The sequence below is a fragment of the Corvus hawaiiensis genome, chromosome 27, assembly GCF_020740725.1.
Source record: "Corvus hawaiiensis isolate bCorHaw1 chromosome 27, bCorHaw1.pri.cur, whole genome shotgun sequence".
NCBI lineage: Eukaryota > Metazoa > Chordata > Aves > Passeriformes > Corvidae > Corvus > Corvus hawaiiensis.
In genome coordinates, this window is record NC_063239.1 from 3,816,757 (window position 1) to 3,886,576 (window position 69,820).

General features: G+C 50.2%; 3 protein-coding genes and 2 pseudogenes across 3 annotated transcripts in view; 3 read left to right on the forward strand and 2 right to left on the reverse strand.

Annotated features, from left to right (window-relative positions):
- Window positions 1-1,017, forward strand: part of LOC125317638 (spermatogenesis-associated protein 16-like) — a 10,645-nt gene extending 9,628 nt beyond the window's left edge. Inside the window, exon 11 of the mRNA XM_048287514.1 lies at window positions 738-1,017. Coding sequence (XP_048143471.1) covers window positions 738-944 — 207 coding nt within the window. The 3' untranslated portion in view covers window positions 945-1,017. The remainder of the gene's footprint in view (window positions 1-737) is intronic.
- An 8,405-nt stretch (window positions 1,018-9,422) lies between these two features.
- On the reverse strand, window positions 9,423-10,451 carry LOC125317614 (annotated as a pseudogene).
- A 10,730-nt stretch (window positions 10,452-21,181) lies between these two features.
- Window positions 21,182-31,826, forward strand: LOC125317636 (spermatogenesis-associated protein 16-like). The gene is made up of 11 exons (XM_048287512.1): window positions 21,182-21,200; window positions 21,587-21,973; window positions 23,044-23,189; window positions 23,894-23,983; window positions 24,395-24,479; window positions 24,646-24,793; window positions 25,159-25,299; window positions 25,533-25,645; window positions 28,348-28,512; window positions 29,789-29,866; window positions 31,547-31,826. The coding sequence occupies exons 1-11, from the start codon at window positions 21,198-21,200 to the stop codon at window positions 31,751-31,753; spliced, it is 1,563 nt and encodes a 520-aa protein (XP_048143469.1). The 5' UTR covers window positions 21,182-21,197; the 3' UTR covers window positions 31,754-31,826.
- Window positions 31,827-40,224: 8,398 nt separating this feature from the next.
- On the reverse strand, window positions 40,225-48,088 carry LOC125317502 (annotated as a pseudogene).
- A 3,907-nt stretch (window positions 48,089-51,995) lies between these two features.
- LOC125317639 (spermatogenesis-associated protein 16-like) lies at window positions 51,996-62,640 on the forward strand. The gene is made up of 11 exons (XM_048287515.1): window positions 51,996-52,014; window positions 52,401-52,787; window positions 53,858-54,003; window positions 54,708-54,797; window positions 55,209-55,293; window positions 55,460-55,607; window positions 55,973-56,113; window positions 56,347-56,459; window positions 59,162-59,326; window positions 60,603-60,680; window positions 62,361-62,640. The coding sequence occupies exons 1-11, from the start codon at window positions 52,012-52,014 to the stop codon at window positions 62,565-62,567; spliced, it is 1,563 nt and encodes a 520-aa protein (XP_048143472.1). The 5' UTR covers window positions 51,996-52,011; the 3' UTR covers window positions 62,568-62,640.
- Window positions 62,641-69,820: the final 7,180 nt, after the last annotated feature.

Consider the following 69,820-nt stretch of genomic DNA (forward strand, 5'->3'; position numbering starts at 1 on the left):
TGCAGAAAACTCTTTTCCATGGCATCATGCACGGTGCTATGTGCAGCCCATCCCCTGAACAGGTCCCCTTTGCCAGCCCTGTGGGCATGAGGAGGAGGCAGAGCTTCTCTGCCAGACTCCTTGTGCCCTCAGCACCCCAGGGCAGCAGATGGAATTGTGCATCAACTTTCCTGCTTGCCTCTCTCAAAAACACATCCCCCTCACCGACCCAAACCATGGCCAGAGCGTGTGGCACAGCTCCAATCCAAGGCCAGGGCTGAGGAGCACTTTAGGGACAACTCAGGACACGGATCAATACAAGAGGAAGCCATGCTTGGATTAATTCCCAGTCCGTTCTTTTGTGCTGTGCCTGAAGAAGGCACACTGCACTGGATGCCTGTCAGCACGGCCGAGCAGGAGTTTGTTTTGGTTTTTTTTTAATTATTTCAGCTTAAAATGCAATGGGCAGATTGATTCTTTAGATTCTCCCATGATGCAGGGTTTGCATCTTGAGTGGAGCTCCGTGTGAAGGGAGTCTATTCCAGAGCAATGAAGTAACTGAATCCAAACAGAAATGGAGAAAACAAAAATAATGACAAAGTCAGGTACCACTGCTGCAGCCAGTTGCCCAAGAGGAGGCTTCATGTGTTTCTGTTTCTAATGACTATTAGTTTTGAAATAAACTAATTGCAGAAGCTTTTAAAGTTTTTATAGAGGCGAATGGAGTTGCTTGTGACACCACTTCTTTCTAATTGCAGGTGGCACTAATTGAAGAGTACTTGAGGGAAGGAGAAGAGCATTACTTAAGGACCCCACACATGCAAATACCTGGAATGGAAAACATGAACTGGACTCCAAGGGGACAGGGATATTTGAGACTGAAAAATACAAACATGTTCATTCCCAACCCACGAAGCTTGGCCACAGGGCCAAAAAAAAGACGCATAGCTTTTGCAAAAAGTTGATTTTGTAGGTATTTTGTAGCTATTGATATCAATTTGATAGATGTTAATCTTATTTTAAATTATATTAACTTGAAAAACCGTTGAAGTTGTATTAATTTAAATTATATTTATTATTTATTATATATGTGTTATATATTATATATTACATATTATATATTATATATTATATATTATATATTATATATTATATATTTTATATATTATATATATTCAATTATTATTAATTTAAATTATATTCAATTGTATTTAACTATATAAATTGAACTTGTATTAATTTAAATTAAAGTGGTATTAAGTAGTATTTACTTGCATTAACTTGAAGTTGTATTAAATTCAGATTGCATTCATTTGTATTTACTTTTATTAATTTTATGTTGTATGAATTTAAACATATTGTATTAAACTGTATTTAACTGTATAAATTTAAGTTGTATTAGTTTAAATGTAAGTGGTATTAAATAGTATTTCCTTGCATTAAGTTGTATGAATTTAAATTCAGATTGCATTTATTTGTATTTACTTGTATTCAAATTGTATGAATCTAAACTTGTATTTAACTGTATTTAGGTGCATAAATTTAAGTTATACTAATTAAAATGGTATCAAATAGTATTTACTTGCATTAACTTTAGTTGTATGAATTTAAATTGTACTAAATTATTTATTTATCCATTGCATAAAACTAAGTTGTATCAGTTTAAATTTAAATGACGTTAAATAGTATTTACTTGCATTAACTGTTAGATATGAAATAAGGTTTACATTGCATTAAATTGGATTTACTTGTATTAAAGTTGTATGAATTTCAATTTCAATTGTATTTAATGTTGCAAACTTTTAAGCTGTATTTGTTTAAATGTCAGTTGTATTAAATTGTACTTTATGGTATAAAATGTGAGTTGTAGGAATTTCAATTTAAATTCCATTCAGTTGTGATCAATTTTACTACACTGTATTTACTCTAACATTGTAAGCAACACCAACCTTCTGCTCTGAGCGTATCCTGTGTCCAAGCTCTGTCACATCCTGCCCGAGCAGCTCTGGACACAGGGATCCCGCACCCTCAGCCGGGCGAACGGAGCCTCCCTTGCCTTCCCTGCAGCCGCCGGGACGCTCCCAAGGGGAAAAGCGGCAGCCGGGCCCTGGAGGCGGCGGAAGCTGCGAGGGCAGAAACACAACAGCAGGGCAACGGGCGAAAGCGAAACGGAGCCACGCTGCTGGGCCGGGATTAAGGGTGGGAAGCCCTTTGTTCTCCTGCGTGCCCCAGGGGCGGTGTTTTCCCCCACTGGATGGGAACTGGTTCCGAGCAGGGCACAAACCCTGCAGGGAGGAGCGGAGCTGCCCCTGCCTCCTCCAGAGCCCCTCTCGGGCTCAGGGCTCAGCCCCACGTCTCGCCCTCCCTCGGCAGCGCCTGTCCCGGGGGCACATCTGGCACCGCTGGGGCTGCCCGGGCACACAGGTTCCCAGAGCCGCCGGAGCTGTCAGTGGGAGCAGAGGACAGCCCTGCTTCTCCCCAGAGACCGCCCGAGCAGCTGATGCTCCACCGGCGGCTCCAGCTCATGGGCGCGGTCCCTGCTGAGGCTCAGGTTCCTCCCTTCTGGCCCCTGAAGTTTCTGCAATTTACGTCTGATATCTCCTGTGGATTGTCCTAGAAACAAAGATACCAGCTGTTGTAGCCCTAGCTCGGTCTCAGGATCCAGCGATGTGTTACGGCGCATTGCATCCCTCAGACGATCCAGGAATTCGGATGGTGACTCGGAAGGACCCTGTCTTATTGCGTACAAAGCTGACCAGTTTAGGGTCTTGGGAATAGCCCTTTCCACCCCTTTTGCTATCCATTCTTGATAACCTTTTAATTTCTTGAATTCAGCTGTTCTATTTGGATTCCAGTGTGGTTCCTGGAGTGGGAAGTAATCTTTTACATCTAATTGTTGTGTTTTGTAATAGTCCTCTGCCAGGTCTCGAGCTGTTTTCAAAACTAACTGTCTTTCTGTCTCTGTTAGTCCACCCACTAGTAATTGTATATCAGCCCAATCTGGATTATACTGTTTGATTATAAGTCACAAGCGCTCAGCAGTGCCTGCCGGATCACTTCGGTAATTTTTGGCAACGTTATACCATGCATCTAGGTCAGCAGTAGAGAAAGGTATTCTAATTAACATTGTATCCCCATCAGGTGCCACTGCCTCTCTCAGGGGTGCCATCAGTACCTGTTTCCTGGTTCGGGACGAGACAGGACTGCCCGGGGGAGAGGAGGTTGGCGTTGGTGCTCCTTCCGAGTCCGCATCCTCTTCCTGTCTCCTAAGGGGAGGCTTAAGCAAATTGGTTAATCCATCATCATCTTGTCCCTGGGCTGCTGCTTGATAGACTTTGTCTGACCTTGTACATCTCTGACCTATACTGCATGACAAGCAGCATCGTTTAATTCTTCTTCGGCCCTTATTATTTTCTTTTTCCAGAGCTAACACCATAGGATCACTGGGGGGTTTGATTCCACAATCTCTCTGCCATTCAGGGTGTTTTCGGAGAGAAAAAAATGCGTCAGCGTAGGAAACTTCTTCCCATTTACCTTCCCACCTCAGAAACAGCATTAATTGAAGCAAGTTCCATTAGATGGCCATTTGGCTTCATTTCCTAATTTATACAGTGGCCACCACTGGGTACAGTATTTTATAAGGGTTCTTTTATTTTCTGTGCCTCCAGCTCCTACTATCTCCTTCCAATGTGCCAGAATACAGCCGAGTGGGCTTGCTCTGGGGATTTCCTTACTTTGTCTGGTTCCCATCCTATTCAGAGTTGGAGTTCACTCAAATACTGTGCCACCCCCTTCGGGCCACCTGTATAGTGTATAGGTCACTCTTTATAAGTTCTCTTGTGCCTTCTGCCAAGCCTGCTTTGCTGCTGCTGTTTCTACCTCTGTCCCCTAGTTTTATCTCGATTCCACCCAAAAAAAATTTATTTTTTTTTTTTCTCACACTCTCTCACAGTTCTTTCCCAATTTTCTTCCCAAACCTCCCAAATCTCAGGTACCAAATGCGACTTCCCACACACAATCCTTAAAATCTCAGGCTCAAAATCAGCTTCAGAGTACCTCTAATAGCACTGAGAACACAGGCTCTGCCGTCTGGCAGAAGAGCAGTATCACTTCCTCGTACAAACTTTACACTGTATTAATACCCATGCAACCTGCCATCCTCCCATTGAATAAAAGGTTCTGATACATCCACAAGAACTAGTTATTCCACGTACTCTTTCAAACTCTAAATTCTCTGCCACTAATCTTTCTGCAGAGGTTCTCCCAGCCACGATTCCAAATTCAACAAGCAAGCACTCCCCCCCAAACAAATGTCTCAATATCACACTCTCAAACGACACACGGCAACACGCACGCTCCTGTTTTACAAACGAATAGGCGACCTAATACACATCTACACACATAAAAGCAGTCCGACAACAACCAATATCCACACAGACATATAAGCAACACAACAACATTCAAACCAGCTACTAGTAGCAAAAATGTTCGCAACTCTCGCTTGTAGTAGTTTCAGGGTCCCGCTTATATTTTTCGACACGGTAACAAGTTCCGGTGGGACCCCTCTGGAATCACCCGATCCGCTCCCAGGATCACTAGCGGCCGCCCTATCGGTCGGCGATTCCCCCTTGCCGGCTCCGGTAGCCGGTTGCTTGCAAGTCCCACCTTGACCCTCACAGGGACTGCGCTGAACGCGGGACGTCTCCTCGCGGCTTACCAGCAGCCCTGGCCACGCGTACGACTTATAGGCAACCTAAATGCAAAACATACCGTTTATCCGCAGTTCCAGGTCGTTGTCTGTCAGCCGCAGTGAGCGAGCCAAGGGGTGGAGATCCTCCAGGAAAGCCCTGGGGCGCGCCTAGGACGTCCGCTCCTCAGCCGATCCTGCAGCCGGACAGAGTTTCTCCTGGCTGCTCGCCAAATGAAGAGCGGACAGAACTCCACTACTAAAGAAGTAGTAAAGTAGGTATGTTTATTTCCAGCGCTGGGACGCACGGGGGATCGCTCCTCCAAAATCATGTGTGCCGACAGCTGCATTCGGCTCGGTATTTATCCGGTTACAAGTTCCATATTCATTAAGTTTCCCAACACGCCTATACATATTCATCACCTAGCCCCGCCCAGCCTCGCTTCGTATTATAATGAACCCAAAAGTCATTTACATCCGCGTTGCGCTTGCGCAGTGTTGTTTGGTGTTTTTTGGTAGGGGTCTCCGAGGGTCTTTTTGATGAAGGCCGAAGGTCTTCCTCGTCCTGAACTTTTCACCTTTCTCCCCCGCGCATGCTCTTTTGTACCCCTGGCCTTTGAGACTGGTTTGAGCTAGTTCACAGGATATCTGTCGGAGACTCCCCCTGGTTTTATCAGAGGTCTCTTATCTTTTCTTCCTGCCCTGGTATGCTGGCCAAGCTGGATGCATTGTTCCTGACAAACTAATTCTCCTGCTTCCCATCCCCCTGATTCACTGGAGCGTATTCCCTTCTCCTCAAGGGAGCTGAGATCCCAAGAGCAGCTCCAGATTCACCCAAGGGAATTACCCAAGGTGATTTTTCTTTTCTTGTGCATCCTGAATCTTCCAGGATCCATGTGAGTCCCCCCCCAGGCACCTCCTGGAGTTTTTTCATATCCATTCTAAGGAGCTGAGATCCCAGGCAGAAGCCCCAGCAGAGCTGCCTCAGGTGCTTTCTTCCCCCTTGCAAGAAACTACATCCTTCTGGGTTCACCTGACATTCCTCCCAGGATTCTCTTGGAGTCTTTCGATCTTTAATTTTGAGACCTGAGTTTATAACCACGGGCCCACAATCTTCCAGGGAAGGTTTCCAATATGTTTTTTCTCCTTTGGAGAAATCCACCCAAGACTTCTCCCAGGTAGGTCCCAGAGTCTTCACATCTCCTTGAAGAAGCTCCAGGAAGCAGCACCAGATTTCTCCAGGGAAGATTCCCAAGATGTTTTTGCTCATTTGGAAGTTTTCTCTAGACCGGGATCCACTGGAGACTCCTCCTGGCATCTGCCAGGGTCTTTTCATCTCTGGTTTAGGCACTTGAAATCCTGGGTAGAACCCTTAGACTCCTCCAAGGCAAGTACCAGAGCTGATTTTTCATGGTTCCGGGATCTTCCGGATCTACCTGACATTGTTCCCAGACACCTCTGAGAATCCTGACCTCCAAGTTCAGAACAAAAAATCCTGTCTGGCAGCCCCAGATTGTTCCAGGGAAGCTGACATTGATACATCTTTACTTTTGCAGTGAACCTGCATCTTCCAGAATCTCCCTGAGACTTCCCAGGCATCTCTTGGAGTCATTTGCCACAAGGAGGACTAAGGAACTGAAATCCTGGGTATCAGCCTGAAGGGCTTTTGTGCCAGGAAAGAGGGAGCTGTGCAGGCCTGGAGGAGTCCAGGGGCAGCCGCGCTGTGCTGCTGAGGAGCAGCTGAATGTGCCTCCTCTTGTGCCGGGGCTGCGTCCGTGTGCGCCGGTGGGCACGCTGAGGAGCAGCTGAATGTGCCTCCTCTTGTGCCGGGGCTGCGTCCGTGTGCCCCGCTGGGCACGCTGAGGAGCAGCTGAATGTGCCTCTGGCTGCAGGCTCTGTGTGCGGGCTGCTGCTGGACACAGAGGCCGCCTTGGCCTCCTGGTGCGGGGCGGGTGCAGGGCTGGGCAGTGCCCCTGCTGCTGCCGAGCGCCGGGCAGGGCTGGCTGGGGCTGTGGCGCTGGCCGGGCTGCCCGGCTGCAAGGGCCGGCCAGGACAGCAGCTGCCCCACTGCGGCCCTTGTCCCCGCCAGGGCCCCCGGGCCAGGCCACGATGGCTCCCACTGCTGCTGGAAGGACAAGGCCTGGCCCTGGTTGCCCCGAGGCTGCTGCTGCTGCAGGCTGACCAAGAGCAGGAGGTGTGGGATGGAGGCACGGCCTTGGCACACTGCTGGGCAGCCCTGGCGCAGTCCCAGCACCGGCCTCTCCCTCCCTGCCCGGCCCTCAGCTGGTGCTGCCCTTGGGGCGCTGGGCCTTGGCCTTCCTCTTCTCCATGGGCACCTCCTGCCACCCGCCTGTGGCAGTGCAAGTGGCTGCAGCCACCCCAACCCCAGATGAAACACTAGAACCCACTGTTTGGTGGTCAGGCACCAATGTATAAAGACTATCTGGTTAGGGTGAGATGCCATCACCCCTTGGTGCGGTTATTTACATGTTCTAAATTGGTTGGTTCTTGTTCTCCCCTCCCTGTTTTATGTATAAGTCTGTAAATATTAATTTCCCTTAGGTAAATATGTATCAGCTCTAGAAGTTTCTATGTTACTCGATACCCCATTGGCTGTCCCCTGTAGTCCCTCCTCTGAGTTCTTCCCATTGCCTACTTCATTGTTAATCCTGCCTCCTTAGCCGTACCCTATTGGCGGTATCCCTTATCCCCGCCTTTCCTGCTGTCCTGGGTTGCAGGGTTTTCTATTACCATCCTCGTGAGCTGTTGAAATCAGGTGGGGCAGTGTTTCCTTGTCTCCTGCCCCCAGACTATCTTTCTGTTAATGGCCCATCATTGTCCTGCCGCATGACTCAGAGATAACTCCCTCCGGGCTATCTTCTGTTAATGAGCCTAATCAACACTTGGCCTCATGACTCATTACCCCATTGTGAGATGCTCCACCCAGAAGGAAGAACCAAGCATCCCATCGTGGATATAAGCTGAGATTCTGAACACCAGAGACAACCCTTCCACTGGATTTCCAGTGGACAGGAGCTACACAGCCACCACGTGACCTTCTGAGGAAGAGCAGCCCCTTTTTTCTACAGGATCACCACTTCAGGAGGACTGCAGCCACCATTCTACCACACTGCTACCACCACCCTGATTGACAGGGTGTCTGGTTGTATTCTGACTCTGTCAGTTTAACCCAGTGTTTTCTGCCTTTATTTTTGTTCGGTTTTTTTCCTTTTCTTTAATTTCCCCATTAAATTGTTATTCTGACTTGGTGTCTCCCACTAGTTTCTTTTCAAACTAGTACACCTTCCCCGAGTATAAAATCCCTGGACCCTCTTCAAAAATCGGCTCTTCGTCCCTAGTCCCTTCACCTGTGAATAAACCTGCACGCGGAACCTATACGAAGAGTCCCCTCCTTCCTTCTCTGCCTCTGCTGTTGCACCGCGACAGCTTGCCCAGGACAAGCTCCTTTGGGTGAGGAGCTCCCTCTCTTCCTTGGAGCTGCGGACACAGAGGATGCAGCCAGACCTCTGGGCTTCTTGTTACCTGGCTAGCACGCCCCTCACCCGCCTGCCTGGGGAGCTGCTGCCTCCTGAGCCAGGGGCTCTGCTCTGCTGCCCTGGGTGCCCCGGGGCTCCTGAAACACCCCAGGGGCAGGGCAGGGCCCAGAGGTCACAATGTCCCCTTGGTTCCATGGGGCCCCGCAGTGTCACAGTGCTCCCTGCGCACCCTGAGGCCCCACATCAGCCAGCGCAGGCCATTGCCATGAAGACTCCCATGCCCAGACCCAGCTGGAACCAGCCTGAAGCAGCCCCTTCCAGCACAGCCACTCACGGCAACAGCCCCAAGTCTGAGCAGGGCACCTGGGCAGCCCCAAATGCCTGTCCCAGACTGGACAGAGCCCGTGTGTGTGTGCCCGCGGGTCTGTGCTGCAGGAGACACCTGCAGCACTTGTGACCTGCACACCAGAGCAGCCGCAGAGGGAACAGGAGGGGGCCATTAGTGTTGCTCCTGGGTTTGTGGGGGGTGATCTGCAGGTGTGCGGTGGCTGTCAAGGTTCCTTTCCCTGTTGGAGCTGCTCTGGGTATGGTTTGCTGTGTCCATCTGTGTTTCCTTGCAGATGCAGGGATTTAGTGCTTTCCCTCTGGGGGTCAATACCTTGGCTGATCTGTGCCTTGGTGGGGCTCCAGTCACTGCCCAGCCCAGGCTCACACAGGCCTGCAGATACTCTGGGCTGTCCAGGCAGCTCCAGTTTCTTGTCCTGGAGAACATTCTGTGCCCTGTGCCATGGGGGACAGTCTTGGGTATGTTCCTCAGTGACCTGTCACCATCTCCACTGTCACCATACAACAGTGGGTTTGTCCAAATCAAATTCTTGGGCTTTAGCAGCTACTGATGTGAGCACTTTCCCTCTCCAAAATCCATGGAGCTACAGAGCCTTGAGGTGGGGAAATTCTCTTGGCTTAAATTGACATGAGCTTGGAAGAAGAGCCAAACCTTCAGTCAGTGCACTGGGGAGATCCCACTTTATTCCCAAGATGCTATGAAAGCATCAGCTCTGGGCCCTTTTAGACACACTCTAAAGGCTCCAGGTGATGCAGAGCTGGTTCATCCTAAATCTAAATAGTCTAAATCTAAATAGTCATTTAGGAAAATAATAAACACAAATAACAATACAGTGAATGATAATAGTAATAAAAACCCAACAAACCCGGAGGTTCAGGTCTCCAGGGCCCTACTATGAGAGTCATTTGTGAAAAGAGATTAAAAGCTACCAGAAGAGGTTCCTAAAATCAGTTTCCTAATTGCCTCCTTGACTCCTGGTTCCTCAGGCTGTAGATGAGGGGGTTCAGTGCTGGAAGCACCACTGAGTACAGAACTGCCACCAGCAGATCCAGGCATGGCGAGGAGATGCAGGGGAGCTTCAGATGGGCAGACACAGTAGTGCTGACAAACAGAGAGACCACGGCCACATGAGGGATGCACATGGAAGAGGCTCCTGCTCAGAGGGGACCCTCAGCACAGCCCTGAAGATCTGCACATGGACACCACAGTGAACACAAAACAGCCAAAGTCTAAACAGGCACTAACCACAATAAGCCAAACTTCCCACAGGTAATGTGAGTGTGAGCAGGAGAGCTTGAAGATGTGTGGGATTTCACAGAAGAGCTGGCCCAGGGCATTGCCCTGGCCCAGGGGCAGGGAAAATGTATTGGCCGTGTGCATGAGAGCGTAGAGAAAGGCACTGGCCCAGGCAGCTGCTGCCATGTGGGCACAAGCTCTGCTGCCCAGGAGGGTCCCGTAGTGCAGGGCTTTGCAGATGGACACGTAGCGCTCGTAGCACATGATGGTGAGGAGGGAAACCTCTACTCCCATGAAGAAGACAAACAGAAACACCTGAGCAGCACATGCTGAGTAGGAGATGTGCCTGGTGCCCCAGAGGGAATTGTGCATGGCCTTGGGGACAGTGGTGCAGATGGAGCCCAGGTCGGGGAGGGCCAGGTTGAGCAGGAAGAAGAACATGGGGCTGTGCAGGTGCTGGCCGCAGGCTCCGACGCTGATGATGAGGCCGTTGCCCAGGAGGGCAGCCAGGGAGATGCCCAGGAAGAGGCAGAAGTGCAGGAGCTGCAGCTGCCGCGTGTCTGCCAATGCCAGGACAAGTAACTGTCTGATGGAGCTGCTGTTGAACTTTTTGTCCCTCTTGGTAGGAAGGAGAAAAAACAGGGACAAGTTCCAGAGATTTCTCTGAGGAAAATGAGAGGCATTTCTCAGAGACCATCCCCCTGCTACTCAGACCCACTTTCCCTTCGTAGGACTGCTGCCTTCAGCTCTGTGCCTGGAGCTCTGCTTGGTGCTGGATGAGTGTCCTGTGAGGAGCAGATCCTCTGCCCACAGCTGCTGAGGAATCAGCCCAGCTCTGCAGCATTGACTTCAGGGGAATTTGGGGAATAGCAGACAGTGCTCTGGCTTCACATTTGCACTTGCAACTGCTCCTAGCACAGAAGGGCTGGTCAGCACCTGCAATCCCAATGCTAAGCAAAGGGGATGGATGGGAAATTTGGATTTTTCTGCAGTTCTTCCCCCTCTACCTGAGTGTCCTTGCATGTCAGAAACACTCAGCATTTCTAGTGCAAAGAACAAAGTGAGTCCTGCAAGACAAGAGCATTATTGCCTGAGGCTCAGCATGCAGTGAGAGCTGCTCTGTCCCTCTGTCCTATCCCCAGATGCCTCACGGCTGCACCTTTCTTAAATGGAGTGCGATTATGCTCCCATGTCACACTGAAAAGCCACCAGACACTGCTGGGAGCAGAGAGGTCCACTGCAGACCAGGAAATGTCTCACCCTTCCTCAAGGTCTCAGCACCCCACTTCCAGCCAAGGACACACCCGGCTCAATTCACCAACCCACCACCACCTCCTCCATCACAGCGTCTCTGCTTCTTCGTGAGCCTTTCAGAGAACACAAAGATACTTGAGACAGGTTTGCACCTTGCAGGGCAGTTCAGAGCTTGGAAGGACACCCAAGAAGGATGTACAGGATTGCATCTCAGTAAGGGAGAATTGCTCATTCCCAAACAACAAACAGAATGATTGCCTACAGCCCCACAGTGTAGAAGAAAGTTGGGAAGCTTGTTGCCATGGACATGGCTGTAGAAAAGGACGGAAAGAATCAGAGTTGACTGTGCAGCTGAAAATCCCAACCCCAAGGAGAATGGGAGCGAGAACTCAGTAACAACAGCAAAACCACAGACAGGTGGAGGAGCAAGGAAACACAAAGAGAGGTTGTGTGGCTACAAAAATGCTGCTAGCAAGAATTTTTCTTGCTATTTTCTAAGCCCGTGAGAGACTTTTCTCTCTCACAGAAGATAGTAGCAGAGTTCTATAAACTATGAACACCTGTGACCTTGCAAAAGCCTTGTTTATGGTACAGTAGAAAAATATTTTGACAACGGATGTTTTAGGATTTTAGCCAGTCACCCCCAAGGGGTGGCTGATCCTTTGTCCAATTAGACTCTGAAGAAAAGTCTATAAAAGAGTTTGTAAAATAATTAAATAAATCAATCTTGCTGCACAATTCCTGCCTGCTGGATCTCTCTCCTCTCCTTCCTACGGCTGTGGGATACAGTGGAGGAGCAAGGAAACACAAAGAGAGGTTGTGGCTGAGAGAGGCCAGGGCAGGGGCAGCCGGGCAGTGAGGGCAGCAAAAGCCTCACCCAGCTGTGCCACCACCGGTGCTGGGCGGCTGCTCCCAGCCCCGTGCTCTGCAGAAGGAACTGGGCCCGGGGCTGCAGAGCTGCCCCATGGCTCTGCTGCAGCTCTGCCTGCCCAGGAGGGGGATCTTGGCCTTGGCCCCACGGTATTGAGGGCAGAGGCTTGGCTGGGTGCAAGAGGAGGAGGCAAAGGGGGCTTGCTCAGAGGAAGGGCTCGGCATTGGAGTGGGTCACACAGAGTTCTCTGAAGTCTCCCCCACACAGCATTTCTGGTTATAGTTTCCCCTCACTCCATGATCTCTGCTGCCTGGGGTTTTTCCTCCAGGGAAGCTTTTTTCCCCTGTCAGCGTTCAGAGAACCCAGCACAAGATCCCTGCACTCACCGTGGCCCTCCGGAAACCTGCGTGTTGGCAGGGCGCTGGCTGGACACGTCTTCCCGTTTGCAGGTGGGAAAGGGCAGGACACAGCAACCTGATGGGCCCAGCAGAGGTGATGCCTGTGCTTCTATCAGCAGAGGAATGGCTGAAGGCACTTTCAGAGGCTTCAATCAGACCTACTGGTCACTCAAAGTTACAGCTCAGGGCTCTCAGTGACTTGTTCCAGAAGGAGAGCCCCTTTTGTATTTTCCATCCCCAATTCCCCAAGAATATGAAACTGAAATCACAGACTCAGGGAAGCTCCTTATCTTTATAGTAAACCCTCCCTTGACCTTTCCCTTGCAAAGTGCCCTCAGCAATGTCCTGGGGGTGATGTAGAGCTGGGAGAAGACCTCCTGAAAGCAGAAGCCCCCTCTCCTGCCTGGGCACCGCTGGCAGCACACGAAGCTCCACAGCCTGCAGCCGTGCCCACGCCAGGGAGCCCACACGCCCTGTGCCTCTGGCAGTGCAGCAGCGAAGCCGAAGGCTGGGGGCTGTGCCAGCTCTGGGATAGCATTCCAGGCAGCTGCACTGCCCTGCAGCCAGACACTGACCCTGGCAGGGGCTGCAAAGCCTTGGCTCCAAGGGAGCTCTTCTCTGTACTCCCAGCCCAGCCTGCCCTTCCCCTCTCTGTGCCTCCCTCCCGTGCCCTGGGTGCCTGCCGGCTGTGCCCCAGCCCTGCTGGGCTGTGCGGAGCAGCTGCTCCTGGGCAGAGCTGTCTCTCTGCGGCGCTGCTCTTGCCAGGAGCTGCCTCCAGCCCCGAGCCCAGCCCAGCTCGGCAGCGCAGCAACAGCCCCAGGCAGCACTTTCCCCTCACCTTCGAGGCTCCCGCCAGGTGTCCCTGGGGCTCCAGGGGAACCTGCTGTCAAACGGCCTGAAGCGAGCACTGAGGTCTCACTGCCTGCACTGGGGAGACTAACTTATTTCCAGAGGCATCATTCCTCCTCTCAGAGGCGAAGTTGCAACTCAATATCCTTTTTCATCTTGTTATTGCACAGGACACCCAGGCAGTGATCTCCCCAGGATGGGATCTCCTTTACCCCTGCTGAGGGAAGGGATCCAGACGGGCCAGTGGAGGCATCTCATCCTGGGTTTGTGTTCCCAGCATTTGAGGGACACCCAGTTCCCATCCTACACCTTCCACTAAGCCACAGCAGGTGAGTTTCTTCTTGCCTCTGTACATGTGTGCACGGAATAGACACCTGGGTGTGAGTGTCTTCTCTCAACTCCCGTAATTGCAATTGATGCAGACAGAAGGCAGGAGTGAGCTGGTCAGAGGTCAGGCACAAATGCCAGAGGTGGTCCCACATCTCCAGGAAAAGGAGCAGGTTCCTATGGAGGACTAGAATTGTCCTGGCATTCCCTGGCCAGGCAAAGCAATGGGGTGCCAACAGCCCTGAAGGAGTTTTGGACAGCTCCTTGGATGGGCTGCCAGGTGGGCTAAAAAAGGTGATACTCACTGGGACTTGGAGCTGACCAACAGGAGAAGCTGCTCAGGAATGGGGTCAGCAGTGTCCACCTTGGCTGACATGACAATGAAATCGGGGCGTCTCACATGCCAAAGGGCAGGGAGCAAGGGCAGCAGCAGGGCGTGGGCCAGGGCACTCCAGAGGAGAAGAATTTGATGTACTGGGAGACTGATCCAAGAGGTGCCATGGTAGAGGCAGCTCTGAAGGCTGAAGGAGCTCAGGAGATCTTACAGGCCTTGCAGGAAAGCTTCCTGCCAGGACAAGAAGGATTTCTCCACGTTCCCGTGAAATAAGCATCCTTCTCTGCTGGCTGAACAGACAGAACTCCAGCACAAAGAGGCAGCAAACAGGACATGGAAACAGGGCAAGTTGCAAAGCAGGAATTTAGCAAACCTTGCCCCAGGATGTACGGATAAAGCCAAAAGCAAAGCTCCCAGCATTTTGGGAGCCGCTGGGAAGGGTAGAGGAAGCCCAAGGAGCTGTTGCAGGAATAGAGGGTCCTGCTGAATGAGTCGCACCCATCCTGGAGGCCTGGCACAAGTGGGCACTGGGGCTGGTGGCCTCCTATGTGCATGTCAGCCTAGGAGATGGTCATACACCCTTCCTCTGGGAAGGACTGTGCCTGTCCATGCACATGGCTCTAGACTCTGCAGAATCTACTTGAAGACAGGCTGAGGAGCTAAATACGTTGGCATGAATGCAGAATTGGGTCTCCAAAACCCATGTGGTTGAATTTGTCTCTTTAGGTTGAAACCTCTTCATTTTGACTACATTCCTGAAGTCTCAGCTTAAGAGTTGAGGGATTAGGGAAAATCATCAGGATGTTTACATTGGCCAAATCCCTGAGCATGTCAAGGTCCCTCTGCACTCAAGGTCCCTTGTGCCAGCTGCCCAGGGATGGGTGAGGATGGCTCATCCTGAAGCGCAGTCGCTCACGGGATCATGGAATGATGGAATCATAGGATGGGCCGGGTTGGAAAGGGCCTTTAAAGGCCATCTAGTCCAACCAGCTGCCATGGGCAGGGACATCTTCAAGCAGAGCAAGCTGCTCAAAGCCCTGTCCAACATGGCTCTGGATGTTCCCAAGGATGAGGCACCCAACACCTCCCTGGGCAGCCTGTTCCTTGCTGTCACCACCCTCTGTGTAAAAAATCTCTTCCTCATGGTGGGATCTCTTGGATGACAGTGTGAGGAGCAGCAGGCCAGCAGAGCTCATGGAAGGAAGAGACTCATTTCATGGCACTGCTGGCCTGGGCAGAATTACCATGGCTCAGAAAGGCAGCAGCTGGTGCAAAGGAATCCAAACCTGGGGTGGTGGTGAAAGAGCAAACAGGACTGGGCTGAGTGCTTGAGAGAGGATGAGGCTTGTGGTGATGCGATACCTTTATTGTAGTTTTATGTAAGTTTTCTGTACCCCAATGGTTCATCCCTACCTTCCCCACTCCTATTTCCAGTTGGTTTCCCCCAGACCCAAGCCTCTCCCCTGGTGCTCCCTACATGGTTGTTCTCCTCCCCTTGTTCTAGCTCTTTCCCTATCAATCACCCAAACCCCTCCTGTTGTTCCCCAAGGTCCAGTGTCCATCATGTGAAACCTCCCAATTTACCCTTATATGGTCCCCATCAATCCCCCGAGACCCTACCCCTCTAGACACCTCCCCCTTTGGAAATCCCCTAAACCTCGCTGCCCCATTGGGGCATGTGATCCCTTTCCCCTCCTCCCCTTGGGGCTATTGGCCCAAGGAAATGTCTATCCTCGTCCACATCCCTCCCTTAGAGATTTCTATTGGTCCCCAGTTAAGCCATCCCCATTGTACCACCTCCCTTTATAAGGGGTTCCCTGGAGCTGCTGGAGGCTTGTCTCCAGGGGGTTGCCTGCAATAAACTTGGGTTATCCCGTGTGGCAAGCCTCCTTGCTACTTTTTATCCTCTCCCTCGTCGGGACTGCTGACAGCCACTGTGCCTGGAGCTTCAGCTCCCGTGGGCAGAGCTGAGCTCCTGAGGAGCAGCTTTAAAGCCGAGAGCCTCCAGCTGCTCCCCACTCCTGTCGCACACCGCAGGAGCTAGCCTGGGCAGTGGTCAGTGGCGGTCATTGCGACAAGGCTGATGAGGAAAGAGGACTCCCCGTCCTGGCCTTCCCAGAGGGTCCTTCCCCAAGAGCTTTGAAGCTGCCTGCAAGGGCCTGAGCTCTTGGTGCCCTTGGCCATGGCAGTTGTCTGCACCAGTGAGGTCTGTGAGGAGACAAGTTGTCCTCGTGGCACTGGGGCTGTGTCCAGGCAGCCCTGGGGACGCTGGGCACCGTTACACTGCTGTCCTTCCCTGGGCACTGCCCTTCACAGCCCAGGCTGCCTCCAGGGAGAGCCCTGGGCTCAGAGAGGGACAGGATCTCCCGTCCCAGAGGCCGGGATTCAGGCCTTGGCCCTTCTGCTCCATCAAACAAAGGCTTTGCTCAGCACCAGAGCCACCTGCCCAGTGCCTCTGCCTGCCTGCAATCACAGCCTCCAGTGACTGGCTCGAACGAGGCCCTTGGGAGGCTCCATCAGAAAGGGCTTTCAGTGGCAACTCTGAATGCTCCAAGACACTTTGGGTTTCTCTTCTGACTTGGATTTCTTGAGGGACTGCTGCTATCTCCTCTCAGGACCTGAGGATCCTGGACTCAGAACACCAAATACACTGCAGGGCTCATTAAAATGAAGAAAGGCCTAATGAGTCGTTGCCTTCCCACCCACCCCCTTTGTCAAGTCCTCAAGGATTAGACATTGGAGGATTAGAGAGAAAGATTCCAATGACCCCTTTGAAGACATGATAGCAGCACTGTGCAGCTGACCTTGATCCAGGGTTTCCTAAGGAGATCGTGACCAATGGAGAAACAGTTCCTCGTGGCCCAACACAGGATGGACAGCTGTGCCCATCACCTCCAGCCCCCAGCCCTTTCTCTCAGTGGCTACCTGGGACCTGCCTCACTTTCTGTCACATGAGACTTCTGAATTCTGTAGTGAGGTCACAGCTCCTTTGCACCAACTTCCACCTCCTTTCACCCTAGATCTGGCTGCAAACAGGCAGGGAAGGGTTTCTGCTAATTAAAAACCTGCAAAGATATTAATTAAAAATAATAACAAAAGAACCACCTCCCCTCTACCCCTCCCAAAACTCCAAACTAAACCCACCAGCAATAAAATAAGTAAACAAATAACTACAAACCAAAAGCCCCACCAAACTCCGGAGGTGAAACACGATAAACAGTAAAACACAATAAATGAGTCCCACATCCTCCACGACCTCTGCAGACGGTGCCCGCTCGGGCAGGGAGGTGCTGCACAGGGCCAGGTCGGCCTGGTGCCCTGCCCAGGGCCCCCTCACAGCCCCACGGCTCCCGGTCCCGCTGAGGTTTCGGGGAGTGTCGGCTGTCTCTGCCTCGCCGTCCCGCAGCTGCCGGCACACCACGCTGGCCCTGCACGTCCCCCTGCTCGTCCAGGACTCTGCCCCATGTCCAGCACTGCAGGATCTCCATGTGCCCATCGCACCAGCTCCCGCTGCCCACTAGCCACAGGGATACAGAGACAGCGGGGCCTGGGGATGGCAGAGATGTCACCAGCTGGCTCCACACTGAGCACTGGGGGTTCTGCAATGGGCGGGATATTCAGTTCGTGGCTTCCTGTTACCTTAGTTCAGATGTGCAAAACAGCTGCTGCTGAGAGAATCCTATCTCAGACTGACGGGTTCCCTCCCAAAATGCTGCGTTCAGTTCTGAGCCAGCACTAAGAAATCCAAGAGCAAAAGAGCAAGCTGATTACAGAATCTTGCAAAATGACATCCAAGAACATTTTGTTATAAAATCACAAATACTAACAGAAGCTGAGAAAACCAACAACATTAGAAAACAAGCTTCAAGCACCTGGACTGGAAGAGCTCAGGCAATAAATTTAATTGGAATGAAGTCTTCTTTCTAAAATGTGAGCACTGCCATCAAATTTCCAAAACCAGTGAAAGAGGGAACCCCAGAAGCAGAAGCCCAGAGGCTTCACACACAGCAATGACATAGAACAGGGCAGGGCAAGCAGCTGCAAAATTTGTAACTTCTCCATTGCAATGAAGGTCTTATTTTAATTTTACTGTAGCCACTATTAATAAAGTGTAAGATTTGAGAGTCTTGAAAAATAAAAATAAATAAATAATAAAAGACTCCCACCATACCAAAAAGACAAACCTCATTTTTTTTTTACTGTCATTAGGCTGCTGAAAAAAGCAATCAAATTATCCTGCAAGTTCAGAGATACAAAAGAAATCTGACTTGCATTTCTGCACCAAACCACAGGAGGGTTTGTCCAGTTGGACATTCAGATTAGGAACAAAAAAATTCATATTTTCTAAGATACTTTTCATGGTCATCCTCAATTTTTTCTAAGGCAGATTGAACCAAAGACCTATTATATTCTTGCTGGGAAGAAAGATGCTTTGAGTTATTTAAGCTTTGAGGTGCATTTAAAAATGACTTTAATGAAAGGCAGATACTCCCAGGCTTGAAAGTAAGGCACAGGTAAAATTGGTCACTTGCCTGCAATACTTGCAGGAAGAACACATTGAAACGCCCTTTCACACGAAAATCTAAAAAAATCTTCAATCTAATTATGGACAACAGCAGGCGGAGACAAGAGGAGAGCTGTTACAAATTCTGAGTTTGGTTTTCAAAGTGATTGACAGCAAAGCCTGTGTTTAACTTCAGCAGAGTTGTGTTCAGCGGCTCTGAAAACCAGAGACACGCTGTCTGAAGTGACAGAGACATGTCCGCACCTGGGTCACATCCCTTTCAGCCACCAATTGCACAGTGACAGCTGCTCCCCCACAGGAAAATGGTCTTTGGGATCATTTTAAGCACAAGCACAAGCACAAGCCCAGCGCAGTGTCAGCCCCTGCCCAGCTGCAGGTGAAGCCCAGGAGGGGAAGGAGGGATTGATTTGGGAGCTCCTGACTGCCCTCAGTGGACCTGGGCCTGGAGCCGTTCCCCCCTTGCCGAGCAGCAGCTGCGGAGCAGGAGCGGTGCCCCATGTGCCCCATCGTGTTTGGGGTGGCCAGGCCGTGGGGCCTGGGGGGCTGGGGAAGGGCTGGGGGGGCAGGTGCTGGGGCAGGGAGCAGTTGGGCTGGGGCGGGGACTCTCCAACCGCCCTGGATGTGGAACTGGAGCCCAGCAACTGCCAGAACGGCTGATGGAGCCCCAGCAGGTGAGTGGGGAAGGGGCAGCTCTCCCTGGGCCAGGCCCAGAGGGGCTCTGCGTGGGCCTGGGCTGTCCCATGGGGAACAGTTCCCTTTGGGAACAACAGGGCATTCCCGGGGGGCTGTTCCAGAGCTGGCGGCAGCTTTGGTGCTGGCCTGGGGACAGGCCTGGCAGGGGACGGGGACTCCTGGCCATGCCAGGGCACACCCACATCTCCTCCTCCCATCACCACGGCCACTAACGAGGGAGCAGCTTTTCACTGCATTGCCAGCACCCCAGTTTACAGCCAGCCTCAGCACCTGCCAGAGGCTGCAATGGGTTTCTCCCAGTCCCCTCCCAGATGATTCCTTGCGGCCCAGAGGAGCCCACAGGAAGGATCAGAGGGTGCTCAGGGGGCTGGAGCACTTCTGCTATGGGAAAGGCTGGGACAGCTGGGACCACTCTGCCTGAAGAAGGCTTGGGAGAGACCTTAGAGCTCCTTCCAGCACCTGAAGGGACTCGGGAAGAGCCCGGGAGGGACTTTGCAAGGACCTGCAGGGACAGCACAAGGGGGAATGGCTTCCAACTGACAAAGGGCAGGGTTCAGTTGGATAGTGAGAAGAAATTCCTCCCTGGAGGAGGAATGGTGAGGAGGGTGGAGAGGCCCTGGCACAGGTTGCCCACAGCAAACAGGGGTCGCCCTGGAAATATTCAAGGTCAGGCTGGATGGGGCTCTGAACAACTTCCCTTCTGGTGTTCTAATCAGGTAAGACAGTTCCTGCAGGTTGTTTCATTTTCCAACTCTGGGGCTGAAAGGATTCCTAAGGAGGGGAGGAAGAGCTAAGCTGGAATTCCAAGCTGAGGAAGGCTGGGAAAACATTTAGGACCAACTGCCTCAGGGACAGCCATGCAAACGTGAGTGTGCTCATCCCTGTATTCTTCCAGGTGGTCCAGGAGCTTGGAGTGAGCCAGCAGTTCCCTTCTCACATGTCTTCTCAACAGGGATCTTCCTCAACAGCCTCTGAGGTGAGTACAACTCTGCTGAGCTGACTCAGGACCGTTTTGCAATGGGACTTAAGGGAAAGGAACTGCAGGAACCCTGCAAAGGGGAAGCTGCTCAGCCATGGCTCTCCTGTCCCTGAGTGGGGTTCATTTCTCCGTGCCTGACTTCTGGATCCCCACTGTACCTCAGAGGAGACTTCTTTCCTCTGCTTGGTCAGTTTAACAATGTCTTTGACAGTGAACATGTACAACTATAAGAGGAATCTGATCTCAGATGGCACTGTTTAATTCTGCTGTGGTCACAGGAATCCATGTCCTAAGCATATTCAACGTGCTCAGTGCAGAAATAGATTTCATAGGTTTAAGTAGATTTTGAAATTGGTTCTCCATCAGGGAACACCCATTCTTGTTGGGATCAGAAGAGGCATCTCAGGTGGTACTTTGGAATAGGTGAAAGGGTTAAGATCACGGTACTTGTGAAAGCATTATGAAAACATAAGATACGGTGCTAAAAGTTAGCAAATGTTAGCCATAAGCTTAAGACACGGAATGTAACTTGGCAAGACAAAACTTGCAAGAATGAAGGACAAAGCTTGCTAAAACCAGTGAAGAAACTGCTGAAACAGCAGAGACTGTGCATGCCTAGAGGAGAAAGGTGAAAAGCGCACAGTGGAGAAGACACACGGCCTTCATCAAGACACCCCCTGAGGAAGACTTGAAGCCTTCCTCAGCACAACCACCAGGGAGCCCTGTGCTCTGCGTGTGCTAATGATAATGATGAGTTCCAAAAAATAGTTTGCATAACCACACCTTTTCTAAAGCAAATAATGAATATACATAAAATGTAACCGTACATGGTAATCTGCCGTGTGCCTGGGGTGGGTGTGTGCTAGGAGGAGCGATCCCCGCACAGCCGGCACCGAATAAAGCAAACGCCTGCTCTTGGACGCCGTCTCACAAGTGTGCCTAGGCTCGGTTTGGAGCGATTCATAGGACGGAATGCCTGCCCTCCTTTTAGCAGGATAAGGCAGAGAAGGAACATTAGATCTCCACTCAGGACTATGAAAAGACATTTTTTTCCCAGATACTTGCATTTTATTTCATTCTGTTTTCTTTTCTTCATTCAAGTTAATTCAATAATATGTTCCAAATCTATTTATCCCAATGCATCCAGTAAAGTTAAAAGAATGAAAGGCAACTAATTTTAACATAGTGCCCCTTCATGTCACCCTATTTGGTGCTAAAATCCATGGTAAAGTGTTTTCCGAAATCACTTCTGGAAACAAAAGAAAGCTTTCCTGGGACATTTTGCAAAGGCAAGTTGTGACAAAGGGGAATGGCTTTAAGGTGAAAGAGATTTAGACTGGATTTTAGGAAGAAACTCTTGGCTGTGAGGGTGCTGAGGCCCTGGCACAGGCTGTCCAGAGAAGCAGGGGCTGCCCCATCCCTGTAAGTGTCCAAGGCCAGGCTGGACGGGGCTTGGAGTGACCTGGGATAGTGGAAGGTGACCCTGCCCATGGCAGGGGGGTGGAATGAGATGATCCTTGAGGTCCCTTCCAACCCAAACCATGCTGGGGTTCTCTGAAATGACTTTAAATCCCACGATTCTCCTCTCACCTCCTGCTCCTTCTCTTGCAGGAGGCAGAAGAGCACAAACAACGACCGCAGAGTGGCGCAGATAAAGCAGAAAGCCATGGAAATCTGTCCGGGACAAACGCAGAAACGCCAGCAGAGAGCGGCACAGGGACATTCCCGGGCCCTCCGCTTCCCATTCCTCTCTCCAGACTCAGGGAAATAGAAGCGGAGCTGATCGGCGCTGATGAGGCGGACACTGAGGCGGAGCCTGGCGAGCCGCTGATGTCTGCAGTGGCAGCAGCAGCGGGCCAGGCTCCTGCCCCAGCCGCAGGGGACAGCGTGTGGCACCGCGCTGGCGCTGCGCTCCAGGCCGCCCTGCGGGACGGCAGCGCTCGGTACACGCAGCGCGATTTCGCAGCAGCCGCGGCCAAGTTCTCCACGGCACTGGAGGTACGGGGCTAAAGGGGTGTGACCCCCCGGTAAAGCCACGGCGGGGCTGTCCCGGCGCTCCCTGGGGCAGGAATAGCAAAGGGAACCAGGAGCACCAAGCTGGAATGCTTAGGGTTGAAGAGAAATCCCGAGATGCAATTTCACCTGAGATGTGAAAATTAGGAGTTCTAAATAAACCGCAGAAGGGGGGAAGTGTTGGACTGAACCAGAGAATCTCGGGTAATTTTGTATTTTTCTCCAAGTTCTGAACTGTATTAATGTGTAGAGGAAATGGAAGTCCCATAGCATGAAAAAAATGCTCCTCTTTTTAATCCCAGCATTGTTTAATCAGCAACAAATGCCCTCTCAATACTTGGGAGTTTTCACTCTGCCCTAGATAATGTTTTCTCTCCACTCTGACTCCAATCTCTTCAGCCAGGCACTTGAAACCCTGAGAAAGGGACCGCCTGCACTTCTTTTAGCACTGTTCTGCCAAACTTCATTCAAAAGCAGTTGTCAAATACTAGGGGCTTTCCAGTTCACAAGCAACTATCCTATCCTCAAATATCCTATCCCTAACTGGCTTTTTCTACAATACTGAAGTAATTTTTTTTAAGTGATAAATATGACAGCAGCTAGTGAGTAAAATGATAAAGTATCGTCATTTTTAAGTGCTTTGTTGCCCCCTATATTCTGAAATGAGCTGTGGTAGGGACAGCACCACGGGTCACTTAAGAGGAAAGGAGGGCTTGTCTCCTCCTAAGAGGAAAGGCTGGTGAATGGACATAGCAGGAAAAGGGATGAAGAAATGAATCCCTGGGATTGCGGACAGAGTGATTGGGACATCACAGAATTGTAGGGCTGGGGCTTCTCAGCAGTCTCTTAATCCAGCTTTCCCCAGAAGCAAAAAACAAAACATCCCTGAAAGACCTTTCTGTCCTCTGTACTGATTTTTGTAATGCTGACTTTAGTTAGAGCCACAGTCTATGAGACTTGAGTTTTCTCCACTGATCAGTCACAAAAAGTATTTCCACCTAGCAGCACATGGTGTATTCTAATATTTGGAAATCATGGTTTTGTTTCATGTGCAGCTTTGCAGTAAAGGCTTTGCTACAGAGGACCCCTTGAAGTCCTCTCCAGATGATATTTCCAGGCTTGCCAGTTGGATTGAGTCAAAGCTCGTCATCTGCTACTTAAAACTGGGGCAGCCTGACCTTGCTCTGCAACATTCACACAGGTGAGAGAAAATATGGATTAGAGTCACTGCTAAGACTGAAATCCACCATGAAACAAAGACTAGGAATAACTGCAGTGCAGGAAGAACCAGTCTAATGGTGAGAAAAGAAGGATCAGGAAAACACACCTTACATGGGGCACTGGTGTTTCGATTGGACTAATGGCATCTGTTGAAGTGAAGGGTCTAATACACGGGCCAAGGTTCACCCACATTGCACCTATGCCTTGTACAAAGAGTATTTCAAAATAACTCAGGTTCACCTTCTGAAACATTCCAGATGCACAATGTTTCCAGGGAGATGGGCCAGACACCTGCTGCTCCTGCCTGGGGAGCTGGGGGTTAACAAGAACTTGTGCTGTAGCAGTTTTACTTATGCTACCTACACGCCGAAGGCAAGAGAGAATATTGCCCCTGAAACATTTCTTCTAGAATACACAAACCCCTAATGAAATTGCATTTAGGATAAAACCACAATGAAATTAACCTTTAAGTAATATTTTTAGTACTATTTTCTTCATCGACCACAGCTGGAGAGAGAGGGAGAGGGAGAGGGAGAGAGAGTTCCCCTGACATTGGAGATGTAGCATGGAGTTGTAGAGCAGAAGTGCATACAGTGTCTGCCTCAGTCACCGTTTGATTCTTAGAAGCTTTAATGACGTAAGAAACCTCAGTCTAAGCTTGTCCATTCCTCTTCTGTCTCCAAGGAGCATCATTCAGAACCCCTCTCACTTCCGCAGTCACCTGCGCCAAGCCGCTTGCTTTCGGTGCCTGCACAGATACTCGGAGGCTGCAAGGTACTTCTGCTGCTCGGGCTTCCACAGGGCTCCTCTGCATCCCTTTCCTTGCAGCTCTCGGCAGTGACGCATCCTCCGAGAGCCAGGCTTTTCCAAAATCCGTCGGAACTTTGCACTGGCTTTGTGTGTGTGATCTCAGGGGCAGCAGAGCTCCAGTCTTCCCAGTTCATGTTAACGTGAATAATCCCACTTGCGGCCCTAAATGACATCATCCAGGGCTATTTGCTGGCAAGAGTTTAGCGAGCTAAAAATGTGTTTGCTGGTACTTTTCTAAAAGTTGGACAAGGACTTGGAGTTCTGTGTAACCTTTGGTATCAACCTCACGTGACACTCTGTGAATAGGACCTCCTTTCAGTCTGGCCACAGACCCCCTTCTCTGCCTGCACACTCCTCTGCTGCTTTTGTCCTCAGGAGCGCCATGGTCGCGCAGTATCTGTACGTCTTGGCTGAAGGAGCTGGGCTGGAGACCAGTGACCTCATCCAGCTGTACTGGCAGGTAACAACTGACAGCCTGGGAAGGAATCACAGGATATGCCAAGCTGGGAGGGACCCCCAAGGACCACTGAGACCAACTCCTGGCTCATGGAGTCTCCATCCAAACGACCTGGTTGTTTTGTTTGGGTTTTTTTCACTAAGTGTCTAATTTTTTTGCCCTTTTCTAGGCTATGACTCAAGAAGCCCTTAGTGGAGAAGTCTCTTTTTCTGTTCTGTACACACCTTTTGAGAAAGAGAACAAGACTGACAAAATAAAGGAGGCCAACAAAAGCTTTGCTGAGAAGCACCCTGATTACGTGCAGCACATATTTACAGGTAACAGCAGTTTTCAGCTGCCCTTAAGCACTGCGGACTCCGTTTGTGTGGCTGAATTCAAAAGAGTTGGAGACAGTTGGAAAGTTTGAGCTGCTTGGGCTCCAGACACTGTGGGGTATTGGGCAGAATATGCTTTATCTCAGGCATCAGAAAAATGAAAGCAGTTGATGCAAAAGGCTGCAGAGCCCTAAGATTCAAAGCCCAGTGAGAGCTGGATGTGTTGGTTTTGTCATCTGTGTTTTGCAAGGTTGCTGGAGACCATTTCACTCCTTCTTTGACTTCCCTTATTTTTCTCCAAAAAAGTAACTTCTCTTACAGCTGAAAAGAAATAGGACAGTGGAAATTATTTTCCTTTCCCTATGCAGATCCTCACGGAATTCACCTGTTGCCAGAGAGGGCTGAATCTCACCCTGACCAGCAGTACTTACTGACTCTGGGCTTCAGAAACAAAGAGATTGGAAAAACCGTGGAAATGTCTGTAACTCGAAAACTGCCAGTCTTTCGAGGTATGCCAACTTGCTTAAGAACTGGCCTGGCTCAGGGGTGACCCCCACAATCCTTACTAAATGAGAGGGTGAGAGGTGTCTCAGGACCCATTCCTCCATGCCAGCCGCCTTGATGGCCCAGCTCTTCCCATCCCCTCCACTCCTCCTCCAGTTCACCCAACATCCTGCCAGATGCCCTAAAGAAAAGGGAGATGAATAAACAGCCTCTGTGGTTCTGTAATTTTGCTTCATAGGCCGGAAAAGAGCTTTCAGTCCCAGCATGGAGGAAGAAGAAGAAACATTTTGGCAGAACACTGGGAAAAGGATCGTGGCAGCCATGGCTTTTATAGGAAGCACTAAAATAAAGGTGAGTATCCCATTCCCTTTCTGGTATGTGGTGTGTGGGAAGGACGTGTGCTGTTGGGGGGTAATTCCTGCTGCACATGCTCCTCCAGTGTCCACAAATGCTCCGTGAATTGCATTAGGAACAGAGCTCCAGTGGCTTTAGACACTTTTGAAAAGGAGTCCTAATGATTTAACTGTGACCACTTGAGAATCCCTCCACATGCAATTTTTGCCAATCTTTATGGCCTTTATTAACTCCATCAAGAGTTAATCATTGCTACTTGAAACACTTCTCGTGATTGAGATCTGGATCTCTGTGGAATGAAGGATGTGAAATAATCCTCCCATCTGTTACAACCATAAGCCAGGTGATGGTAGTTACCTCTGCTCCATCCTTTCGGCCATAATGGACACAGCTTTTAGCACCCTGGCTGACAATTAGCACAAAGGTCAACAATCAAATTTGCACATAGACGAGACTGTTTTCATGCAATTCTTAAATTATTCTCTTGAAAAAAGAAACATGAGCTAGAGATCTGGGGAGGCTCTGACTTCTCTCCTCCTAGAGGGCAGTTGCTGGAGCAGCAGCAAGCACCGGAACTCAGGCACTCAGCAGAGGGAAAGGTGTGCGGGGCTTGGCCAAAAGCATCCACGCTGGGGTGAGGGAAGTGGAGTGGATGGAGGGCAGATGTCCCTGAGGAAACACAGCTGCTTCTTTCCAGTGCTTTCCTGAAGCCCTTTGCTCTTGGCTTTGGATGACCAAAAGCCCCAGTTCCCAATGTGCAGAGTAATGCAAGTGGCAGCTTTGGGAAAGGGGAGGATCTGTTCCTGCTGGGGGCATTCCCTTCGATGCACTTGGAGAAGTTACAACTACAAACAGAGTGTGGGTTGGATACTGGATACACAATAAAATCCTGGTCTTTCTGAAAGCCCCAGAAAAACTGGGGCTTTTTAATTTTTTTTTGACCCCCCACTTCTCTCTTTGCTTTTGGAGCTGAGATTTCTCTATTGCAACTACTGCAGCCTCAAAAGAGTAACAGGAAGAGAAAAAACTTTGAAATCAGGCAGGTTTTGCACTCCTCATGACTCCCCTCTTCTGTAAATTAATTTGGAGGAACAGGAACACACAGTTCAAGTGGAGATAAGCAGTGAGGTCTGGTTTCCAGGGCACAGGGAAAAGAAATTCATCCTGTCAGAGATGAGAACAGAGTGCTGCCTTAGGACTGCCCAAGCCAGTCCCCACTGTAGGCATTTACACTGCTGCCACACACCAGTATTTTCTATGAGCTTTACACCTTTACATTTAAATATTCTTGCTGAAACACAAGTGCATTCCCAGAAAAGCCAGGGTAAAACTCCAGCACCACTGAAGGCAGCAGCCAAGTGACTTTTTTTTTCAAGGAGGCTGGCACAGCAGCCCCGTGGTTTAGGCAAGGGCTACCCTGGTGCCACCTCCACAGCAGGAAGGACAGGGAACTGGGCTGAAACATGGGCCTACAGGTTCATAACCAGTCCCAGAGGTCGGTGTGGGACCTGCCATGGAGAGGAGGAAAGCCCCAGGAAAGAAGAGAGAGTCACTGAGTTGGAACAGCTGCCAGGTCCACATCCATCATCAGGGGAAACATATTCCCTTCCCCTTCAGTTTACAGAGCGTTCAGTGATCCCAGCGAGACCGAACCTCTGACTCAAGGAGCAGATGGCAGTGCCAGTTCTACCTGGGAAGAGAGATGGGCACAAAGCCAGAGCTGCTCTGCTGCTGGGGACTCGTCTCTCTTTATGGCACTGACAGAGACTGGGCCACTTTTGTTTTCTTTAATGTATTCCACAATTGTCTTCAAGCTACAAACATGATGCTGTTTTATTTCCATCACACGTAAGCTAAATTAAAAACGGCCAAACTTCAGCTACAGACTCAAGCATTACAACTTACTTGGAGAGGAAAAAATAATATATTTGGGATTTAACAGAACAAACGTTTCTTTCTGCCGCCCTCTTCCTCTTTTGCGGATGCAAACGTGCAATCCAACTTCTTGTTCTGCTCAGGTTGGTTTTGACCAAACCATCTCAGTGCTAAAGCCAAGCTCATTAAACCATGGCAACAGTTAAGAGAAGTCAATTCTGCCCCCTCGGTTTTGCAGCCACACAGCCTGGAGTTCACTACGTCATTTATACACACACTGCTCTGGCTCAGATGTGAAGGGAAAGCCTGAACATGCTTCAAGCCTGACATGTTCCTGGCTGCCTGGAGGTCAGAGACCACCTCTGTAGGTTTTAGTTCCTCCAGGGTCTGTCTTTGAAACCATAGATTGGCCTGTCTGTGCCCAAACCATGAGCTGACACCCTGCACCCTTTCCTCAGCCTCCTTCCTGAGACTGGAAAAGCCATCCAGGAAAGTCAGGTGATGTTCAGTGGAGGGGGTGATGGAAAAGCCCTTTCCAAAGGAGAAAACTGCATTCGTCTTTGTCACCTATTGTCTCCCCTTCCCATGTATCATGATGACATCTTTGTTCTCCTAGTCCTACTAGAGAGGTTATAGCAAGAAAGTCTTTTTGTTCCCTCTCTAAAGCCCGTCCCAGCAGCGTGGCCTGAAAGGTGCTGGATGGCACACTGCTGAGAGCAGGACCAGCACAAACACTGATGAGAAGCCTTGAGGCACAGGAGTCCAAGGATCAGGGTGCTCCCTGTGCCTCTCCTCTCACCTCCTCTCTTTTCCCGGGCAAACAGGATGAGCGTGGCCCATGTGCACGGGCCATCGAGCAGTTCCACCACGCCAGCCTGCTCAGCCGCCTGCAGAGACGGGAGGAACAGGCCCAGGTGATGACCCAGGCAATGGCTGAGCTGGCGACTGCTCCCTACCTGCAGAGAGTCTCTCAGGAGGATGACAAGCTGGTAGGTTTGGATTTCCAACACTTGTTTTGGCCTCTGCAAGCTGGGAGACAGAGCAGGAAGGGCCAGGGCAGAGTTCTGTATTTCCACCCTGTGCTCTGGAAGTCGTTTGTCCAATGTGGGGACCTGAAAGAGTTCTCAAATCCTCCTTCAGTGCTTTGACAGAGGAGGTGCTGATCACCTGCAAGGGTGATTGATAGAGCCACCAGGACTCACCTGTCAGTATCTATGGAAAATCCCTTCTCTGCCCCCAGAACCTCCCCAGATCAGTCTGGAAAAATGATTGCAATGATTCAGATCATGCTGCCTTGACATCTCTGACCTCAGAAGGCACCTGCAGCAAAACAGCCTGAATCCGGCTAGAGCTGAGAAGGAGAGGGGGAAAGGAGGGAAAATTGATTTTCTGTGCTGGGTCCATGCACCACATACTCCCTGTCTCAGAACAAACCTGTCTGCCTGCTCATGGTAACTTGTCAGACTTGCTGCAGAGGTGCCCCAAGACAGTGAAGAACCCATGAGAAACATGGACTGGGCCCTTGGCTGAGCCAACCCAGCTCCAGCAAGGGTCAGCAGTGGGATGATGGCTGGAGCCAACGAGGCCAAAAGTGATGGTATCCAAGGGGGTTGGGGAAAAAAGAGGGGGGGAAACATCTCCTTCTTGCTCTGCATCAGTGGCAGATGGTGTCTCTCTTCCTCCCCCAAAGGGACGCCTTTGGGGAAGCCTTGTGCCTCCAACTGTGTTGGAGCACACCCGGGAATGTTGATATCTACAGACATAGTCCCAGTAGATCTTAATTCCTTGTCATGAGTAAAATGCTTGGGAAGAGACTCCAAAACCTTTTGTTTGGATTCACTTTAACTAACTCAACATTTTGGAAGAGAATTTTTTAAAAGAGTGCAGCAATAGCACAGGTCTCAAGTACCAGCTTTTCCCAGTTTGTTCCTCAACACTGATGCTGAGGCCAGGACAGCCTGGATCCAATCCTTGCCTCTCTGTCTCTGAATTAAGAGTATCTGAACCATCTTCCAGGAGTTGGGAAGGCTGCAGGGTGAGGCAATGCCAGGACTACCCTGGAAGGGGACTGTGGGGAGTATTTTAGATCCACAAGGACGCAGTGCAAGGGCTGAAGCAAAGATGAGTTGGCTGTGCTCACTGTGTGAAAGATGAGTCACAAAATCATCAGCGTGCAAATGATTTTAATTGGGATATAATTTGTGTATGCAGAGAAATGATTTCTCTGTGAATTCCACACCAATTGTTTGTATCTCGGTGCCACAGCTGCAGTCACTGATGGCAGATGCTGTGGACATCCTCGCAGGAAGAACTGGAGAGCGTGTGTGGACTAAAATACAGAAGGTAACAGCCTGCAGCAAAGGGCAGGAGAGCAGATTGTTCCTTGGGCAGGAAATGTCCCTAACTCCGGTCTGTTCAAAAGGCAGAAAAGAGAGGATGTGCCAGGTGAAACCTGATCCCGTGCCTTGACCTCTGTCCATGCTCAGGCTTGGGAGTCAGCGAGGGTCTGAGTGCATCCCTGCTGTGCAAACAGCATCCCAGCTGTTCAGCTGCACCAGGCACTGGTGTCAGTGCAGTGTCAGGCACTGATGTCAGCAACTGATGTGCCAGATTAGTTCTTATTTGGGGGGCTGGAGCCAACACCTATTCTATAAATATGAGAAGCACAGGCAGACCATGCCAAACCACAGTTGCAGGTAGGAACATCATTCCTCTGCTGCTTCCGGGTGGCATCCCCAGCAGGGCAGACACTGCTGGATGGTCCTAAAGGAGCTGCTGTAAATCCTGCTGCTGTTCCAGTGTCCCCTTTGCCCTCACTCCACACCCCACCCATCACCTGGGACACGTTTTCCTTCCTCTTTCTGCCCTTTGTGCTCACCCAGACACCAACACTACCCCCAAAATAGAACAGGCAGAGGAATGTTGTGCAGACATTTTAATTTGGTCTCTGGCTGAAGAGTCCTGGGGGCTCAGTGGTTATGGTTAATAGCGCCAAGCCCTGCACTGGACCTTTCTATTACGGGATCAGTCTTCCCCAGACTTCCCATATGCTTTTGGCCAGTGCACGATTTCCTAGGCTTTTACTTCAACTTGTTCAAAATGAGGCTGGCACCCGGAATCCTCTCTCTGATCCTCTGCATGTTTTTATGCCAAGCACATGACAGCAAAGGCAATCCCTGAGGTTCTTTGGAGAGCCCAAAGCTTCCTGTGCACCTGTGGCCATGGATCTCTTGGCAGCAAAGGAGCCACAGCCCAGGCACGAGTGCCCATCAAGCTTCAGCAGCACTGCAGAAAACTCTTTTCCATGGCATCATGCACGGTGCTATGTGCAGCCCATCCCCTGAACAGGTCCCCTTTGCCAGCCCTGTGGGCATGAGGAGGAGGCAGAGCTTCTCTGCCAGACTCCTTGTGCCCTCAGCACCCCAGGGCAGCAGATGGAATTGTGCATCAACTTTCCTGCTTGCCTCTCTCAAAAACACATCCCCCTCACCGACCCAAACCATGGCCAGAGCGTGTGGCACAGCTCCAATCCAAGGCCAGGGCTGAGGAGCACTTTAGGGACAACTCAGGACACGGATCAATACAAGAGGAAGCCATGCTTGGATTAATTCCCAGTCCGTTCTTCTGTGCTGTGCCTGAAGAAGGCACACTGCACTGGATGCCTGTCAGCACGGCCGAGCAGGAGTTTGTTTTGGTTTTTTTTTAATTATTTCAGCTTAAAATGCAATGGGCAGATTGATTCTTTAGATTCTCCCATGATGCAGGGTTTGCATCTTGAGTGGAGCTCCGTGTGAAGGGAGTCTATTCCAGAGCAATGAAGTAACTGAATCCAAACAGAAATGGAGAAAACAAAAATAATGACAAAGTCAGGTACCACTGCTGCAGCCAGTTGCCCAAGAGGAGGCTTCATGTGTTTCTGTTTCTAATGACTATTAGTTTTGAAATAAACTAATTGCAGAAGCTTTTAAAGTTTTTATAGAGGCGAATGGAGTTGCTTGTGACACCACTTCTTTCTAATTGCAGGTGGCACTAATTGAAGAGTACTTGAGGGAAGGAGAAGAGCATTACTTAAGGACCCCACACATGCAAATACCTGGAATGGAAAACATGAACTGGACTCCAAGGGGACAGGGATATTTGAGACTGAAAAATACAAACATGTTCATTCCCAACCCACGAAGCTTGGCCACAGGGCCAAAAAAAAGACGCATAGCTTTTGCAAAAAGTTGATTTTGTAGGTATTTTGTAGCTATTGATATCAATTTGATAGATGTTAATCTTATTTTAAATTATATTAACTTGAAAAACCGTTGAAGTTGTATTAATTTAAATTATATTTATTATTTATTATATATGTGTTATATATTATATATTACATATTATATATTATATATTATATATTATATATTATATATTTTATATATTATATATATTCAATTATTATTAATTTAAATTATATTCAATTGTATTTAACTATATAAATTGAACTTGTATTAATTTAAATTAAAGTGGTATTAAGTAGTATTTACTTGCATTAACTTGAAGTTGTATTAAATTCAGATTGCATTCATTTGTATTTACTTTTATTAATTTTATGTTGTATGAATTTAAACATATTGTATTAAACTGTATTTAACTGTATAAATTTAAGTTGTATTAGTTTAAATGTAAGTGGTATTAAATAGTATTTCCTTGCATTAAGTTGTATGAATTTAAATTCAGATTGCATTTATTTGTATTTACTTGTATTCAAATTGTATGAATCTAAACTTGTATTTAACTGTATTTAGGTGCATAAATTTAAGTTATACTAATTAAAATGGTATCAAATAGTATTTACTTGCATTAACTTTAGTTGTATGAATTTAAATTGTACTAAATTATTTATTTATCCATTGCATAAAACTAAGTTGTATCAGTTTAAATTTAAATGACGTTAAATAGTATTTACTTGCATTAACTGTTAGATATGAAATAAGGTTTACATTGCATTAAATTGGATTTACTTGTATTAAAGTTGTATGAATTTCAATTTCAATTGTATTTAATGTTGCAAACTTTTAAGCTGTATTTGTTTAAATGTCAGTTGTATTAAATTGTACTTTATGGTATAAAATGTGAGTTGTAGGAATTTCAATTTAAATTCCATTCAGTTGTGATCAATTTTACTACACTGTATTTACTCTAACATTGTAAGCAACACCAACCTTCTGCTCTGAGCGTATCCTGTGTCCAAGCTCTGTCACATCCTGCCCGAGCAGCTCTGGACACAGGGATCCCGCACCCTCAGCCGGGCGAACGGAGCCTCCCTTGCCTTCCCTGCAGCCGCCGGGACGCTCCCAAGGGGAAAAGCGGCAGCCGGGCCCTGGAGGCGGCGGAAGCTGCGAGGGCAGAAACACAACAGCAGGGCAACGGGCGAAAGCGAAACGGAGCCACGCTGCTGGGCCGGGATTAAGGGTGGGAAGCCCTTTGTTCTCCTGCGTGCCCCAGGGGCGGTGTTTTCCCCCACTGGATGGGAACTGGTTCCGAGCAGGGCACAAACCCTGCAGGGAGGAGCGGAGCTGCCCCTGCCTCCTCCAGAGCCCCTCTCGGGCTCAGGGCTCAGCCCCACGTCTCGCCCTCCCTCGGCAGCGCCTGTCCCGGGGGCACATCTGGCACCGCTGGGGCTGCCCGGGCACACAGGTTCCCAGAGCCGCCGGAGCTGTCAGTGGGAGCAGAGGACAGCCCTGCTTCTCCCCAGAGACCGCCCGAGCAGCTGATGCTCCACCGGCGGCTCCAGCTCATGGGCGCGGTCCCTGCTGAGGCTCAGGTTCCTCCCTTCTGGCCCCTGAAGTTTCTGCAATTTACGTCTGATATCTCCTGTGGATTGTCCTAGAAACAAAGATACCAGCTGTTGTAGCCCTAGCTCGGTCTCAGGATCCAGCGATGTGTTACGGCGCATTGCATCCCTCAGACGATCCAGGAATTCGGATGGTGACTCGGAAGGACCCTGTCTTATTGCGTACAAAGCTGACCAGTTTAGGGTCTTGGGAATAGCCCTTTCCACCCCTTTTGCTATCCATTCTTGATAACCTTTTAATTTCTTGAATTCAGCTGTTCTATTTGGATTCCAGTGTGGTTCCTGGAGTGGGAAGTAATCTTTTACATCTAATTGTTGTGTTTTGTAATAGTCCTCTGCCAGGTCTCGAGCTGTTTTCAAAACTAACTGTCTTTCTGTCTCTGTTAGTCCACCCACTAGTAATTGTATATCAGCCCAATCTGGATTATACTGTTTGATTATAAGTCACAAGCGCTCAGCAGTGCCTGCCGGATCACTTCGGTAATTTTTGGCAACGTTATACCATGCATCTAGGTCAGCAGTAGAGAAAGGTATTCTAATTAACATTGTATCCCCATCAGGTGCCACTGCCTCTCTCAGGGGTGCCATCAGTACCTGTTTCCTGGTTCGGGACGAGACAGGACTGCCCGGGGGAGAGGAGGTTGGCGTTGGTGCTCCTTCCGAGTCCGCATCCTCTTCCTGTCTCCTAAGGGGAGGCTTAAGCAAATTGGTTAATCCATCATCATCTTGTCCCTGGGCTGCTGCTTGATAGACTTTGTCTGACCTTGTACATCTCTGACCTATACTGCATGACAAGCAGCATCGTTTAATTCTTCTTCGGCCCTTATTATTTTCTTTTTCCAGAGCTAACACCATAGGATCACTGGGGGGTTTGATTCCACAATCTCTCTGCCATTCAGGGTGTTTTCGGAGAGAAAAAAATGCGTCAGCGTAGGAAACTTCTTCCCATTTACCTTCCCACCTCAGAAACAGCATTAATTGAAGCAAGTTCCATTAGATGGCCATTTGGCTTCATTTCCTAATTTATACAGTGGCCACCACTGGGTACAGTATTTTATAAGGGTTCTTTTATTTTCTGTGCCTCCAGCTCCTACTATCTCCTTCCAATGTGCCAGAATACAGCCGAGTGGGCTTGCTCTGGGGATTTCCTTACTTTGTCTGGTTCCCATCCTATTCAGAGTTGGAGTTCACTCAAATACTGTGCCACCCCCTTCGGGCCACCTGTATAGTGTATAGGTCACTCTTTATAAGTTCTCTTGTGCCTTCTGCCAAGCCTGCTTTGCTGCTGCTGTTTCTACCTCTGTCCCCTAGTTTTATCTCGATTCCACCCAAAAAAAATTTATTTTTTTTTTTTCTCACACTCTCTCACAGTTCTTTCCCAATTTTCTTCCCAAACCTCCCAAATCTCAGGTACCAAATGCGACTTCCCACACACAATCCTTAAAATCTCAGGCTCAAAATCAGCTTCAGAGTACCTCTAATAGCACTGAGAACACAGGCTCTGCCGTCTGGCAGAAGAGCAGTATCACTTCCTCGTACAAACTTTACACTGTATTAATACCCATGCAACCTGCCATCCTCCCATTGAATAAAAGGTTCTGATACATCCACAAGAACTAGTTATTCCACGTACTCTTTCAAACTCTAAATTCTCTGCCACTAATCTTTCTGCAGAGGTTCTCCCAGCCACGATTCCAAATTCAACAAGCAAGCACTCCCCCCCAAACAAATGTCTCAATATCACACTCTCAAACGACACACGGCAACACGCACGCTCCTGTTTTACAAACGAATAGGCGACCTAATACACATCTACACACATAAAAGCAGTCCGACAACAACCAATATCCACACAGACATATAAGCAACACAACAACATTCAAACCAGCTACTAGTAGCAAAAATGTTCGCAACTCTCGCTTGTAGTAGTTTCAGGGTCCCGCTTATATTTTTCGACACGGTAACAAGTTCCGGTGGGACCCCTCTGGAATCACCCGATCCGCTCCCAGGATCACTAGCGGCCGCCCTATCGGTCGGCGATTCCCCCTTGCCGGCTCCGGTAGCCGGTTGCTTGCAAGTCCCACCTTGACCCTCACAGGGACTGCGCTGAACGCGGGACGTCTCCTCGCGGCTTACCAGCAGCCCTGGCCACGCGTACGACTTATAGGCAACCTAAATGCAAAACATACCGTTTATCCGCAGTTCCAGGTCGTTGTCTGTCAGCCGCAGTGAGCGAGCCAAGGGGTGGAGATCCTCCAGGAAAGCCCTGGGGCGCGCCTAGGACGTCCGCTCCTCAGCCGATCCTGCAGCCGGACAGAGTTTCTCCTGGCTGCTCGCCAAATGAAGAGCGGACAGAACTCCACTACTAAAGAAGTAGTAAAGTAGGTATGTTTATTTCCAGCGCTGGGACGCACGGGGGATCGCTCCTCCAAAATCATGTGTGCCGACAGCTGCATTCGGCTCGGTATTTATCCGGTTACAAGTTCCATATTCATTAAGTTTCCCAACACGCCTATACATATTCATCACCTAGCCCCGCCCAGCCTCGCTTCGTATTATAATGAACCCAAAAGTCATTTACATCCGCGTTGCGCTTGCGCAGTGTTGTTTGGTGTTTTTTGGTAGGGGTCTCCGAGGGTCTTTTTGATGAAGGCCGAAGGTCTTCCTCGTCCTGAACTTTTCACCTTTCTCCCCCGCGCATGCTCTTTTGTACCCCTGGCCTTTGAGACTGGTTTGAGCTAGTTCACAGGATATCTGTCGGAGACTCCCCCTGGTTTTATCAGAGGTCTCTTATCTTTTCTTCCTGCCCTGGTATGCTGGCCAAGCTGGATGCATTGTTCCTGACAAACTAATTCTCCTGCTTCCCATCCCCCTGATTCACTGGAGCGTATTCCCTTCTCCTCAAGGGAGCTGAGATCCCAAGAGCAGCTCCAGATTCACCCAAGGGAATTACCCAAGGTGATTTTTCTTTTCTTGTGCATCCTGAATCTTCCAGGATCCATGTGAGTCCCCCCCCAGGCACCTCCTGGAGTTTTTTCATATCCATTCTAAGGAGCTGAGATCCCAGGCAGAAGCCCCAGCAGAGCTGCCTCAGGTGCTTTCTTCCCCCTTGCAAGAAACTACATCCTTCTGGGTTCACCTGACATTCCTCCCAGGATTCTCTTGGAGTCTTTCGATCTTTAATTTTGAGACCTGAGTTTATAACCACGGGCCCACAATCTTCCAGGGAAGGTTTCCAATATGTTTTTTCTCCTTTGGAGAAATCCACCCAAGACTTCTCCCAGGTAGGTCCCAGAGTCTTCACATCTCCTTGAAGAAGCTCCAGGAAGCAGCACCAGATTTCTCCAGGGAAGATTCCCAAGATGTTTTTGCTCATTTGGAAGTTTTCTCTAGACCGGGATCCACTGGAGACTCCTCCTGGCATCTGCCAGGGTCTTTTCATCTCTGGTTTAGGCACTTGAAATCCTGGGTAGAACCCTTAGACTCCTCCAAGGCAAGTACCAGAGCTGATTTTTCATGGTTCCGGGATCTTCCGGATCTACCTGACATTGTTCCCAGACACCTCTGAGAATCCTGACCTCCAAGTTCAGAACAAAAAATCCTGTCTGGCAGCCCCAGATTGTTCCAGGGAAGCTGACATTGATACATCTTTACTTTTGCAGTGAACCTGCATCTTCCAGAATCTCCCTGAGACTTCCCAGGCATCTCTTGGAGTCATTTGCCACAAGGAGGACTAAGGAACTGAAATCCTGGGTATCAGCCTGAAGGGCTTTTGTGCCAGGAAAGAGGGAGCTGTGCAGGCCTGGAGGAGTCCAGGGGCAGCCGCGCTGTGCTGCTGAGGAGCAGCTGAATGTGCCTCCTCTTGTGCCGGGGCTGCGTCCGTGTGCGCCGGTGGGCACGCTGAGGAGCAGCTGAATGTGCCTCCTCTTGTGCCGGGGCTGCGTCCGTGTGCCCCGCTGGGCACGCTGAGGAGCAGCTGAATGTGCCTCTGGCTGCAGGCTCTGTGTGCGGGCTGCTGCTGGACACAGAGGCCGCCTTGGCCTCCTGGTGCGAGGCGGGTGCAGGGCTGGGCAGTGCCCCTGCTGCTGCCGAGCGCCGGGCAGGGCTGGCTGGGGCTGTGGCGCTGGCCAGGCTGCCCGGCTGCAAGGGCCGGCCAGGACAGCAGCTGCCCCACTGCGGCCCTTGTCCCCGCCAGGGCCCCCGGGCCAGGCCACGATGGCTCCCACTGCTGCTGGAAGGACAAGGCCTGGCCCTGGTTGCCCCGAGGCTGCTGCTGCTGCAGGCTGACCAAGAGCAGGAGGTGTGGGATGGAGGCACGGCCTTGGCACACTGCTGGGCAGCCCTGGCGCAGTCCCAGCACCGGCCTCTCCCTCCCTGCCCGGCCCTCAGCTGGTGCTGCCCTTGGGGCGCTGGGCCTTGGCCTTCCTCTTCTCCATGGGCACCTCCTGCCACCCGCCTGTGGCAGTGCAAGTGGCTGCAGCCACCCCAACCCCAGATGAAACACTAGAACCCACTGTTTGGTGGTCAGGCACCAATGTATAAAGACTATCTGGTTAGGGTGAGATGCCATCACCCCTTGGTGCGGTTATTTACATGTTCTAAATTGGTTGGTTCTTGTTCTCCCCTCCCTGTTTTATGTATAAGTCTGTAAATATTAATTTCCCTTAGGTAAATATGTATCAGCTCTAGAAGTTTCTGTGTTACTCGATACCCCATTGGCTGTCCCCTGTAGTCCCTCCTCTGAGTTCTTCCCATTGCCTACTTCATTGTTAATCCTGCCTCCTTAGCCGTACCCTATTGGCGGTATCCCTTATCCCCGCCTTTCCTGCTGTCCTGGGTTGCAGGGTTTTCTATTGCCATCCTCGTGAGCTGTTGAAATCAGGTGGGGCAGTGTTTCCTTGTCTCCTGCCCCCAGACTATCTTTCTGTTAATGGCCCATCATTGTCCTGCCGCATGACTCAGAGATAACTCCCTCTGGGCTATCTTCTGTTAATGAGCCTAATCAACACTTGGCCTCATGACTCATTACCCCATTGTGAGATGCTCCACCCAGAAGGAAGAACCAAGCATCCCATCGTGGATATAAGCTGAGATTCTGAACACCAGAGACAACCCTTCCACTGGATTTCCAGTGGACAGGAGCTACACAGCCACCACGTGACCTTCTGAGGAAGAGCAGCCCCTTTTTTCTACAGGATCACCACTTCAGGAGGACTGCAGCCACCATTCTACCACACTGCTACCACCACCCTGATTGACAGGGTGTCTGGTTGTATTCTGACTCTGTCAGTTTAACCCAGTGTTTTCTGCCTTTATTTTTGTTCGGTTTTTTTCCTTTTCTTTAATTTCCCCATTAAATTGTTATTCTGACTTGGTGTCTCCCACTAGTTTCTTTTCAAACTAGTACACCTTCCCCGAGTATAAAATCCCTGGACCCTCTTCAAAAATCGGCTCTTCGTCCCTAGTCCCTTCACCTGTGAATAAACCTGCACGCGGAACCTATACGAAGAGTCCCCTCCTTCCTTCTCTGCCTCTGCTGTTGCACCGCGACAGCTTGCCCAGGACAAGCTCCTTTGGGTGAGGAGCTCCCTCTCTTCCTTGGAGCTGCGGACACAGAGGATGCAGCCAGACCTCTGGGCTTCTTGTTACCTGGCTAGCACGCCCCTCACCCGCCTGCCTGGGGAGCTGCTGCCTCCTGAGCCAGGGGCTCTGCTCTGCTGCCCTGGGTGCCCCGGGGCTCCTGAAACACCCCAGGGGCAGGGCAGGGCCCAGAGGTCACAATGTCCCCTTGGTTCCATGGGGCCCCGCAGTGTCACAGTGCTCCCTGCGCACCCTGAGGCCCCACATCAGCCAGCGCAGGCCATTGCCATGAAGACTCCCATGCCCAGACCCAGCTGGAACCAGCCTGAAGCAGCCCCTTCCAGCACAGCCACTCACGGCAACAGCCCCAAGTCTGGGCAGGGCACCTGGGCAGCCCCAAATGCCTGTCCCAGACTGGACAGAGCCCGTGTGTGTGTGCCCGCGGGTCTGTGCTGCAGGAGACACCTGCAGCACTTGTGACCTGCACACCAGAGCAGCCGCAGAGGGAACAGGAGGGGGCCATTAGTGTTGCTCCTGGGTTTGTGGGGGGTGATCTGCAGGTGTGCGGTGGCTGTCAAGGTTCCTTTCCCTGTTGGAGCTGCTCTGGGTATGGTTTGCTGTGTCCATCTGTGTTTCCTTGCAGATGCAGGGATTTAGTGCTTTCCCTCTGGGGGTCAATACCTTGGCTGATCTGTGCCTTGGTGGGGCTCCAGTCACTGCCCAGCCCAGGCTCACACAGGCCTGCAGATACTCTGGGCTGTCCAGGCAGCTCCAGTTTCTTGTCCTGGAGAACATTCTGTGCCCTGTGCCATGGGGGACAGTCTTGGGTATGTTCCTCAGTGACCTGTCACCATCTCCACTGTCACCATACAACAGTGGGTTTGTCCAAATCAAATTCTTGGGCTTTAGCAGCTACTCATGTGAGCACTTTCCCTCTCCAAAATCCATGGAGCTACAGAGCCTTGAGGTGGGGAAATTCTCTTGGCTTAAATTGACATGAGCTTGGAAGAAGAGCCAAACCTTCAGTCAGTGCACTGGGGAGATCCCACTTTATTCCCAAGATGCTATGAAAGCATCAGCTCTGGGCCCTTTTAGACACACTCTAAAGGCTCCAGGTGATGCAGAGCTGGTTCATCCTAAATCTAAATAGTCTAAATCTAAATAGTCATTTAGGAAAATAATAAACACAAATAACAATACAGTGAATGATAATAGTAATAAAAACCCAACAAACCCGGAGGTTCAGGTCTCCAGGGCCCTACTATGAGAGTCATTTGTGAAAAGAGATTAAAAGCTACCAGAAGAGGTTCCTAAAATCAGTTTCCTAATTGCCTCCTTGACTCCTGGTTCCTCAGGCTGTAGATGAGGGGGTTCAGTGCTGGAAGCACCACTGAGTACAGAACTGCCACCAGCAGATCCAGGCATGGCGAGGAGATGCAGGGGAGCTTCAGATGGGCAGACACAGTAGTGCTGACAAACAGAGAGACCACGGCCACACGAGGGATGCACATGGAAGAGGCTCCTGCTCAGAGGGGACCCTCAGCACAGCCCTGAAGATCTGCACATGGACACCACAGTGAACACAAAACAGCCAAAGTCTAAACAGGCACTAACCACAATAAGCCAAACTTCCCACAGGTAATGTGAGTGTGAGCAGGAGAGCTTGAAGATGTGTGGGATTTCACAGAAGAGCTGGCCCAGGGCATTGCCCTGGCCCAGGGGCAGGGAAAATGTATTGGCCGTGTGCATGAGAGCGTAGAGAAAGGCACTGGCCCAGGCAGCTGCTGCCATGTGGGCACAAGCTCTGCTGCCCAGGAGGGTCCCGTAGTGCAGGGCTTTGCAGATGGACACGTAGCGCTCGTAGCACATGATGGTGAGGAGGGAAACCTCTACTCCCATGAAGAAGACAAACAGAAACACCTGAGCAGCACATGCTGAGTAGGAGATGTGCCTGGTGCCCCAGAGGGAATTGTGCATGGCCTTGGGGACAGTGGTGCAGATGGAGCCCAGGTCGGGGAGGGCCAGGTTGAGCAGGAAGAAGAACATGGGGCTGTGCAGGTGCTGGCCGCAGGCTCCGACGCTGATGATGAGGCCGTTGCCCAGGAGGGCAGCCAGGGAGATGCCCAGGAAGAGGCAGAAGTGCAGGAGCTGCAGCTGCCGCGTGTCTGCCAATGCCAGGACAAGTAACTGTCTGATGGAGCTGCTGTTGAACTTTTTGTCCCTCTTGGTAGGAAGGAGAAAAAACAGGGACAAGTTCCAGAGATTTCTCTGAGGAAAATGAGAGGCATTTCTCAGAGACCGTCCCCCTGCTACTCAGACCCACTTTCCCTTCGTAGGACTGCTGCCTTCAGCTCTGTGCCTGGAGCTCTGCTTGGTGCTGGATGAGTGTCCTGTGAGGAGCAGATCCTCTGCCCACAGCTGCTGAGGAATCAGCCCAGCTCTGCAGCATTGACTTCAGGGGAATTTGGGGAATAGCAGACAGTGCTCTGGCTTCACATTTGCACTTGCAACTGCTCCTAGCACAGAAGGGCTGGTCAGCACCTGCAATCCCAATGCTAAGCAAAGGGGATGGATGGGAAATTTGGATTTTTCTGCAGTTCTTCCCCCTCTACCTGAGTGTCCTTGCATGTCAGAAACACTCAGCATTTCTAGTGCAAAGAACAAAGTGAGTCCTGCAAGACAAGAGCATTATTGCCTGAGGCTCAGCATGCAGTGAGAGCTGCTCTGTCCCTCTGTCCTATCCCCAGATGCCTCACGGCTGCACCTTTCTTAAATGGAGTGCGATTATGCTCCCATGTCACACTGAAAAGCCACCAGACACTGCTGGGAGCAGAGAGGTCCACTGCAGACCAGGAAATGTCTCACCCTTCCTCAAGGTCTCAGCACCCCACTTCCAGCCAAGGACACACCCGGCTCAATTCACCAACCCACCACCACCTCCTCCATCACAGCGTCTCTGCTTCTTCGTGAGCCTTTCAGAGAACACAAAGATACTTGAGACAGGTTTGCACCTTGCAGGGCAGTTCAGAGCTTGGAAGGACACCCAAGAAGGATGTACAGGATTGCATCTCAGTAAGGGAGAATTGCTCATTCCCAAACAACAAACAGAATGATTGCCTACAGCCCCACAGTGTAGAAGAAAGTTGGGAAGCTTGTTGCCATGGACATGGCTGTAGAAAAGGACGGAAAGAATCAGAGTTGACTGTGCAGCTGAAAATCCCAACCCCAAGGAGAATGGGAGCGAGAACTCAGTAACAACAGCAAAGCCACAGACAGGTGGAGGAGCAAGGAAACACAAAGAGAGGTTGTGTGGCTACAAAAATGCTGCTAGCAAGAATTTTTCTTGCTATTTTCTAAGCCCGTGAGAGACTTTTCTCTCTCACAGAAGACAGTAGCAGAGTTCTATAAACTATGAACACCTGTGACCTTGCAAAAGCCTTGTTTATGGTACAGTAGAAAAATATTTTGACAACGGATGTTTTAGGATTTTAGCCAGTCACCCCCAAGGGGTGGCTGATCCTTTGTCCAATTAGACTCTGAAGAAAAGTCTATAAAAGAGTTTGTAAAATAATTAAATAAATCAATCTTGCTGCACAATTCCTGCCTGCTGGATCTCTCTCCTCTCCTTCCTACGGCTGTGGGATACAGTGGAGGAGCAAGGAAACACAAAGAGAGGTTGTGGCTGAGAGAGGCCAGGGCAGGGGCAGCCGGGCAGTGAGGGCAGCAAAAGCCTCACCCAGCTGTGCCACCACCGGTGCTGGGCGGCTGCTCCCAGCCCCGTGCTCTGCAGAAGGAACTGGGCCCGGGGCTGCAGAGCTGCCCCATGGCTCTGCTGCAGCTCTGCCTGCCCAGGAGGGGGATCTTGGCCTTGGCCCCACGGTATTGAGGGCAGAGGCTTGGCTGGGTGCAAGAGGAGGAGGCAAAGGGGGCTTGCTCAGAGGAAGGGCTCGGCATTGGAGTGGGTCACACAGAGTTCTCTGAAGTCTCCCCCACACAGCATTTCTGGTTATAGTTTCCCCTCACTCCATGATCTCTGCTGCCTGGGGTTTTTCCTCCAGGGAAGCTTTTTTCCCCTGTCAGCGTTCAGAGAACCCAGCACAAGATCCCTGCACTCACCGTGGCCCTCCGGAAACCTGCGTGTTGGCAGGGCGCTGGCTGGACACGTCTTCCCGTTTGCAGGTGGGAAAGGGCAGGACACAGCAACCTGATGGGCCCAGCAGAGGTGATGCCTGTGCTTCTATCAGCAGAGGAATGGCTGAAGGCACTTTCAGAGGCTTCAATCAGACCTACTGGTCACTCAAAGTTACAGCTCAGGGCTCTCAGTGACTTGTTCCAGAAGGAGAGCCCCTTTTGTATTTTCCATCCCCAATTCCCCAAGAATATGAAACTGAAATCACAGACTCAGGGAAGCTCCTTATCTTTATAGTAAACCCTCCCTTGACCTTTCCCTTGCAAAGTGCCCTCAGCAATGTCCTGGGGGTGATGTAGAGCTGGGAGAAGACCTCCTGAAAGCAGAAGCCCCCTCTCCTGCCTGGGCACCGCTGGCAGCACACGAAGCTCCACAGCCTGCAGCCGTGCCCACGCCAGGGAGCCCACACGCCCTGTGCCTCTGGCAGTGCAGCAGCGAAGCCGAAGGCTGGGGGCTGTGCCAGCTCTGGGATAGCATTCCAGGCAGCTGCACTGCCCTGCAGCCAGACACTGACCCTGGCAGGGGCTGCAAAGCCTTGGCTCCAAGGGAGCTCTTCTCTGTACTCCCAGCCCAGCCTGCCCTTCCCCTCTCTGTGCCTCCCTCCCGTGCCCTGGGTGCCTGCCGGCTGTGCCCCAGCCCTGCTGGGCTGTGCGGAGCAGCTGCTCCTGGGCAGAGCTGTCTCTCTGCGGCGCTGCTCTTGCCAGGAGCTGCCTCCAGCCCCGAGCCCAGCCCAGCTCGGCAGCGCAGCAACAGCCCCAGGCAGCACTTTCCCCTCACCTTCGAGGCTCCCGCCAGGTGTCCCTGGGGCTCCAGGGGAACCTGCTGTCAAACGGCCTGAAGCGAGCACTGAGGTCTCACTGCCTGCACTGGGGAGACTAACTTATTTCCAGAGGCATCATTCCTCCTCTCAGAGGCGAAGTTGCAACTCAATATCCTTTTTCATCTTGTTATTGCACAGGACACCCAGGCAGTGATCTCCCCAGGATGGGATCTCCTTTACCCCTGCTGAGGGAAGGGATCCAGACGGGCCAGTGGAGGCATCTCATCCTGGGTTTGTGTTCCCAGCATTTGAGGGACACCCAGTTCCCATCCTACACCTTCCACTAAGCCACAGCAGGTGAGTTTCTTCTTGCCTCTGTACATGTGTGCACGGAATAGACACCTGGGTGTGAGTGTCTTCTCTCAACTCCCGTAATTGCAATTGATGCAGACAGAAGGCAGGAGTGAGCTGGTCAGAGGTCAGGCACAAATGCCAGAGGTGGTCCCACATCTCCAGGAAAAGGAGCAGGTTCCTATGGAGGACTAGAATTGTCCTGGCATTCCCTGGCCAGGCAAAGCAATGGGGTGCCAACAGCCCTGAAGGAGTTTTGGACAGCTCCTTGGATGGGCTGCCAGGTGGGCTAAAAAAGGTGATACTCACTGGGACTTGGAGCTGACCAACAGGAGAAGCTGCTCAGGAATGGGGTCAGCAGTGTCCACCTTGGCTGACATGACAATGAAATCGGGGCGTCTCACATGCCAAAGGGCAGGGAGCAAGGGCAGCAGCAGGGCGTGGGCCAGGGCACTCCAGAGGAGAAGAATTCGATGTACTGGGAGACTGATCCAAGAGGTGCCATGGTAAAGGCAGCTCTGAAGGCTGAAGGAGCTCAGGAGATCTTACAGGCCTTGCAGGAAAGCTTCCTGCCAGGACAAGAAGGATTTCTCCACGTTCCCGTGAAATAAGCATCCTTCTCTGCTGGCTGAACAGACAGAACTCCAGCACAAAGAGGCAGCAAACAGGACATGGAAACAGGGCAAGTTGCAAAGCAGGAATTTAGCAAACCTTGCCCCAGGATGTACGGATAAAGCCAAAAGCAAAGCTCCCAGCATTTTGGGAGCCGCTGGGAAGGGTAGAGGAAGCCCAAGGAGCTGTTGCAGGAATAGAGGGTCCTGCTGAATGAGTCGCACCCATCCTGGAGGCCTGGCACAAGTGGGCACTGGGGCTGGTGGCCTCCTATGTGCATGTCAGCCTAGGAGATGGTCATACACCCTTCCTCTGGGAGGGACTGTGCCTGTCCATGCACATGGCTCTAGACTCTGCAGAATCTACTTGAAGACAGGCTGAGGAGCTAAATACGTTGGCATGAATGCAGAATTGGGTCTCCAAAACCCATGTGGTTGAATTTGTCTCTTTAGGTTGAAACCTCTTCATTTTGACTACATTCCTGAAGTCTCAGCTTAAGAGTTGAGGGATTAGGGAAAATCATCAGGATGTTTACATTGGCCAAATCCCTGAGCATGTCAAGGTCCCTCTGCACTCAAGGTCCCTTGTGCCAGCTGCCCAGGGATGGGTGAGGATGGCTCATCCTGAAGCGCAGTCGCTCACGGGATCATGGAATGATGGAATCATAGGATGGGCCGGGTTGGAAAGGGCCTTTAAAGGCCATCTAGTCCAACCAGCTGCCATGGGCAGGGACATCTTCAAGCAAAGCAAGCTGCTCAAAGCCCTGTCCAACATGGCTCTGGATGTTCCCAAGGATGAGGCACCCAACACCTCCCTGGGCAGCCTGTTCCTTGCTGTCACCACCCTCTGTGTAAAAAATCTCTTCCTCATGGTGGGATCTCTTGGATGACAGTGTGAGGAGCAGCAGGCCAGCAGAGCTCATAGAAGGAAGAGACTCATTTCATGGCACTGCTGGCCTGGGCAGAATTACCATGGCTCAGAAAGGCAGCAGCTGGTGCAAAGGAATCCAAACCTGGGGTGGTGGTGAAAGAGCAAACAGGACTGGGCTGAGTGCTTGAGAGAGGATGAGGCTTGTGGTGATGCGATACCTTTATTGTAGTTTTATGTAAGTTTTCTGTACCCCAATGGTTCATCCCTACCTTCCCCACTCCTATTTCCAGTTGGTTTCCCCCAGACCCAAGCCTCTCCCCTGGTGCTCCCTACATGGTTGTTCTCCTCCCCTTGTTCTAGCTCTTTCCCTATCAATCACCCAAACCCCTCCTGTTGTTCCCCAAGGTCCAGTGTCCATCATGTGAAACCTCCCAATTTACCCTTATATGGTCCCCATCAATCCCCCGAGACCCTACCCCTCTAGACACCTCCCCCTTTGGAAATCCCCTAAACCTCGCTGCCCCATTGGGGCATGTGATCCCTTTCCCCTCCTCCCCTTGGGGCTATTGGCCCAAGGAAATGTCTATCCTCGTCCACATCCCTCCCTTAGAGATTTCTATTGGTCCCCAGTTAAGCCATCCCCATTGTACCACCTCCCTTTATAAGGGGTTCCCTGGAGCTGCTGGAGGCTTGTCTCCAGGGGGTTGCCTGCAATAAACTTGGATTATCCCGTGTGGCAAGCCTCCTTGCTACTTTTTATCCTCTCCCTCGTCGGGACTGCTGACAGCCACTGTGCCTGGAGCTTCAGCTCCCGTGGGCAGAGCTGAGCTCCTGAGGAGCAGCTTTAAAGCCGAGAGCCTCCAGCTGCTCCCCACTCCTGTCGCACACCGCAGGAGCTAGCCTGGGCAGTGGTCAGTGGCGGTCATTGCGACAAGGCTGATGAGGAAAGAGGACTCCCCGTCCTGGCCTTCCCAGAGGGTCCTTCCCCAAGAGCTTTGAAGCTGCCTGCAAGGGCCTGAGCTCTTGGTGCCCTTGGCCATGGCAGTTGTCTGCACCAGTGAGGTCTGTGAGGAGACAAGTTGTCCTCGTGGCACTGGGGCTGTGTCCAGGCAGCCCTGGGGACGCTGGGCACCGTTACACTGCTGTCCTTCCCTGGGCACTGCCCTTCACAGCCCAGGCTGCCTCCAGGGAGAGCCCTGGGCTCAGAGAGGGACAGGATCTCCCGTCCCAGAGGCCGGGATTCAGGCCTTGGCCCTTGTGCTCCATCAAACAAAGGCTTTGCTCAGCACCAGAGCCACCTGCCCAGTGCCTCTGCCTGCCTGCAATCACAGCCTCCAGTGACTGGCTCGAACGAGGCCCTTGGGAGGCTCCATCAGAAAGGGCTTTCAGTGGCAACTCTGAATGCTCCAAGACACTTTGGGTTTCTCTTCTGACTTGGATTTCTTGAGGGACTGCTGCTATCTCATCTCAGGACCTGAGGATCCTGGACTCAGAACACCAAATACACTGCAGGGCTCATTAAAATGAAGAAAGGCCTAATGAGTTGTTGCCTTCCCACCCACCCCCTTTGTCAAGTCCTCAAGGATTATACAGCTAATTAGACATTGGAGGATTAGAGAGAAAGATTCCAATGACCCCTTTGAAGACATGATAGCAGCACTGTGCAGCTGACCTTGATCCAGGGTTTCCTAAGGAGATCGTGACCAATGGAGAAACAGTTCCTCGTGGCCCAACACAGGATGGACAGCTGTGCCCATCACCTCCAGCCCCCAGCCCTTTCTCTCAGTGGCTACCTGGGACCTGCCTCACTTTCTGTCACATGAGACTTCTGAATTCTGTAGTGAGGTCACAGCTCCTTTGCACCAACTTCCACCTCCTTTCACCCTAGATCTGGCTGCAAACAGGCAGGGAAGGGTTTCTGCTAATTAAAAACCTGCAAAGATATTAATTAAAAATAATAACAAAAGAACCACCTCCCCTCTACCCCTCCCAAAACTCCAAACTAAACCCACCAGCAATAAAATAAGTAAACAAATAACTACAAACCAAAAGCCCCACCAAACTCCGGAGGTGAAACACGATAAACAGTAAAACACAATAAATGAGTCCCACATCCTCCACGACCTCTGCAGACGGTGCCCGCTCGGGCAGGGAGGTGCTGCACAGGGCCAGGTCGGCCTGGTGCCCTGCCCAGGGCCCCCTCACAGCCCCACGGCTCCCGGTCCCGCTGAGGTTTCGGGGAGTGTCGGCTGTCTCTGCCTCGCCGTCCCGCAGCTGCCGGCACACCACGCTGGCCCTGCACGTCCCCCTGCTCGTCCAGGACTCTGCCCCATGTCCAGCACTGCAGGATCTCCACGTGCCCATCGCACCAGCTCCCGCTGCCCACTAGCCACAGGGATACAGAGACAGCGGGGCCTGGGGACGGCAGAGATGTCACCAGCTGGCTCCACACTGAGCACTGGGGGTTCTGCAATGGGCGGGATATTCAGTTCGTGGCTTCCTGTTACCTTAGTTCAGATGTGCAAAACAGCTGCTGCTGAGAGAATCCTATCTCAGACTGATGGGTTCCCTCCCAAAATGCTGCGTTCAGTTCTGAGCCAGCATTAAGAAATCCAAGAGCAAAAGAGCAAGCTGATTACAGAATCTTGCAAAATGACATCCAAGAACATTTTGTTATAAAATCACAAATACTAACAGAAGCTGAGAAAACCAACAACATTAGAAAACAAGCTTCAAGCACCTGGACTGGAAGAGCTCAGGCAATAAATTTAATTGGAATGAAGTCTTCTTTCTAAAATGTGAGCACTGCCATCAAATTTCCAAAACCAGTGAAAGAGGGAACCCCAGAAGCAGAAGCCCAGAGGCTTCACACACAGCAATGACATAGAACAGGGCAGGGCAAGCAGCTGCAAAATTTGTAACTTCTCCATTGCAATGAAGGTCTTATTTTAATTTTACTGTAGCCACTATTAATAAAGTGTAAGATTTGAGAGTCTTGAAAAATAAAAATAAATAAATAATAAAAGACTCCCACCATACCAAAAAGACAAACCTCATTTTTTTTTTACTGTCATTAGGCTGCTGAAAAAAGCAATCAAATTATCCTGCAAGTTCAGAGGTACAAAAGAAATCTGACTTGCATTTCTGCACCAAACCACAGGAGGGTTTGTCCAGTTGGACATTCAGATTAGGAACAAAAAAATTCATATTTTCTAAGATACTTTTCATGGTCATCCTCAATTTTTTCTAAGGCAGATTGAACCAAAGACCTATTATATTCTTGCTGGGAAGAAAGATGCTTTGAGTTATTTAAGCTTTGAGGTGCATTTAAAAATGACTTTAATGAAAGGCAGATACTCCCAGGCTTGAAAGTAAGGCACAGGTAAAATTGGTCACTTGCCTGCAATACTTGCAGGAAGAACACATTGAAACGCCCTTTCACACGAAAATCTAAAAAAATCTTCAATCTAATTATGGACAACAGCAGGCGGAGACAAGAGGAGAGCTGTTACAAATTCTGAGTTTGGTTTTCAAAGTGATTGACAGCAAAGCCTGTGTTTAACTTCAGCAGAGTTGTGTTCAGCGGCTCTGAAAACCAGAGACACGCTGTCTGAAGTGACAGAGACATGTCCGCACCTGGGTCACATCCCTTTCAGCCACCAATTGCACAGTGACAGCTGCTCCCCCACAGGAAAATGGTCTTTGGGATCATTTTAAGCACAAGCACAAGCACAAGCCCAGCGCAGTGTCAGCCCCTGCCCAGCTGCAGGTGAAGCCCAGGAGGGGAAGGAGGGATTGATTTGGGAGCTCCTGACTGCCCTCAGTGGACCTGGGCCTGGAGCCGTTCCCCCCTTGCCGAGCAGCAGCTGCGGAGCAGGAGCGGTGCCCCATGTGCCCCATCGTGTTTGGGGTGGCCAGGCCGTGGGGCCTGGGGGGCTGGGGAAGGGCTGGGGGGGCAGGTGCTGGGGCAGGGAGCAGTTGGGCTGGGGCGGGGACTCTCCAACTGCCCTGGATGTGGAACTGGAGCCCAGCAACTGCCAGAACGGCTGATGGAGCCCCAGCAGGTGAGTGGGGAAGGGGCAGCTCTCCCTGGGCCAGGCCCAGAGGGGCTCTGCGTGGGCCTGGGCTGTCCCATGGGGAACAGTTCCCTTTGGGAACAACAGGGCATTCCCGGGGGGCTGTTCCAGAGCTGGCGGCAGCTTTGGTGCTGGCCTGGGGACAGGCCTGGCAGGGGACGGGGACTCCTGGCCATGCCAGGGCACACCCACATCTCCTCCTCCCATCACCACGGCCACTAACGAGGGAGCAGCTTTTCACTGCATTGCCAGCACCCCAGTTTACAGCCAGCCTCAGCACCTGCCAGAGGCTGCAATGGGTTTCTCCCAGTCCCCTCCCAGATGATTCCTTGCGGCCCAGAGGAGCCCACAGGAAGGATCAGAGGGTGCTCAGGGGGCTGGAGCACTTCTGCTATGGGAAAGGCTGGGACAGCTGGGACCACTCTGCCTGAAGAAGGCTTGGGAGAGACCTTAGAGCTCCTTCCAGCACCTGAAGGGACTCGGGAAGAGCCCGGGAGGGACTTTGCAAGGACCTGCAGGGACAGCACAAGGGGGAATGGCTTCCAACTGACAAAGGGCAGGGTTCAGTTGGATAGTGAGAAGAAATTCCTCCCTGGAGGAGGAATGGTGAGGAGGGTGGAGAGGCCCTGGCACAGGTTGCCCACAGCAAACAGGGGTCGCCCTGGAAATATTCAAGGTCAGGCTGGATGGGGCTCTGAACAACTTCCCTTCTGGTGTTCTAATCAGGTAAGACAGTTCCTGCAGGTTGTTTCATTTTCCAACTCTGGGGCTGAAAGGATTCCTAAGGAGGGGAGGAAGAGCTAAGCTGGAATTCCAAGCTGAGGAAGGCTGGGAAAACATTTAGGACCAACTGCCTCAGGGACAGCCATGCAAACGTGAGTGTGCTCATCCCTGTATTCTTCCAGGTGGTCCAGGAGCTTGGAGTGAGCCAGCAGTTCCCTTCTCACATGTCTTCTCAACAGGGATCTTCCTCAACAGCCTCTGAGGTGAGTACAACTCTGCTGAGCTGACTCAGGACCGTTTTGCAATGGGACTTAAGGGAAAGGAACTGCAGGAACCCTGCAAAGGGGAAGCTGCTCAGCCATGGCTCTCCTGTCCCTGAGTGGGGTTCATTTCTCCGTGCCTGACTTCTGGATCCCCACTGTACCTCAGAGGAGACTTCTTTCCTCTGCTTGGTCAGTTTAACAACGTCTTTGACAGTGAACATGTACAACTATAAGAGGAATCTGATCTCAGATGGCACTGTTTAATTCTGCTGTGGTCACAGGAATCCATGTCCTAAGCATATTCAACGTGCTCAGTGCAGAAATAGATTTCATAGGTTTAAGTAGATTTTGAAATTGGTTCTCCATCAGGGAACACCCATTCTTGTTGGGATCAGAAGAGGCATCTCAGGTGGTACTTTGGAATAGGTGAAAGGGTTAAGATCACGGTACTTGTGAAAGCATTATGAAAACATAAGATACGGTGCTAAAAGTTAGCAAATGTTAGCCATAAGCTTAAGACACGGAATGTAACTTGGCAAGACAAAACTTGCAAGAATGAAGGACAAAGCTTGCTAAAACCAGTGAAGAAACTGCTGAAACAGCAGAGACTGTGCATGCCTAGAGGAGAAAGGTGAAAAGCGCACAGTGGAGAAGACACACGGCCTTCATCAAGACACCCCCTGAGGAAGACTTGAAGCCTTCCTCAGCACAACCACCAGGGAGCCCTGTGCTCTGCGTGTGCTAATGATAATGATGAGTTCCAAAAAATAGTTTGCATAACCACACCTTTTCTAAAGCAAATAATGAATATACATAAAATGTAACCGTACATGGTAATCTGCCGTGTGCCTGGGGTGGGTGTGTGCTAGGAGGAGCGATCCCCGCACAGCCGGCACCGAATAAAGCAAACGCCTGCTCTTGGACGCCGTCTCACAAGTGTGCCTAGGCTCGGTTTGGAGCGATTCATAGGACGGAATGCCTGCCCTCCTTTTAGCAGGATAAGGCAGAGAAGGAACATTAGATCTCCACTCAGGACTATGAAAAGACATTTTTTTCCCAGATACTTGCATTTTATTTCATTCTGTTTTCTTTTCTTCATTCAAGTTAATTCAATAATATGTTCCAAATCTATTTATCCCAATGCATCCAGTAAAGTTAAAAGAATGAAAGGCAACTAATTTTAACATATTGCCCCTTCATGTCACCCTATTTGGTGCTAAAATCCATGGTAAAGTGTTTTCTGAAATCACTTCTGGAAACAAAAGAAAGCTTTCCTGGGACATTTTGCAAAGGCAAGTTGTGACAAAGGGGAATGGCTTTAAGGTGAAAGAGATTTAGATTGGATTTTAGGAAGAAACTCTTGGCTGTGAGGGTGCTGAGGCCCTGGCACAGGCTGTCCAGAGAAGCAGGGGCTGCCCCATCCCTGTAAGTGTCCAAGGCCAGGCTGGACGGGGCTTGGAGTGACCTGGGATAGTGGAAGGTGACCCTGCCCATGGCAGGGGGGTGGAATGAGATGATCCTTGAGGTCCCTTCCAACCCAAACCATGCTGGGGTTCTCTGAAATGACTTTAAATCCCACGATTCTCCTCTCACCTCCTGCTCCTTCTCTTGCAGGAGGCAGAAGAGCACAAACAACGACCGCAGAGTGGCGCAGATAAAGCAGAAAGCCATGGAAATCTGTCCGGGACAAACGCAGAAACGCCAGCAGAGAGCGGCACAGGGACATTCCCGGGCCCTCCGCTTCCCATTCCTCTCTCCAGACTCAGGGAAATAGAAGCGGAGCTGATCGGCGCTGATGAGGCGGACACTGAGGCGGAGCCTGGCGAGCCGCTGATGTCTGCAGTGGCAGCAGCAGCGGGCCAGGCTCCTGCCCCAGCCGCAGGGGACAGCGTGTGGCACCGCGCTGGCGCTGCGCTCCAGGCCGCCCTGCGGGACGGCAGCGCTCGGTACACGCAGCGCGATTTCGCAGCAGCCGCGGCCAAGTTCTCCACGGCACTGGAGGTACGGGGCTAAAGGGGTGTGACCCCCCGGTAAAGCCACGGCGGGGCTGTCCCGGCGCTCCCTGGGGCAGGAATAGCAAAGGGAACCAGGAGCACCAAGCTGGAATGCTTAGGGTTGAAGAGAAATCCCGAGATGCAATTTCACCTGAGATGTGAAAATTAGGAGTTCTAAATAAACCGCAGAAGAGGGGAAGTGTTGGACTGAACCAGAGAATCTCGGGTAATTTTGTATTTTTCTCCAAGTTCTGAACTGTATTAATGTGTAGAGGAAATGGAAGTCCCATAGCATGAAAAAAATGCTCCTCTTTTTAATCCCAGCATTGTTTAATCAGCAACAAATGCCCTCTCAATACTTGGGAGTTTTCACTCTGCCCTAGATAATGTTTTCTCTCCACTCTGACTCCAATCTCTTCAGCCAGGCACTTGAAACCCTGAGAAAGGGACCGCCTGCACTTCTTTTAGCACTGTTCTGCCAAACTTCATTCAAAAGCAGTTGTCAAATACTAGGGGCTTTCCAGTTCACAAGCAACTATCCTATCCTCAAATATCCTATCCCTAACTGGCTTTTTCTACAATACTGAAGTAATTTTTTTTAAGTGATAAATATGACAGCAGCTAGTGAGTAAAATGATAAAGTATCGTCATTTTTAAGTGCTTTGTTGCCCCCTATATTCTGAAATGAGCTGTGGTAGGGACAGCACCACGGGTCACTTAAGAGGAAAGGAGGGCTTGTCTCCTCCTAAGAGGAAAGGCTGGTGAATGGACATAGCAGGAAAAGGGATGAAGAAATGAATCCCTGGGATTGCGGACAGAGTGATTGGGACATCACAGAATTGTAGGGCTGGGGCTTCTCAGCAGTCTCTTAATCCAGCTTTCCCCAGAAGCAAAAAACAAAACATCCCTGAAAGACCTTTCTGTCCTCTGTACTGATTTTTGTAATGCTGACTTTAGTTAGAGCCACAGTCTATGAGACTTGAGTTTTCTCCACTGATCAGTCACAAAAAGTATTTCCACCTAGCAGCACATGGTGTATTCTAATATTTGGAAATCATGGTTTTGTTTCATGTGCAGCTTTGCAGTAAAGGCTTTGCTACAGAGGACCCCTTGAAGTCCTCTCCAGATGATATTTCCAGGCTTGCCAGTTGGATTGAGTCAAAGCTCGTCATCTGCTACTTAAAACTGGGGCAGCCTGACCTTGCTCTGCAACATTCACACAGGTGAGAGAAAATATGGATTAGAGTCACTGCTAAGACTGAAATCCACCATGAAACAAAGACTAGGAATAACTGCAGTGCAGGAAGAACCAGTCTAATGGTGAGAAAAGAAGGATCAGGAAAACACACCTTACATGGGGCACTGGTGTTTCGATTGGACTAATGGCATCTGTTGAAGTGAAGGGTCTAATACACGGGCCAAGGTTCACCCACATTGCACCTATGCCTTGTACAAAGAGTATTTCAAAATAACTCAGGTTCACCTTCTGAAACATTCCAGATGCACAATGTTTCCAGGGAGATGGGCCAGACACCTGCTGCTCCTGCCTGGGGAGCTGGGGGTTAACAAGAACTTGTGCTGTAGCAGTTTTACTTATGCTACCTACACGCCGAAGGCAAGAGAGAATATTGCCCCTGAAACATTTCTTCTAGAATACACAAACCCCTAATGAAATTGCATTTAGGATAAAACCACAATGAAATTAACCTTTAAGTAATATTTTTAGTACTATTTTCTTCATCGACCACAGCTGGAGAGAGAGGGAGAGGGAGAGGGAGAGAGAGTTCCCCTGACATTGGAGATGTAGCATGGAGTTGTAGAGCAGAAGTGCATACAGTGTCTGCCTCAGTCACCGTTTGATTCTTAGAAGCTTTAATGACGTAAGAAACCTCAGTCTAAGCTTGTCCATTCCTCTTCTGTCTCCAAGGAGCATCATTCAGAACCCCTCTCACTTCCGCAGTCACCTGCGCCAAGCCGCTTGCTTTCGGTGCCTGCACAGATACTCGGAGGCTGCAAGGTACTTCTGCTGCTCGGGCTTCCACAGGGCTCCTCTGTATCCCTTTCCTTGCAGCTCTCGGCAGTGACGCATCCTCCGAGAGCCAGGCTTTTCCAAAATCCGTCGGAACTTTGCACTGGCTTTGTGTGTGTGATCTCAGGGGCAGCAGAGCTCCAGTCTTCCCAGTTCATGTTAACGTGAATAATCCCACTTGCGGCCCTAAATGACATCATCCAGGGCTATTTGCTGGCAAGAGTTTAGCGAGCTAAAAATGTGTTTGCTGGTACTTTTCTAAAAGTTGGACAAGGACTTGGAGTTCTGTGTAACCTTTGGTATCAACCTCACGTGACACTCTGTGAATAGGACCTCCTTTCAGTCTGGCCACAGATCCCCTTCTCTGCCTGCACACTCCTCTGCTGCTTTTGTCCTCAGGAGCGCCATGGTCGCGCAGTATCTGTACGTCTTGGCTGAAGGAGCTGGGCTGGAGACCAGTGACCTCATCCAGCTGTACTGGCAGGTAACAACTGACAGCCTGGGAAGGAATCACAGGATATGCCAAGCTGGGAGGGACCCCCAAGGACCACTGAGACCAACTCCTGGCTCATGGAGTCTCCATCCAAACGACCTGGTTGTTTTGTTTGGGTTTTTTTCACTAAGTGTCTAATTTTTTTGCCCTTTTCTAGGCTATGACTCAAGAAGCCCTTAGTGGAGAAGTCTCTTTTTCTGTTCTGTACACACCTTTTGAGAAAGAGAACAAGACTGACAAAATAAAGGAGGCCAACAAAAGCTTTGCTGAGAAGCACCCTGATTACGTGCAGCACATATTTACAGGTAACAGCAGTTTTCAGCTGCCCTTAAGCACTGTGGACTCCGTTTGTGTGGCTGAATTCAAAAGAGTTGGAGACAGTTGGAAAGTTTGAGCTGCTTGGGCTCCAGACACTGTGGGGTATTGGGCAGAATATGCTTTATCTCAGGCATCAGAAAAATGAAAGCAGTTGATGCAAAAGGCTGCAGAGCCCTAAGATTCAAAGCCCAGTGAGAGCTGGATGTGTTGGTTTTGTCATCTGTGTTTTGCAAGGTTGCTGGAGACCATTTCACTCCTTCTTTGACTTCCCTTATTTTTCTCCAAAAAAGTAACTTCTCTTACAGCTGAAAAGAAATAGGACAGTGGAAATTATTTTCCTTTCCCTATGCAGATCCTCATGGAATTCACCTGTTGCCAGAGAGGGCTGAATCTCACCCTGACCAGCAGTACTTACTGACTCTGGGCTTCAGAAACAAAGAGATTGGAAAAACCGTGGAAATGTCTGTAACTCGAAAACTGCCAGTCTTTCGAGGTATGCCAACTTGCTTAAGAACTGGCCTGGCTCAGGGGTGACCCCCACAATCCTTACTAAATGAGAGGGTGAGAGGTGTCTCAGGACCCATTCCTCCATGCCAGCCGCCTTGATGGCCCAGCTCTTCCCATCCCCTCCACTCCTCCTCCAGTTCACCCAACATCCTGCCAGATGCCCTAAAGAAAAGGGAGATGAATAAACAGCCTCTGTGGTTCTGTAATTTTGCTTCATAGGCCGGAAAAGAGCTTTCAGTCCCAGCATGGAGGAAGAAGAAGAAACATTTTGGCAGAACACTGGGAAAAGGATCGTGGCAGCCATGGCTTTTATAGGAAGCACTAAAATAAAGGTGAGTATCCCATTCCCTTTCTGGTATGTGGTGTGTGGGAAGGACGTGTGCTGTTGGGGGGTAATTCCTGCTGCACATGCTCCTCCAGTGTCCACAAATGCTCCGTGAATTGCATTAGGAACAGAGCTCCAGTGGCTTTAGACACTTTTGAAAAGGAGTCCTAATGATTTAACTGTGACCACTTGAGAATCCCTCCACATGCAATTTTTGCCAATCTTTATGGCCTTTATTAACTCCATCAAGAGTTAATCATTGCTACTTGAAACACTTCTCGTGATTGAGATCTGGATCTCTGTGGAATGAAGGATGTGAAATAATCCTCCCATCTGTTACAACCATAAGCCAGGTGATGGTAGTTACCTCTGCTCCATCCTTTCGGCCATAATGGACACAGCTTTTAGCACCCTGGCTGACAATTAGCACAAAGGTCAACAATCAAATTTGCACATAGACGAGACTGTTTTCATGCAATTCTTAAATTATTCTCTTGAAAAAAGAAACATGAGCTAGAGATCTGGGGAGGCTCTGACTTCTCTCCTCCTAGAGGGCAGTTGCTGGAGCAGCAGCAAGCACCGGAACTCAGGCACTCAGCAGAGGGAAAGGTGTGCGGGGCTTGGCCAAAAGCATCCACGCTGGGGTGAGGGAAGTGGAGTGGATGGAGGGCAGATGTCCCTGAGGAAACACAGCTGCTTCTTTCCAGTGCTTTCCTGAAGCCCTTTGCTCTTGGCTTTGGATGACCAAAAGCCCCAGTTCCCAATGTGCAGAGTAATGCAAGTGGCAGCTTTGGGAAAGGGGAGGATCTGTTCCTGCTGGGGGCATTCCCTTCGATGCACTTGGAGAAGTTACAACTACAAACAGAGTGTGGGTTGGATACTGGATACACAATAAAATCCTGGTCTTTCTGAAAGCCCCAGAAAAACTGGGGCTTTTTAATTTTTTTTTGACCCCCCACTTCTCTCTTTGCTTTTGGAGCTGAGATTTCTCTATTGCAACTACTGCAGCCTCAAAAGAGTAACAGGAAGAGAAAAAACTTTGAAATCAGGCAGGTTTTGCACTCCTCATGACTCCCCTCTTCTGTAAATTAATTTGGAGGAACAGGAACACACAGTTCAAGTGGAGATAAGCAGTGAGGTCTGGTTTCCAGGGCACAGGGAAAAGAAATTCATCCTGTCAGAGATGAGAACAGAGTGCTGCCTTAGGACTGCCCAAGCCAGTCCCCACTGTAGGCATTTACACTGCTGCCACACACCAGTATTTTCTATGAGCTTTACACCTTTACATTTAAATATTCTTGCTGAAACACAAGTGCATTCCCAGAAAAGCCAGGGTAAAACTCCAGCACCACTGAAGGCAGCAGCCAAGTGACTTTTTTTTTCAAGGAGGCTGGCACAGCAGCCCCGTGGTTTAGGCAAGGGCTACCCTGGTGCCACCTCCACAGCAGGAAGGACAGGGAACTGGGCTGAAACATGGGCCTACAGGTTCATAACCAGTCCCAGAGGTCGGTGTGGGACCTGCCATGGAGAGGAGGAAAGCCCCAGGAAAGAAGAGAGAGTCACTGAGTTGGAACAGCTGCCAGGTCCACATCCATCATCAGGGGAAACATATTCCCTTCCCCTTCAGTTTACAGAGCGTTCAGTGATCCCAGCGAGACCGAACCTCTGACTCAAGGAGCAGATGGCAGTGCCAGTTCTACCTGGGAAGAGAGATGGGCACAAAGCCAGAGCTGCTCTGCTGCTGGGGACTCGTCTCTCTTTATGGCACTGACAGAGACTGGGCCACTTTTGTTTTCTTTAATGTATTCCACAATTGTCTTCAAGCTACAAACATGATGCTGTTTTATTTCCATCACACGTAAGCTAAATTAAAAACGGCCAAACTTCAGCTACAGACTCAAGCATTACAACTTACTTGGAGAGGAAAAAATAATATATTTGGGATTTAACAGAACAAACGTTTCTTTCTGCCGCCCTCTTCCTCTTTTGCGGATGCAAACGTGCAATCCAACTTCTTGTTCTGCTCAGGTTGGTTTTGACCAAACCATCTCAGTGCTAAAGCCAAGCTCATTAAACCATGGCAACAGTTAAGAGAAGTCAATTCTGCCCCCTCGGTTTTGCAGCCACACAGCCTGGAGTTCACTACGTCATTTATACACACACTGCTCTGGCTCAGATGTGAAGGGAAAGCCTGAACATGCTTCAAGCCTGACATGTTCCTGGCTGCCTGGAGGTCAGAGACCACCTCTGTAGGTTTTAGTTCCTCCAGGGTCTGTCTTTGAAACCATAGATTGGCCTGTCTGTGCCCAAACCATGAGCTGACACCCTGCACCCTTTCCTCAGCCTCCTTCCTGAGACTGGAAAAGCCATCCAGGAAAGTCAGGTGATGTTCAGTGGAGGGGGTGATGGAAAAGCCCTTTCCAAAGGAGAAAACTGCATTCGTCTTTGTCACCTATTGTCTCCCCTTCCCATGTATCATGATGACATCTTTGTTCTCCTAGTCCTACTAGAGAGGTTATAGCAAGAAAGTCTTTTTGTTCCCTCTCTAAAGCCTGTCCCAGCAGCGTGGCCTGAAAGGTGCTGGATGGCACACTGCTGAGAGCAGGACCAGCACAAACACTGATGAGAAGCCTTGAGGCACAGGAGTCCAAGGATCAGGGTGCTCCCTGTGCCTCTCCTCTCACCTCCTCTCTTTTCCCGGGCAAACAGGATGAGCGTGGCCCATGTGCACGGGCCATCGAGCAGTTCCACCACGCCAGCCTGCTCAGCCGCCTGCAGAGACGGGAGGAACAGGCCCAGGTGATGACCCAGGCAATGGCTGAGCTGGCGACTGCTCCCTACCTGCAGAGAGTCTCTCAGGAGGATGACAAGCTGGTAGGTTTGGATTTCCAACACTTGTTTTGGCCTCTGCAAGCTGGGAGACAGAGCAGGAAGGGCCAGGGCAGAGTTCTGTATTTCCACCCTGTGCTCTGGAAGTCGTTTGTCCAATGTGGGGACCTGAAAGAGTTCTCAAATCCTCCTTCAGTGCTTTGACAGAGGAGGTGCTGATCACCTGCAAGGGTGATTGATAGAGCCACCAGGACTCACCTGTCAGTATCTATGGAAAATCCCTTCTCTGCCCCCAGAACCTCCCCAGATCAGTCTGGAAAAATGATTGCAATGATTCAGATCATGCTGCCTTGACATCTCTGACCTCAGAAGGCACCTGCAGCAAAACAGCCTGAATCCGGCTAGAGCTGAGAAGGAGAGGGGGAAAGGAGGGAAAATTGATTTTCTGTGCTGGGTCCATGCACCACATACTCCCTGTCTCAGAACAAACCTGTCTGCCTGCTCATGGTAACTTGTCAGACTTGCTGCAGAGGTGCCCCAAGACAGTGAAGAACCCATGAGAAACATGGACTGGGCCCTTGGCTGAGCCAACCCAGCTCCAGCAAGGGTCAGCAGTGGGATGATGGCTGGAGCCAACGAGGCCAAAAGTGATGGTATCCAAGGGGGTTGGGGAAAAAAGAGGGGGGGAAACATCTCCTTCTTGCTCTGCATCAGTGGCAGATGGTGTCTCTCTTCCTCCCCCAAAGGGACGCCTTTGGGGAAGCCTTGTGCCTCCAACTGTGTTGGAGCACATCCGGGAATGTTGATATCTACAGACATAGTCCCAGTAGATCTTAATTCCTTGTCATGAGTAAAATGCTTGGGAAGAGACTCCAAAACCTTTTGTTTGGATTCACTTTAACTAACTCAACATTTTGGAAGAGAATTTTTTAAAAGAGTGCAGCAATAGCACAGGTCTCAAGTACCAGCTTTTCCCAGTTTGTTCCTCAACACTGATGCTGAGGCCAGGACAGCCTGGATCCAATCCTTGCCTCTCTGTCTCTGAATTAAGAGTATCTGAACCATCTTCCAGGAGTTGGGAAGGCTGCAGGGTGAGGCAATGCCAGGACTACCCTGGAAGGGGACTGTGGGGAGTATTTTAGATCCACAAGGACGCAGTGCAAGGGCTGAAGCAAAGATGAGTTGGCTGTGCTCACTGTGTGAAAGATGAGTCACAAAATCATCAGCGTGCAAATGATTTTAATTGGGATATAATTTGTGTATGCAGAGAAATGATTTCTCTGTGAATTCCACACCAATTGTTTGTATCTCGGTGCCACAGCTGCAGTCACTGATGGCAGATGCTGTGGACATCCTCGCAGGAAGAACTGGAGAGCGTGTGTGGACTAAAATACAGAAGGTAACAGCCTGCAGCAAAGGGCAGGAGAGCAGATTGTTCCTTGGGCAGGAAATGTCCCTAACTCCGGTCTGTTCAAAAGGCAGAAAAGAGAGGATGTGCCAGGTGAAACCTGATCCCGTGCCTTGACCTCTGTCCATGCTCAGGCTTGGGAGTCAGCGAGGGTCTGAGTGCATCCCTGCTGTGCAAACAGCATCCCAGCTGTTCAGCTGCACCAGGCACTGGTGTCAGTGCAGTGTCAGGCACTGATGTCAGCAACTGATGTGCCAGATTAGTTCTTATTTGGGGGGCTGGAGCCAACACCTATTCTATAAATATGAGAAGCACAGGCAGACCATGCCAAACCACAGTTGCAGGTAGGAACATCATTCCTCTGCTGCTTCCGGGTGGCATCCCCAGCAGGGCAGACACTGCTGGATGGTCCTAAAGGAGCTGCTGTAAATCCTGCTGCTGTTCCAGTGTCCCCTTTGCCCTCACTCCACACCCCACCCATCACCTGGGACACGTTTTCCTTCCTCTTTCTGCCCTTTGTGCTCACCCAGACACCAACACTACCCCCAAAATAGAACAGGCAGAGGAATGTTGTGCAGACATTTTAATTTGGTCTCTGGCTGAAGAGTCCTGGGGGCTCAGTGGTTATGGTTAATAGCGCCAAGCCCTGCACTGGACCTTTCTATTACGGGATCAGTCTTCCCCAGACTTCCCATATGCTTTTGGCCAGTGCACGATTTCCTAGGCTTTTACTTCAACTTGTTCAAAATGAGGCTGGCACCCGGAATCCTCTCTCTGATCCTCTGCATGTTTTTATGCCAAGCACATGACAGCAAAGGCAATCCCTGAGGTTCTTTGGAGAGCCCAAAGCTTCCTGTGCACCTGTGGCCATGGATCTCTTGGCAGCAAAGGAGCCACAGCCCAGGCACGAGTGCCCATCAAGCTTCAGCAGCACTGCAGAAAACTCTTTTCCATGGCATCATGCACGGTGCTATGTGCAGCCCATCCCCTGAACAGGTCCCCTTTGCCAGCCCTGTGGGCATGAGGAGGAGGCAGAGCTTCTCTGCCAGACTCCTTGTGCCCTCAGCACCCCAGGGCAGCAGATGGAATTGTGCATCAACTTTCCTGCTTGCCTCTCTCAAAAACACATCCCCCTCACCGACCCAAACCATGGCCAGAGCGTGTGGCACAGCTCCAATCCAAGGCCAGGGCTGAGGAGCACTTTAGGGACAACTCAGGACACGGATCAATACAAGAGGAAGCCATGCTTGGATTAATTCCCAGTCTGTTCTTCTGTGCTGTGCCTGAAGAAGGCACACTGCACTGGATGCCTGTCAGCACGGCCGAGCAGGAGTTTGTTTTGGTTTTTTTTTAATTATTTCAGCTTAAAATGCAATGGGCAGATTGATTCTTTAGATTCTCCCATGATGCAGGGTTTGCATCTTGAGTGGAGCTCCGTGTGAAGGGAGTCTATTCCAGAGCAATGAAGTAACTGAATCCAAACAGAAATGGAGAAAACAAAAATAATGACAAAGTCAGGTACCACTGCTGCAGCCAGTTGCCCAAGAGGAGGCTTCATGTGTTTCTGTTTCTAATGACTATTAGTTTTGAAATAAACTAATTGCAGAAGCTTTTAAAGTTTTTATAGAGGCGAATGGAGTTGCTTGTGACACCACTTCTTTCTAATTGCAGGTGGCACTAATTGAAGAGTACTTGAGGGAAGGAGAAGAGCATTACTTAAGGACCCCACACATGCAAATACCTGGAATGGAAAACATGAACTGGACTCCAAGGGGACAGGGATATTTGAGACTGAAAAATACAAACATGTTCATTCCCAACCCACGAAGCTTGGCCACAGGGCCAAAAAAAAGACGCATAGCTTTTGCAAAAAGTTGATTTTGTAGGTATTTTGTAGCTATTGATATCAATTTGATAGATGTTAATCTTATTTTAAATTATATTAACTTGAAAAACCGTTGAAGTTGTATTAATTTAAATTATATTTATTATTTATTATATATGTGTTATATATTACATATTACATATTATATATTATATATTATATATTATATATTATATATTTTATATATTATATATATTCAATTATTATTAATTTAAATTATATTCAATTGTATTTAACTATATAAATTGAACTTGTATTAATTTAAATTAAAGTGGTATTAAGTAGTATTTACTTGCATTAACTTGAAGTTGTATTAAATTCAGATTGCATTCATTTGTATTTACTTTTATTAATTTTATGTTGTATGAATTTAAACATATTGTATTAAACTGTATTTAACTGTATAAATTTAAGTTGTATTAGTTTAAATGTAAGTGGTATTAAATAGTATTTCCTTGCATTAAGTTGTATGAATTTAAATTCAGATTGCATTTATTTGTATTTACTTGTATTCAAATTGTATGAATCTAAACTTGTATTTAACTGTATTTAGGTGCATAAATTTAAGTTATACTAATTAAAATGGTATCAAATAGTATTTACTTGCATTAACTTTAGTTGTATGAATTTAAATTGTACTAAATTATTTATTTATCCATTGCATAAAACTAAGTTGTATCAGTTTAAATTTAAATGACGTTAAATAGTATTTACTTGCATTAACTGTTAGATATGAAATAAGGTTTACATTGCATTAAATTGGATTTACTTGTATTAAAGTTGTATGAATTTCAATTTCAATTGTATTTAATGTTGCAAACTTTTAAGCTGTATTTGTTTAAATGTCAGTTGTATTAAATTGTACTTTATGGTATAAAATGTGAGTTGTAGGAATTTCAATTTAAATTCCATTCAGTTGTGATCAATTTTACTACACTGTATTTACTCTAACATTGTAAGCAACACCAACCTTCTGCTCTGAGCGTATCCTGTGTCCAAGCTCTGTCACATCCTGCCCGAGCAGCTCTGGACACAGGGATCCCGCACCCTCAGCCGGGCGAACGGAGCCTCCCTTGCCTTCCCTGCAGCCGCCGGGACGCTCCCAAGGGGAAAAGCGGCAGCCGGGCCCTGGAGGCGGCGGAAGCTGCGAGGGCAGAAACACAACAGCAGGGCAACGGGCGAAAGCGAAACGGAGCCACGCTGCTGGGCCGGGATTAAGGGTGGGAAGCCCTTTGTTCTCCTGCGTGCCCCAGGGGCGGTGTTTTCCCCCACTGGATGGGAACTGGTTCCGAGCAGGGCACAAACCCTGCAGGGAGGAGCGGAGCTGCCCCTGCCTCCTCCAGAGCCCCTCTCGGGCTCAGGGCTCAGCCCCACGTCTCGCCCTCCCTCGGCAGCGCCTGTCCCGGGGGCACATCTGGCACCGCTGGGGCTGCCCGGGCACACAGGTTCCCAGAGCCGCCGGAGCTGTCAGTGGGAGCAGAGGACAGCCCTGCTTCTCCCCAGAGACCGCCCGAGCAGCTGATGCTCCACCGGCGGCTCCAGCTCATGGGCGCGGTCCCTGCTGAGGCTCAGGTTCCTCCCTTCTGGCCCCTGAAGTTTCTGCAATTTACGTCTGATATCTCCTGTGGATTGTCCTAGAAACAAAGATACCAGCTGTTGTAGCCCTAGCTCGGTCTCAGGATCCAGCGATGTGTTACGGCGCATTGCATCCCTCAGACGATCCAGGAATTCGGATGGTGACTCGGAAGGACCCTGTCTTATTGCGTACAAAGCTGACCAGTTTAGGGTCTTGGGAATAGCCCTTTCCACCCCTTTTGCTATCCATTCTTGATAACCTTTTAATTTCTTGAATTCAGCTGTTCTATTTGGATTCCAGTGTGGTTCCTGGAGTGGGAAGTAATCTTTTACATCTAATTGTTGTGTTTTGTAATAGTCCTCTGCCAGGTCTCGAGCTGTTTTCAAAACTAACTGTCTTTCTGTCTCTGTTAGTCCACCCACTAGTAATTGTATATCAGCCCAATCTGGATTATACTGTTTGATTATAAGTCACAAGCGCTCAGCAGTGCCTGCCGGATCACTTCGGTAATTTTTGGCAACGTTATACCATGCATCTAGGTCAGCAGTAGAGAAAGGTATTCTAATTAACATTGTATCCCCATCAGGTGCCACTGCCTCTCTCAGGGGTGCCATCAGTACCTGTTTCCTGGTTCGGGACGAGACAGGACTGCCCCGGGGGAGAGGAGGTTGGCGTTGGTGCTCCTTCCGAGTCCGCATCCTCTTCCTGTCTCCTAAGGGGAGGCTTAAGCAAATTGGTTAATCCATCATCATCTTGTCCCTGGGCTGCTGCTTGATAGACTTTGTCTGACCTTGTACATCTCTGACCTATACTGCATGACAAGCAGCATCGTTTAATTCTTCTTCGGCCCTTATTATTTTCTTTTTCCAGAGCTAACACCATAGGATCACTGGGGGGTTTGATTCCACAATCTCTCTGCCATTCAGGGTGTTTTCGGAGAGAAAAAAATGCGTCAGCGTAGGAAACTTCTTCCCATTTACCTTCCCACCTCAGAAACAGCATTAATTGAAGCAAGTTCCATTAGATGGCCATTTGGCTTCATTTCCTAATTTATACAGTGGCCACCACTGGGTACAGTATTTTATAAGGGTTCTTTTATTTTCTGTGCCTCCAGCTCCTACTATCTCCTTCCAATGTGCCAGAATACAGCCGAGTGGGCTTGCTCTGGGGATTTCCTTACTTTGTCTGGTTCCCATCCTATTCAGAGTTGGAGTTCACTCAAATACTGTGCCACCCCCTTCGGGCCACCTGTATAGTGTATAGGTCACTCTTTATAAGTTCTCTTGTGCCTTCTGCCAAGCCTGCTTTGCTGCTGCTGTTTCTACCTCTGTCCCCTAGTTTTATCTCGATTCCACCCAAAAAAAATTTATTTTTTTTTTTTCTCACACTCTCTCACAGTTCTTTCCCAATTTTCTTCCCAAACCTCCCAAATCTCAGGTACCAAATGCGACTTCCCACACACAATCCTTAAAATCTCAGGCTCAAAATCAGCTTCAGAGTACCTCTAATAGCACTGAGAACACAGGCTCTGCCGTCTGGCAGAAGAGCAGTATCACTTCCTCGTACAAACTTTACACTGTATTAATACCCATGCAACCTGCCATCCTCCCATTGAATAAAAGGTTCTGATACATCCACAAGAACTAGTTATTCCACGTACTCTTTCAAACTCTAAATTCTCTGCCACTAATCTTTCTGCAGAGGTTCTCCCAGCCACGATTCCAAATTCAACAAGCAAGCACTCCCCCCCAAACAAATGTCTCAATATCACACTCTCAAACGACACACGGCAACACGCACGCTCCTGTTTTACAAACGAATAGGCGACCTAATACACATCTACACACATAAAAGCAGTCCGACAACAACCAATATCCACACAGACATATAAGCAACACAACAACATTCAAACCAGCTACTAGTAGCAAAAATGTTCGCAACTCTCGCTTGTAGTAGTTTCAGGGTCCCGCTTATATTTTTCGACACGGTAACAAGTTCCGGTGGGACCCCTCTGGAATCACCCGATCCGCTCCCAGGATCACTAGCGGCCGCCCTATCGGTCGGCGATTCCCCCTTGCCGGCTCCGGTAGCCGGTTGCTTGCAAGTCCCACCTTGACCCTCACAGGGACTGCGCTGAACGCGGGACGTCTCCTCGCGGCTTACCAGCAGCCCTGGCCACGCGTACGACTTATAGGCAACCTAAATGCAAAACATACCGTTTATCCGCAGTTCCAGGTCGTTGTCTGTCAGCCGCAGTGAGCGAGCCAAGGGGTGGAGATCCTCCAGGAAAGCCCTGGGGCGCGCCTAGGACGTCCGCTCCTCAGCCGATCCTGCAGCCGGACAGAGTTTCTCCTGGCTGCTCGCCAAATGAAGAGCGGACAGAACTCCACTACTAAAGAAGTAGTAAAGTAGGTATGTTTATTTCCAGCGCTGGGACGCACGGGGGATCGCTCCTCCAAAATCATGTGTGCCGACAGCTGCATTCGGCTCGGTATTTATCCGGTTACAAGTTCCATATTCATTAAGTTTCCCAACACGCCTATACATATTCATCACCTAGCCCCGCCCAGCCTCGCTTCGTATTATAATGAACCCAAAAGTCATTTACATCCGCGTTGCGCTTGCGCAGTGTTGTTTGGTGTTTTTTGGTAGGGGTCTCCGAGGGTCTTTTTGATGAAGGCCGAAGGTCTTCCTCGTCCTGAACTTTTCACCTTTCTCCCCCGCGCATGCTCTTTTGTACCCCTGGCCTTTGAGACTGGTTTGAGCTAGTTCACAGGATATCTGTCGGAGACTCCCCCTGGTTTTATCAGAGGTCTCTTATCTTTTCTTCCTGCCCTGGTATGCTGGCCAAGCTGGATGCATTGTTCCTGACAAACTAATTCTCCTGCTTCCCATCCCCCTGATTCACTGGAGCGTATTCCCTTCTCCTCAAGGGAGCTGAGATCCCAAGAGCAGCTCCAGATTCACCCAAGGGAATTACCCAAGGTGATTTTTCTTTTCTTGTGCATCCTGAATCTTCCAGGATCCATGTGAGTCCCCCCCCAGGCACCTCCTGGAGTTTTTTCATATCCATTCTAAGGAGCTGAGATCCCAGGCAGAAGCCCCAGCAGAGCTGCCTCAGGTGCTTTCTTCCCCCTTGCAAGAAACTACATCCTTCTGGGTTCACCTGACATTCCTCCCAGGATTCTCTTGGAGTCTTTCGATCTTTAATTTTGAGACCTGAGTTTATAACCACGGGCCCACAATCTTCCAGGGAAGGTTTCCAATATGTTTTTTCTCCTTTGGAGAAATCCACCCAAGACTTCTCCCAGGTAGGTCCCAGAGTCTTCACATCTCCTTGAAGAAGCTCCAGGAAGCAGCACCAGATTTCTCCAGGGAAGATTCCCAAGATGTTTTTGCTCATTTGGAAGTTTTCTCTAGACCGGGATCCACTGGAGACTCCTCCTGGCATCTGCCAGGGTCTTTTCATCTCTGGTTTAGGCACTTGAAATCCTGGGTAGAACCCTTAGACTCCTCCAAGGCAAGTACCAGAGCTGATTTTTCATGGTTCCGGGATCTTCCGGATCTACCTGACATTGTTCCCAGACACCTCTGAGAATCCTGACCTCCAAGTTCAGAACAAAAAATCCTGTCTGGCAGCCCCAGATTGTTCCAGGGAAGCTGACATTGATACATCTTTACTTTTGCAGTGAACCTGCATCTTCCAGAATCTCCCTGAGACTTCCCAGGCATCTCTTGGAGTCATTTGCCACAAGGAGGACTAAGGAACTGAAATCCTGGGTATCAGCCTGAAGGGCTTTTGTGCCAGGAAAGAGGGAGCTGTGCAGGCCTGGAGGAGTCCAGGGGCAGCCGCGCTGTGCTGCTGAGGAGCAGCTGAATGTGCCTCCTCTTGTGCCGGGGCTGCGTCCGTGTGCGCCGGTGGGCACGCTGAGGAGCAGCTGAATGTGCCTCCTCTTGTGCCGGGGCTGCGTCCGTGTGCCCCGCTGGGCACGCTGAGGAGCAGCTGAATGTGCCTCTGGCTGCAGGCTCTGTGTGCGGGCTGCTGCTGGACACAGAGGCCGCCTTGGCCTCCTGGTGCGGGGCGGGCGCAGGGCTGGGCAGTGCCCCTGCTGCTGCCGAGCGCCGGGCAGGGCTGGCTGGGGCTGTGGCGCTGGCCGGGCTGCCCGGCTGCAAGGGCCGGCCAGGACAGCAGCTGCCCCACTGCGGCCCTTGTCCCCGCCAGGGCCCCCGGGCCAGGCCACGATGGCTCCCACTGCTGCTGGAAGGACAAGGCCTGGCCCTGGTTGCCCCGAGGCTGCTGCTGCTGCAGGCTGACCAAGAGCAGGAGGTGTGGGATGGAGGCACGGCCTTGGCACACTGCTGGGCAGCCCTGGCGCAGTCCCAGCACCGGCCTCTCCCTCCCTGCCCGGCCCTCAGCTGGTGCTGCCCTTGGGGCGCTGGGCCTTGGCCTTCCTCTTCTCCATGGGCACCTCCTGCCACCCGCCTGTGGCAGTGCAAGTGGCTGCAGCCACCCCAACCCCAGATGAAACACTAGAACCCACTGTTTGGTGGTCAGGCACCAATGTATAAAGACTATCTGGTTAGGGTGAGATGCCATCACCCCTTGGTGCGGTTATTTACATGTTCTAAATTGGTTGGTTCTTGTTCTCCCCTCCCTGTTTTATGTATAAGTCTGTAAATATTAATTTCCCTTAGGTAAATATGTATCAGCTCTAGAAGTTTCTGTGTTACTCGATACCCCATTGGCTGTCCCCTGTAGTCCCTCCTCTGAGTTCTTCCCATTGCCTACTTCATTGTTAATCCTGCCTCCTTAGCCGTACCCTATTGGCGGTATCCCTTATCCCCGCCTTTCCTGCTGTCCTGGGTTGCAGGGTTTTCTATTACCATCCTCGTGAGCTGTTGAAATCAGGTGGGGCAGTGTTTCCTTGTCTCCTGCCCCCAGACTATCTTTCTGTTAATGGCCCATCATTGTCCTGCCGCATGACTCAGAGATAACTCCCTCTGGGCTATCTTCTGTTAATGAGCCTAATCAACACTTGGCCTCATGACTCATTACCCCATTGTGAGATGCTCCACCCAGAAGGAAGAACCAAGCATCCCATCGTGGATATAAGCTGAGATTCTGAACACCAGAGACAACCCTTCCACTGGATTTCCAGTGGACAGGAGCTACACAGCCACCACGTGACCTTCTGAGGAAGAGCAGCCCCTTTTTTCTACAGGATCACCACTTCAGGAGGACTGCAGCCACCATTCTACCACACTGCTACCACCACCCTGATTGACAGGGTGTCTGGTTGTATTCTGACTCTGTCAGTTTAACCCAGTGTTTTCTGCCTTTATTTTTGTTCGGTTTTTTTCCTTTTCTTTAATTTCCCCATTAAATTGTTATTCTGACTTGGTGTCTCCCACTAGTTTCTTTTCAAACTAGTACACCTTCCCCGAGTATAAAATCCCTGGACCCTCTTCAAAAATCGGCTCTTCGTCCCTAGTCCCTTCACCTGTGAATAAACCTGCACGCGGAACCTATACGAAGAGTCCCCTCCTTCCTTCTCTGCCTCTGCTGTTGCACCGCGACAGCTTGCCCAGGACAAGCTCCTTTGGGTGAGGAGCTCCCTCTCTTCCTTGGAGCTGCGGACACAGAGGATGCAGCCAGACCTCTGGGCTTCT

Coding starts and splice junctions, on each gene's coding strand:
- LOC125317636 (XM_048287512.1), top strand. Junction 21,974..23,043: donor AGTTCTCCACGGCACTGGAG/GTACGGGGCTAA, acceptor TTTCATGTGCAG/CTTTGCAGTAAAGGCTTTGC. Junction 25,646..28,347: donor TAGGAAGCACTAAAATAAAG/GTGAGTATCCCA, acceptor CCGGGCAAACAG/GATGAGCGTGGCCCATGTGC.
- LOC125317639 (XM_048287515.1), top strand. Junction 55,294..55,459: donor TCATCCAGCTGTACTGGCAG/GTAACAACTGAC, acceptor GCCCTTTTCTAG/GCTATGACTCAAGAAGCCCT. Junction 56,114..56,346: donor AAAACTGCCAGTCTTTCGAG/GTATGCCAACTT, acceptor TTTGCTTCATAG/GCCGGAAAAGAGCTTTCAGT.